We start from the raw sequence: 72,089 nt of genomic DNA on the forward strand, positions 1-72,089 counted from the left end.
CCCTCCACATGTTATAAAAAATATTCGAAACAATTTAATAACAAAAAATTTAACATGTATAATTGATAACGAAAATAAAACTGCAAAGTGGGAACATATCACAAAATTGTACGAGTAAAATCCAGCGTACAAAGGCATAAGATTAATTAACGGAACTGCATGTCGACCCAAGTTAACGGAACTGCATGTCGACCCAAAGAAAATTCCCAAAATGAAAGTCAAATATGCAACACAACTGCTGAGCAGTTCAGTCGCCATCAATATGGGATATTTAGCAGGTAAATGTAAACCAAGTAACTTGTTGTATTCAATTTGTTTATCACATCACAACAGCATAGAAGACACTTTTTTTTTAATTCACGCATCAGACTTCAAACATCGGTTTGACGAAGTTCACAATACAGTTACAGCTCAGTAGCTCAGCGCCCCGATTGAGCAGTAGATACAGCATTTATAACATGAAAATTAGACATTTTTCTTATTCCCTACCTATATCACACATTGCACTTTAGTAAAAATATTTTATTCTTATTTAGATATGCTTCATTCTGTAGTTATTTTCTTTGAGCCGATGTTACAATATAATCTTATCATTCTATTTCAGAGAAAGGTATACTTGATCCGTCAAGTAAGGAAACGGCCGATGTTATTATTTTTTGATGAACTCTTCGATTCTGTCAACGGAGGATTTATCAATCAAAAGAAGAGGCCTGGCAAAGACTTGCTGGGTCCACTCACACCTAATTCTAAGCATCAGGCGGTATGGACAAAAAGTAAAGACGTCTTGAAAACAATGAAGTTTGTGACACCCCAAGGAAAAAAAAGTCACGTTTCGACCGTGCCAAATTGGCAACGTACATTGGAAAATTTAGAATATTTGAGAAATGTTCTTTTTGAAAAGCAACGAGATTAAATCTATATGGTTGTGCCACTTCAACCAAGATCCCATAGAAAATTTTTTTGGCTGTGTGAGAAGCCACGGCGCAAGAAGTAATAACCCAACTTGCGTTCATTTTGAGGTAGCTTTTGCAGCACTGTTAATTAATAATTTAAATTCACCCGGATATAATTGTGAGAAAGACCAGGGACGCGCGTTCAAATCATTAAGTAAAATATTTTTTGAAAAACCTGTACCTTCACGCCCCCGGGAGGATACAAATTATGACATTAATTTTGACCATATCAGTGATCATGTCTTGGTAAGCATAAATAATAAAAAAAATGATATAAAAATTTTGTCTCAGATTGAATATGTAACGGGCTATTGGGACCGTGCGCGACGACACGCCACGTGACAGGTGGCCATTATAGACAATATTGTCGCCGCTGTCAAGCGAGAAGTAAGTAAACATTGTGAAAAAATTAATGAAATCTTGTGTTATTTTACTGTATTAGACAATTTTGGACGGTGATGGTTATAACATTATCGCCAATAACATTAAAATTGTTGTTTTCAGTGAGAAATTAATAAACTGGTGACTAAAACGTGGTTTTGTGCCAATCACTCACGAAATCATTTGAGCAACCAGAGACGATAAATAAAGGCAAGAAATTGGTGCTAGCTGGTCATTTTCTAGAGATTGAGGACATTATTCCACCATTTGTACCTACTTATGTGCAATAAAGTATAAATAAATCATTGGCTTTTGTTGATCAGTTCACTGCTCTGCTAATATGCTATGTCATTTTCATAGGCTAACGCTGTAGGTATTATAAAATAATATCATTTACAGGGTACAGGGTTTATTTTAAAGTAAAAACAAACTCTATAATAACTTTTAATTACTTATAATATACATTACAAAAACTTGTTTCATTTACTTGAAAATATTGGAGGTTTACCAGATATCACATCAAAATTTAAATATGTAATCATGAATGGGATGAAATAAGTTCTCAGGAATTTTATTTAAAATGTGATAAGCCTTTAGTGGATGGTCTGCTTCTGCTTCTATTGCTGCTCCTTCGTCCCATCGAAACCTCGATATTTAGGCATTTTCGTCAATCCGTTTCGATTTGTACACAGGTGCACACACGAGGAAACAACTCAAATGATTTTGGAACATAACTGGGATTGGCTTCCACATTGGCTTTTCTACCTCCAATAAAGTTGGCACTACAAATTCACCGTAAATTCAATTCAATACTTGTATCAAATGAATACGCACTTTAAGTAAAACTTCAGAGGTCATCACTTTTCTTCCACTTAAACGGTGGTTTCGTTTCCACCACGGTCTTGGAAATAGCTAGAATTTAGTCGCTATTTTGCTTGGAGTCATTACAATTCAGCATAACATATTTTACTAGGCCCATATTAAATTTATCTCAAAAACGATATGAAAATGTTTACTGCAATATGGATTTGACAGCGTAAGTCAGCGACAAAGATGTCTATTTTGGCCGTAGTAAGCGCTGTGATCGTTTTAGCTACCCCCTCCACCCGCTTTGCACCCTGCCAATATATTAAGAAAAAGTTAATTTATATTTAAAGACTGCAAGACATGTAACAGTTGTCTTTATGACTGCGATAAAAGCAGCAGTTACATTCAATTAAAAGAATTTAATAAAGGAAAATCATATATAATATGTCTTATCCATCTGATGCTTTAGTTGAGTGTTTTTCCAACATCCAAGATCCATCATAAATGTGTTGAAAACGGACTGTGATATGGAAAATATAAAAAAATACTTACAAGAAGTTATAAATATAGTAGTAAATTTTAATTTTATAAAATGTGCTCAACATGAACATATCTTAATGAAACAAATAGTAGACTTATCTTGTACTTTCTTCTTACATCACTGGTGTAAAGATAGTAACAAATTATTAAAAGGAACGCGGTCCGACTTCGACCCAGAAGACCGAATGCGAGAGATGACGAGGAGTTATTATTTAAAACGCAGAAAATGCTCTAATCGTTGAACATCTTCTTTTCACCACACCCACTCTCTCTCTCTCTCTCTTTCTTGATTCTTCGAAAACTGATAAGAAAGGTGCATTTCAATCATAAGAGTGCAAAGTAATTTGATTAAAATTTTAAATTGATGTTCTAAACTACTGGTAGAATGTTAGCTTGGTCAATGAACGATCCTAGATGGAATGGCCGAAAGCAGAAAGTTTCACTACGGGATGTTGTTAGGGGTAGTCAGGAGACATACATACTAAAAGTCCTCGGACTTTGGACGTGAGCTCGAAGAGGGGGGGATGAAAAAGGTCCCATTTTTTGGTTTTTTGCTCATATTTCAAAAACTTTGCGTCATACGAAATTTTGGTTTACTACACATTGAAAGCTTATAAAATTCTCTATAACTTTTATCTAGAAACTTTTTTTCTATTCTCAACTATTATCTAGGTATGAGCTCCTAAAAACTGTTAATTTTTTAAAAATCGTTTTCCTCCCACTTTTTGCTTCATACATTGCTCCATATCTTGAAAAATATTTATCTTAGACAAAAGTTTTCTTGAAAAATCTTGTAGATCATTCAAATACCTTTCATAATATGTGTACATATGCTTCTGGGTCATGTACTGTTGAATAATTATACGACTTTAAAACGAAATAAAACAACAAATGTATGTGACAAACGTGTAAAATATGTATTTCATGAACATGATTGTATTACGATGCTGTATAAATGCATTCACACAACAGGTAACAATACAATTAGCTGTACATAAAGGCCTTCTCACACCCACATCTACCACTACTACAATCTGTAGTGCACCGGCAAAATATTAACAGTATTTCTTCCGGAGCAGCTGGTACTTTGGTTTGCACAGGAATCAGTAAGTTGCTTTCGTTCCGTGCCCATCCCCATTCATCATCCCGGCATTTGCCACGGCTCATGGGAGCTTGGGGTTCACTTTGACAACTAATCCCAAGATTTGGCGTAGGCACTAGTTTTACGCAAGCGACTGCCATCTGACTTTCCAACCCGAAGGGTAACTAGAACTCATTGGAATTAGTCCGGTTTCCTCGCGATGTTTTCCTTCAAGCGACTGGCAAATATCAAATGACATTTCGCACATAAGTTCAGAAAAAAGTCATTGGTACGAGCCGGGTTCGAACCCGCAACCTCCGGATCGAAAGTCAACGACACCCCCAGGATAGAGGGAGACACTGATGATAACGGCGGGGAGGATATTGTCTAAGATACAGTTGTCACATCTGATCCAGATGACATGGAAGAAACAGTTTCAATTTGTTTGATTTATTTGGGACAACAAACACAGTAACACACAAGGTTATAATAGAGAATTGCAGTGTTGACAGTAGTAAGGTGTGAGACCGACAGCATTTCAAACAAACAAAGAAGACCGATTAGTATCATCCCGCCCAAAGAGGCAGCGAGTAAATTAAAACACGTGTAAGTTATATCCATACCTCCTAAGGATACTGAGGCAAGTGTAAACTCATGATTTTACAGAGGAGAGCCGTTCAAAGGTACAAAGTAACATAACTAACATACTTGTTCACGTAATAACATAAAAATTTGGATTTGTTTTAACGAAATCAATGATGTTATTTCTGCATTCATGAGAATTTCAAATTTATAACAGTTTATGATCTAAGAGTACTTGATTTCTAGATCTAAGAGTACGAGTATTTTAGCGCACTTGGTCCAGTATTCGTCAAGAAAAACCTTTTTTTTACGTTAAAATTTGATTTAAAGTAGAATAGTAGTAGAAAACTTTTAAGAGTTAGGACATAATTGTAACTTAAGCTGTTATTTGCAGTTTTTACCACTGAAACTAAGTTAGTTAGTTGTATTAGTATTCCACACTTTTTTTATCTCCCTCGCTAATATACCAATGATTTTTTTCTGAACTTATGTGCGAAATGTCATTTGATATTTGCCAGTCGCTTTTCGGTGAAGGAAAACATCGTGAGGAAACCGGACTAATTCCAATATGTCCTAGTTACCCTTCGGGTTGGAAAGTAAGAAGGCAGTCGCTTTCGTAAAACTAGTGCCTACGCCAAATCTTGGGATTAGTTGTCAAAGTGGACCCCAGGTTCCCATGAGCCGTGGCAAATGCCGGGATAACGCAAGGAGGATGATGAATGGGGATGGCACGCAACGAAAGCAACTTACTGATTCCTGTGCAAACCAAAGTACCAGCTCCGGAAGAAATACTGAAGTCAATATTTTGCCGGTGCACCACAGATTGTAGTAGTGGTAGATGTGGGTGTGAGAAGGCCTTTATATACAGCTAATTGTATTGTTACCTGTTGTGTGAATGCATTTATACAGCATCGTAATACAATCATGTTCATGAAATACATATTTTACACGTTTAACTATCACATACATTTGTTGTTTCATTTCGTTTTAAAGTCGTATAATTATTCAACGGTACATGACCCAGAAGCATATGTACACATATTATAAAAGGTATTTGAATGATCTACAAGATTTTTCAAGAAAACTTTTGTCTAAGATAAATATTTTTCAAGATATGGAGCAATGTATGAAGCAAAAAGTGGGGGGGGAAACGATTTTTAAAAAATTAACAGTTTTTAGGAGCTCATACCTAGATAATAGTTGAGAATGGAAAAAAAGTTTCTGGATCAAAGTTATAGAGAATTTTATAAGCTTTCAAAGTGTAGTAAACCAAAATTTCGTATGACGCAAAGTTTTTGAAATATGAGCAAAAAACCAAAAAATGGGACCTTTTTTCATCCCCCCCTCTTCGAGCTCACGTCCAAAGTCCGAGAACTTTTAGTATGTATGTCTCCTGACTACCCCTAATAACATCCCGTAGTGAAACTTTCTGCTTTCGGCCATTCCACCTAGACCCCCCTTTTGAGCATTCATTGACTGATCTATGTACCTTTAAGTGATGATTTTGAATTGTAAATGTTTATTTAATTGGTGAAATGTTTTTTACAGTTAGTTTATTGCTCGTGTTGGTGTGGTGAAAATTTGTCGGTAGGAAACACTGTGCTTGAAGTAATTAAGACACAATAGGAGAAATCATTCTCTAAAAGCTTTCGCCTTGTTCCTTCCTTGTTTTTGAAGCTAAGTAGTACCACCACCAACTATAAAACATATTTTAAAATAAATTACTAAAAACGATTCCCCTGCGGTATTGTTTTATTATATTCCTGATTTCCTACTGATCTAGGCAAACTGCACTAGGTTACATCATTGTGTGAACTTCTCTAGCAGTTTCCTGGTGAGAAATGCATTGAAGGTTCACATAGTAGAGCGGCCAGAGGGTCTCGGAAAAAGTTGATGTGACTGGAGAGTATACTGCTGACAAGTAGTATCGTCGTGATGGGTAGACTTTACTGAGTACGAAAAACTGACTTGTCGCATTCTCAGACTGTGGGGGGGTTAACTATGACGTCACAAAGATCGCGGTCCCGGGTTTAAATTTGACTAAGAACCCTTATCCGATTTTGTCAAATGAGGTGTCATTTGAAAGCTTATACAGTACCCTTTAAGATTTGGTATCACGTTAAAAGTATAGTTTTGTAGTTAATTTTTTATTAATAATAATGCAAAAATATTTTTTTTTGGCTGTCTTTTTTTTAGGGTTCCGTAGTCAACTAGGAACCCTTATAGTTTCGCCATGTCTGTCTGTCCGTCCGTCCGTCCGTCCGTCCGCGGATAATCTCAGTAACCGTTAGCACTAGAAAGCTGAAATTTGGTACCAATATGTATATCAATCACACCAACAAAGTGCAAAAATAAAAAATGGAAAAAAATGTTTTATTAGGGTACCCCCCCTACATGTAAAGTGGGGGCTGATATTTTTTTTCATTCCAACCCCAGCGTGTGATATATTGTTGGATAGGTATTTAAAAATGAATAAGGGTTTACTATGATCGTTTATTGATAATATTAATATTTTCGAAAATAATCACTCCTTAAGGAAAAAAAAGTGCGCCCCCCCCCTCTAATTTTTGAACCATGTGTTTAAAAAATATGAAAAAAATCACAAAAGTAGAACTTTATAAAGACTTTCTAGGAAAATTGTTTTGAACTTGATAGGTTTAGTAGTTTTTGAGAAAAATACGGAAAACTACGGAACCCTACACTGAGCGTGGCCCGACATGCTCTTGGCCGGTTTTTTTACTTTTGTCACACAAAAAAGGCAATAAAAAGGACTCTTAGATAAAAAATATGTTATTTAAATCATTTATTTATTTAAGAGAATTGTAATTGTTTTAATTTTAGATATTTTTCTATGAAATAAATTTTATCTTATCTTATCTTATTTAGCCACATTATTAAGCTATCCGTTACTTTTTAAATTTCTTTGATCAGATAATAAACAAGCAAACTAAAAGCACATACCCGTAGGCGGCAAGTACCGCTTGACACGCGTTCCCATACATTCGGCGTCAAACAAATTACACCGCGCGCTAAATTCGTTTCAAGCAGATATACCTCTAATGTTATTCATCGTAACCTATCAATATTAGTATCATTGGAAAGTACAACTAAAGTCCTTTAAGAAACAATGTCTACCATTTGCTTAAAATCAATAATCGCCAATCTACGGTAGTTACAAAGAAAAAAGTGAGGATGCGATGTGAGTGCTTCCTTAGGTGTGTCAACCCTAGACGAGTTTAAAAGGGGAGGTAAAGGTGACATATGGCTCGTTTTCTCACCTGAAAGTTACACGGAGAGTCAGAGGAGGAAAAACTAGGGTTTTAGTTTAGTTTTAAGTTATTTTTTCCTTTATTTGTTGATTTTATTGTGTTTAATTATTTTGTAATTTTACCCAGAATACACGTGGGTTTCTTTTGCTGAAAATTCCCTTTTTTATGAAAAATGTGATGAATTCTATGGCATTTTCTGATAGAGACTAAAATTAACTTTTAAATAAGGCCACACAGTCATACTTTTACTTATATAATATTGAACTCAAACGACTGAGAGGTGCGGTTTTTTGACCCAGTATTAAAAAGTAATCGTAAAATCAAAACGATTGGACTACGGTCCTACCTATAATGTTTATCGGAAAATGCCATGAAATTCATCACATATCTCATAAAAAAGGGAATTTTCAGCGAAAGAAACCAACGTGTATTCTTGATAAAATTACAAAAAAAATTAAACAAAATAAAATCAACAAATAAAAGAAAAAATAACTTAAAACTAAACTTAAACCCTAGTTTTTCCTTCCCTGGCCCTCTGTGTAGCTTTCAGGCCAGAGAACAACCCATATGTCACCTTTACCTCCCCTTTTAAACTCGTCTAGGGTATCAAACCTAGGGAACCACTCAAATCGCATCCCCGCTTTTTTTCTTTGTAACCACCATAGACTGGCGATTATTGATTTTAAGAAAATGGTAGATATTGTTTCTTAAAGGACTTTAATTGTACTTTGAAATGATACCAATATTGATAGGCTACGATAAATAAGATTAGAGCTGTATTTGCTTGAAACGAATATTTGCGCGAAGTGTACTTGTTTGACGCCGAATGTATGGGAACGCGTGTCAAACTGTGTGCCTCGAATGCGGTTAATATGCTTGTAGTTTGATTATTTATTATCCGATTGAAGAAATTTAAAAAAAAAACGGATAGCTTAATATTGTAGCTAAATGATTTATTTAACATATTTTTTAGCTAAGTGGCCGTTTTCATTGTCTTTTTGAGTCACAAAAGTCAAAAAAGAGAGTCAAAAAAAGTTTTTTTTTTGCATTATTGTTAATAAAAAAATAACTAACAAAACTATATTTTTCACATATAAGAAATCTTAATCAGCGTGTAATACGCTTTCAATCGACACCTCATCTTTCAAAATTGAATAAGGGGTTCTAGACAAATTGGCAAAAACCTGAAACCCGGGACCGCGGTTTTTGTGACGTCATAGTTAACCCCCCCACAGTCTGAGAATGCGACAAGTCATTTTTTCGCACTCAGTAAAGACTACCGATCACAACGATACCACTTGTCAGCAGTATACTCTCCAGTCACGTCAACTTCAAAACTAGACGACTTTTTTAATTCCGCCGCCTTACTACACACATGATAACTGTAATCGGGTTCTGTTCGCTCAGACTCAGGCTAAGTTCAGGTGATCGCGCGGCGACGCGCGGTTTTTTCGCCGCCCGCACGGTAAACAATTGTTACAAAATCAAATGTGCTGTTTACATGACTGATCACGCGCGGCAACGCGCGGTCATACGTATACGTACACAATTTTGTTACAATCTTAAACCGCGCGGTGAGAAAATCGCGCATCGCCGCTTGTTCATCTGAACATAGCCTCAAAATGCAAAAATCAATCCTATTTAAAAAGCCCGCCATAAATATGTGGCGTTCCATGTCTAAAGGACCCACATGCTTAATATGCCATAAGGTACCTGCAGGCGTGGAAAGTCACATGAAAAGTTGCCGTAAACTAACAATAGATGGCGCTGCAATCGAATTCTATTCAATATACTCTATGTATCGGTTCACCAAATTGCAAAAAAAAGTAGGCATTAGTGTAGGTACTGTTCAGAGGCGGCTCGCGGCTGTAATTTGTGGGTGTTCACCCAAATAATCATCGTAAGTCCCAAGGTCCTACATTTTCATACTGTTCCGTTTTAAAAACACGTGTAAAATTTTGGTTTTTGAAAAAACATATTTGCGTAAGTTTAAGGTCGGGCCGCGGTGGTCCTTTAGCTTTTAATTCTAATCGCGTTGCAAAAGTTTTTTCACACTCTTTTATAAATGTCACATATTATTGTATCCATCCATTCTCACACACTTGCAATAAAAACAATTTAAACGGTTTCAAAACAAGGCAAAATTGTATTCCCGCGCATGCCTTAAAATAAAACTTGTTTATCTATTGTTTACTAACAATTAACAAAATAGCGCGCGAAATACGCGGCTCGCGGATGACCGCGACGCATTTCGCGCCTGCGCGATGCAACCGAGACGGTAATCAAGGACAAACCCACAGACCTATATCGAGATAGAAGGAAAAAGCTTGGCGGTTGACAGGGAGACCGATCGTGTAACATTTCGCATTTATTGGTGTTCTTATTATGATTGGATTATGCTAGTTAATTATTAATGTAGTTTAGAATATTTATAATATAAGTTAGTTTAATTTTTTGTAATTTAATTTGTGTTGCATACTTTTTAATCTGTTGAATAAATAGATAAATACTTGATACCACAAATGTGAATTGACTCGACAGTTTGAATTCATGGCTTATTTTTACATCGCTCGTACTCTAATAAGAACAAATCAATTTATTTTCATTACAATCATTATATATACACATTATTCTAGCATTTATTTCATGTTTATAGGTCGTTTGTTTTGAACGCACGCCAAATCGAGCTTGTCAAATTAAAACCGCAATGGAAAACTAATTTTGACATCCAATCGTCGAGCAGACTGCCGTTCGCGGTACTAAATATGATACTTTTTCTTTCTATCTTGATATAGCTCTGTGGTCAAACGTCCCTAGGAGCGGCGCTCCAGATTTACCTAATATTTCATACATAATCTTCTGTCTCACGCGCGGAGCTATGACTAAACTTCTCTTTCGCTCTTACTGAATTTCGTATTAGAGGTACTGTTCAAAGTATAAAAGAAATAAATAATATAAAGACATAAGAAGCAGAAAATGCAGAAGAGAAGTGCAGATAAGAAATTGCGATACAAAAAAAAAGTGCGGAAAATTGTATAAAATATATTGATTTAAACTAACACGATCTTCACTCATATTATTCAATTAAAACGGGACTTAATCGCGTAAAACTTACGTTTTATATTTAACCCGACGTTTCGGACATGACATTACGTCCGTGGTCACGGGTAGACTGGCTGGGAGTTGTATCAACATCTTCTAGCTGTACGAGTTTTTTCGAACTACCCGCACTTGATTGTCATCAGTCACTTTTACGCTAGGGTTGCCACTCTGCCTACATACAACACTCACGACATCCGATGGTATGAGACGGGAAATTTTCTCACGTTTACACTTGCTAATCACTGGATTCCACGAAGATGAAATCCCTTGCCCTTCATTTTGATTGAAATTACGATGTTTCCTGATTTCAATCGCTTCACGTACTTTCCTGCTATAGTAAAGACGTTCAGTTGAAAGGACTTTGGGATTATGCAGTTCAATCCAGTGGTTCGGTCCTGACTCTAGCAAATACGCAATAATAGGATATAGTTTTACGCGATTAAGTCCCGTTTTAATTTAATAATATTGTATAAAATGTTGCTAAAGAATAAATCTCATGGCATTTTAATTAACGACAAACGTACGTCAAATTTGACTGTAGTACATTACCGGGACCCCAGTCTCACAATGATATCGTAGGAGAGTATATGCCAGATGAGGAGAAAACCATAAAAATTGATAAATTCGGGAAAAAAGTACTTGTTTGGCAGGCAATCTGTTCTTGTGGCTTTAAGAGTGTATCTTATTTTGGTACTGGTACCATTGGTAGCGAACTTTACAGAAAAGAGTGCATTTAAATACGACTTTTTGTCATCTCTCCGAAGCATTATATAAAGGAGGGACCTTTGTTTTGGCCTGATTTAGCAAGTGCACACTATGCTGGTCAGACAGTTGAGCTACTAAAGCCAAAAAACATAGAATTTGTTCAAAAAGAAGCCTATCACCCAATTGTCCAGAGCTCTGACCTATTGAGCGGTACTGGACCACTGTTGAGACATACTTACGAAATAGCCGAGAAGATAATTATTACATGATGAATTCAAACGAATGTGGTCTGCAACTTGCCGAAAAGTAACAAGAAGTGATGTGCAGACACTCATGCGTCGCATCCGTATAAAAGTCCGAAATTTTTACCGATGTACTTGACTAAGTTCTTTTTTTCATATTAAATATTATCTATTTACGTTTGTTGTCGTTTTAATAACATTCAGCTAAATAAGATGTTATACTATGCAGAAAAAAAATGCTATTTTTAAGTGTCCGCTTAGTAAATTGAACAGTCCTTAGTCTATTATTGCGAGTATACTAGTTATAGGAGACAACTTGATGAAGTTGATGATACAATTGTTTAACGGAGTTAAAATCATTAAATTCAAAACTAGTAATATGACTAGGTAACATACACTCTTGTCTTCTGTGACTTCCTTATCACTTACACAGAGTGCGGTCCACACTCTGATCGCGAATTTTACATTCAATAAAATTTACACTGGCACAGGCAAAGAATCACATTCTACTCAATGATATTCATTGGACTTCCTTATCACTTACACAGAGCGCGGTCCACACTCAGATCACGACTTTTACAATCAAGAAAATGTACACCGGCACAGGCAAAGAATCACATTCTACTCAATAATTAGGCAAGAGAGTCTCCAATTGGCTCGTGTCCTTAACGAAATGTGGCCACTCGTGCAGTATTTCTACGAGCTTCTTCCCCGGGCTCTCCCACGCAGTGAGTTGGCTGTGGGCGAACAGTTTGTAGTCTTTGGCAATTTTACCAGAAGCGACGCCGAGATCGATGAGTTTCTTGCAGGCGTCCAGTTGTTTCTGCGGCGGGGCCTCCTGGGAGAAGGTGCCTATGAAGGCGATGCCGATACTGTACTTGTTGTAGCCGAGCGTGTGCGCGCCCACGTGGTCCCAGCCGCGGCCGTAGTACGCGGAGCCGTCGCCGCCTACGAGGAAGTTGTAGCCGATGTCGTACCACCCGCGCGACCCGATGTGGTACTCCTGCACCAGCCGCACGTTGTACACGCAGCTGCTCTGGAACACCAACCATATTACTTCACTCAATCATATTTATATACTATTTAATAATATCCTCCTTCTGTACCTACCTAATAATTGCATTAAACTAAAGAAATACAATAATGCATATATCCATTCTTCCTGTTTAATTGTTTTTGTTTGGCTTGCCCTTTCAGATATAGCCAGAAACAAATGGCACTTACGTCGAAATAACACGTCATATATGCACTCATCCGGAAGAATGTATTTACAGAACCTTGACTAGCGCGTTTACTAAAAAGCTAATTTTTGAAGTAAACTGATGCAACCTCCTGAACTATTTCAGTGAAGTACTATGTGTCTTTCAATTTAGGTTGATCCCGTGCGTGTGAAAATTTCGCTGTACGTGTGATGTGAAATAAAATGTCTAAATAAAATACCTGGTTGTAGCAAAAGTTGGTAGCCGTGTGGCTAATGATGACCCACGGGGCCGGCAGCCGCAGCTTGTCGAGGGGCCCGGTCGCCGGCTGCGCCAGCCACTCCATCCGAGACACGATCCTCAGGTGATTGGGCGCTATCAGTAAGTCATCTTTAGCGCCTGCTGAAACATGCACTCACGGTATAGTAAAACAGCAATGCGTGGTTCCTTTAACTTAAGGTACAGGAGGCAATCCTAACATGTACAAGTCAAGAGGACAAATGTTTCAATATTGAAATATTATTAAGCTTAAAATTTAGTTTTTACTTCGAAAGTATGATGGAAATCATTGTGTATATCACGGTTCGTAGAAGAATTATAAAGTCATTAACAGCCCGACTAAAAGCCTAGTTAGTGTCGGACTTATAACAATCTCTCGTTCGTAATCCTTCACTTTTCGCGCTTAATACAGAATGTATGAACTTTAACAAGTCATTCTTGACTGTCCCAATTTCACTTCCACAATATATGTAGATTCGGCGACTATTTCAATAGTCTTTTTGTGTTTCAGTAATCTTAACATTAACTAGGTGTAGTAAACTGTTTTTATAAGAAGTACCCATGCATGCGTTTAGTGACATGGTTTGTAGGTATAAGTCTGGCAAAGTTAGATAATGACACACAAAACAGAAAAGCAAAGTAACATACCTATTTACTTTATATTAGTACATAAATGTGTTATTAAAATGATGGAGTAACCATAAATATGATTTATACCTAAATATCTCACTGTCCGGGCACTGATCTTTTATACAATGTACATTCATGTAGGTAAGATAATTTTAAATGAGGTTTAAATTTGTCAAGGTTATAATTTGATAGTGTATAAAATTGAACATATCAGCATACGGATATATATGATATGACTAATATGACATAATAGATATATAGTCTAATACAGATTTAACTAATATATTACTATCGTAATTTCAAGGAAACGCATGAATGTAGGGCCCGATACAAACGGATTTCATAGACTGCAACGTCTGCAACCCAACTACAGGTTTTATGTGATCTGCTGTATCGGCCCTTATGCTATTCTAATCAGTGTCAGAACAAAAAGGGACATAATTAATGTAGTGCATGATGTTCTACCATCATATTTTCTCTGAAATCTCCTTTGAATCGGTATGCTCTTTCAGACAACCTTAATAAATTGTTTATTGAGCTGAGCGAACTTTATACATCCAGGGTTTACTGGTGAATTATTTTGTCCTTGAAATAACAACATTGTGGAAATTGCACATAGTTCGAATTTCAAAAACCAGTTTGCTCAACTTATTGGGTTTCACCAGTAAACCCTCGACATATACTAGTGTAACAATGAAACACAACATCAATACACCTGGTGGCACATGAAGGTTAGTATGATCCCTGCCAAGCTGCACCTTGTGCAGCTAGCATCAGTATATTCTTTAAAGTTGAATAAACGGTACTCGTATGGCTGACTAAGGGCTATTCTATTGGGCGACGGGGAGACGACATTTTTCTTGTCATTTTCTATCATGTTAGGCCGTCCTTGTTTTTCAGTTAGTCTATATATATCACTTATTTATTTTTAGTAAATACTTCAGCAGGCACTACATTATATTAACGAAACTATTAAGACAAGTGACAAGAACAAGTTAGTCTCAGGTTCACCCAATTGTAACAAATAATCCTTAGCTTGAAGTTTGTTAATATAGTCAATTACAATTACCTATAACTTTTGGTTTGCCTTTAGCTGTCCCATTCACGGCATGCCACTTTAGGAAGCTAAATGAAAACCGCAGTTTCATGGTTAGTAGACAGTACGATACCCACGCCGAAATGAGTGGTGTCACAACAATCGCAACCAGTCTAAATTCTGATGAGTATTCATGACATGAGCCCGACACCAGTTTGCCTGAAATAAATGTAAGTGTCACAAACAACCTTAATAGTGGTCCCATAAACATAAACATACACCTTGGGTGGGTAAGGTTTGGGAAACAGAAGTCTATGCAAAAATAGTTATAAAAGGTAATAAGATTCCTTTTGTTCCACAACTCTTTGCACCCAGATATTACAAATATGTTAACCCAAAAAAATCGCCAAATTGAGTTAAGGCTGCTTTAAAAAAAAACGTCAAAAGAATGTAAAATTGATAGTTTTAGTCGGTGAAATACTACACTTTCCGTTATCCAATAGATTTATTTAATTCAAGTTCCAGTTAGAGCATCTTATTATCTTGATTTTTATAAGACTGGATTTTTGAAAACTAACTCACTAAATTAATTATGAATTTTTCTCTAATGCACGTTTAGAAAAACGCACGTATAGAGCTGAATCAGTCGATCTTATTTGTAAAATTTGGACAATTTTGAATATTAAAACGGGTAAATTTATAATTCGTATATCCTGTACCACAATCATTTCAGACTAGATTTTTATTTTAAGTTTTTGAAAAAGAGTAAACTAGCCTAAGGCGAATTCAATTTTTTTCAGAAATTACCTAAAATTAAGTGACAATTTCTTTGAAAATCTACATCACATCGAAGTAAGTATTGTACTAAATTAATCTGCAACGTTTACTTAAATTGCTGTTATGCCTTAGTGATTATAAATAGCTATAATTGATTTTTGCCAATTTTTTGAAAACGAGCCTTCACCGGTACAATTATTACCACTTTTGGACATTTTCTCATATTTTGTTAGATCAAGTAGAAAAAGTCCTATAATGTGATATATATTTATAAACTACTCACAAAGCCCCTTAATTTGATACCACACACGGTATGATCAAGCGCTCGGTTGCGATTTCACTATTTTTAACACGAAAGTTGAATCACATTCAAACAACAAATATTTAAAATTGAAAAGAAGACTGTTATTTGTGCTGACTGCAACCCAACTGCAATTTGTATGGATGCTGCAGTTGTAATAAACTTAGTATTTGACTACTTGATTGCCATACAGGATGTAGCAAAATTGCAGTTGGTTTGAAGTCGGTAAAAAACAGATTTCATAAAATATGCCTACTTTGCATCAGTTTCAGTCTGATAATTTTTTATTGACTTGGTTCATGACTTAAAGTAGAGCTTCACTACTATTATTTTTCCTGACACATTCATTTATACAGACTATTGAAGTAGAATTATGCATTGTGGAACAAAGTAGGCATATTTTGAATGAGGCAACAAGGCCAGCATGCTTTTACTAATACAATATTTCATGCAGTACCCTTCATGACAGATTGTGTTATATAAATAATGTTGCATTATGCAATCAAATAGTCAGGTTTTCAGAGTGTGAGAAGCATTGCAAGGCAATGCCCTTATGCGGGAGACAAACAATATTGACATGCCTTAGCCGAGAAAACCACATGTTCTGCTGTGAGGTACATTCTAAATTGTCCAGGGTTTGATAATATCTGATATTTATAATAAATATCAAAATATTGGATATTTACAATATATATCGACTTTGATATATATCCATTTTGTATGGAAGGCATATTTATATCCATTGATATATATTGTCGAACCCAGCTGGATACATATCCATTGACATTTGACATTTGAGAACATTGTCTCAATACTGTTTGCTCTGTGTGAACCTGCCTAATCATATTAAACAATATATATTATGTTTTAAGTGTGTAATAGAGCTGTCCATGCTGTTTCTGTCGAATTGCACATTCAGTATGGCACATATGTATCATTAGCAGAGATCGGACGGATTTGCGACATTCTTAGTGACACGCCATTTTAGTGACTTTTAGTATGAGATGACGCACAAAAATCCGATCTCTCATCATTAGTTACCGCAGAGTCAGTACAAGTTATAGCATTTGTAACTAGGATAAGTTACTTTTTTGGATCTGGATGGAGTGTCTATTAAGCACTGATAATCCTATAAAACCAAAAAAAGAATCTTTATTTTACATTAAAGTATATTATTTTTCAAAAATATTTTGCTAAACTGATATGTGTAATTTGGAAAATTTTCAAATCTCACAGACTCACCAGTTGACAAATACTATAGCTAGGTCATGATATGTTGGAAGTAGTGAAAAGACTGAAGAAAATGATTGATAAAAAAACTTACTTGAGTTGTCATCAAAAGGTCCATCTGACCCTTTAGGAATGCCAAACACAAGGGCACAACTAATAAGTACCACTAAGGCAGTAACAGCTATTGTAAGTTTGTGCCATGTCTTGAGAACAAATTTATCAGAATCTGCAATATCTGCAAACAAATAAATTATGTTATAAAAGACAATTTAGTCTATTCTATATAATAACATTGTATCCATCACTTGAAATTAAAGGAAATTTTCATATTCATCAATTAAAGTTTAATTTGCATATGTTTCACACAAAGAGAAACTTAACCTAATTGGTATTCGTCCAGTTTGCTGACAATAAATTCATTGATAAGCGCCTGCATAGACTACCTGTGAGATGAGAGTTGTGTTCACTAAAATGTTTTAAATTATGCAACTATATATAAAGAAAGGCTTACCATTATCAACATCAGGATCTTTCTTCTTTTTATGGGGTGATGAAACATTCTCATCATCGGTTTTATCATACGAGACGTTTTCAATGCCAGATTTATTATGAATAATTTGCTTTATGACAACGGGACCTTGGAAATACGTGTTATTCCCAAACTGAACGTTCTCGGAGTTGCTGACGGTAACAGAGCCAAACACAGGCGGCACGTTGGGCCTCGCGACGGCAGCGACCGCATTTGACGACGACTGTTTTGGACTGTCTTCAGTATCCGAAGTATCTTCTACTATCTCCAGGCCATTGATCTCTCCCACAACACTTACATCGAGGTTTTTATTTTCATCACAAAAGTTTACTGTATCATTAGTAATAGCCATCGTGCAATATTTAAGTACTGATGGCAATTCATTGATGAATTTTATTCCTACTAAGTAAAAACTACTTCCCAGGGAATAATTAAAATAACCAATTCTTGATAATCTTATAAGTACATATTGTTTTGCTACGAGTAGACATCTTGTTTGACAACATACCTAAAAGATAATTCAAATGTATTAAAAGATTATTAATACTACGCTACAATATTATAATATACATAGCAATTAGATCTTACAAAATATAACAACTTATTTGTACGAAACTATTTCAATTTTTAATAAACTTGTAAAACTTTTTCCCTGACACGGTCTTCTATTGTCACTTTACTTTTTTTTTTTAATAAGGGGTTCGTTCCGAATTTCGAAAGTCACGGAATATGCTGAAGTCTTAACATTATTATTACGTTCCGCTTGAAGTATTCAAAAAGCGGATTAAATCATGATTAAGGCCGGCAACAGACAGTCTTCGAGGAGGTAGGGCATAGCGAATGATATTCCGCTTTGTGTGGTAGGGCACAGCACAGCGGACATCGTCTCGCTCAAAGAGCATTGAATCACTACGTTTTAAGAGTCGGCACTCTCGAACAACCCTCGAACCGATTCAAGCTCGGAACACACTACGCGGACGTCCGTCGTAAAACGACCGCGACCGCGACCTATCAGTGTGCACGGAACAAAACATCCAGAGAGCCAGATTTCGATCGGACGTCCGTGCGCTCAAGGCCACGTCCGCGTCCGTCGACCGATAGTTTGCACGGTTATGTGTATTTCCATTGTCCAGATTCCCGTCCGCGGTCGATTTACGACGGACGTCCGCGTAGTGTGTTCCTAGCTTTAAGCTTTAAGCTTTAAGCTTTAAGCTAGGAACACACTACGCGGACGTCCGTCGTAAATCGACCGCGGACGGGAATCTGGACAATGGAAATACACATAACCGTGCAAACTATCGGTCGACGGACGCGGACGTGGCCTTGAGCGCACGGACGTCCGATCGAAATCTGGCTCTCTGGATGTTTTGTTCCGTGCACACTGATAGGTCGCGGTCGCGGTCGTTTTACGACGGACGTCCGCGTAGTGTGTTCCGAGCTTTATGCAGGCGTTTTTTCGACGGTCGTGAGGTCATGTCACTGCTACCAACACAAAGAAAAAATCGCTAGGGCTCGACCAACCCAGTCCCTAATATTTATCGATATCGATAAATTTGCGATATTTTGCAGTATGGCGACTTAACAGTAAATTTATAGTATTTATACATATATTTAAAAAAATGTCTGGGATGGCTGTCAGAGGCGTATTTCAAGGATTTGGCGTTGGCATCCTGAGCCAGTCAGGATTACCGCCCCGTTAAGTGACGATAAAGTATGAAATTTAAGAAAAAACGCTGCTTCGCTATTCTAAAAAGAGCCTGCCGCCTTTAATACGCCCCTGTATAAAATGAATAAAACAGAAGCAAAATATACTATCACTTTTCTTTTACATGAAGTAATTTTTCAACTACTTTACAGCACTTCTCAGTTGAACTAATTTTGAGGCGTTTGCAGAAAATTCCTATGATTTACTGTGCTTGACGTTCATATTTGGCACTGCCTCCTAATTAAGAGTTTTGTTATAAGCCAATATTTGTTGCTTCAATCTTCGTGTTTCTTGCATGTTTACCAGGGAAAGTTAATATTTACTGCAAAAAGCCTTGAAAACCTTTGCCCAACATTATCTTCATACAGGAGATGGATAAATATGCCGATTCTTCGTTACCTGTTAAAATTACCCATAATCGTCATCTGAAATAAAGAGATTATCGATAAGTTGGTCACACTCTATTGGTATTTTAGGTTATTTGTTTGTTTACGAAAAAACTTATTTACAGAATGTTTTCGCTTAAATCGTAGACTGTACATGATAAGTACTACTTTAAATTGATTAAATGAGTAGGTAATTGTTAGCAACTCGAAACGAAAATATAATAAAATACTAGTTACCGACCTGCATATATCCAGTGCAAAGCTAGGCAAAAACAAGCCACCATCACAAATTTCACACTTTCTTATTGGTTTGCCCGAAATTTCAATAATAACCTTAGTTATTTTATTATTTACTTACAAAATTCAAACAAGTTACGACAGGTTTGACATTGACGACTTGACGTTTTGAAAAAAAAACACGTAGGTCAGGCCATAGACTAAGGAAATATGAAACTCTATTATCTATGTATTTTTGCTACCAAAATATAATGGACTTTAGTACTATTAATAATAGATGTCATTTTGATTTGATAGCATTTTTTTTGTGTCGTAATGTTGGGAATCATTGCTTGATGATTTTAAAACAGAGTTTATTTTATTTAAGCATTTTTGAAAGAACAGTTATTGACATCTAGACATGACAACTGACATATTTTATTTTGTAAAGGCTGCTAGGTCTTTTTGATGACATAGAGGTTGCACTCTAATACCTCCTCTCATTGAATAGGCCTAGCTGTATAATCAGCTTTTCAAATCTTGGTCTAGCAAGCGGTTTTGTGAATATGTCAGCCAGCTGTAGCTCGGTACTTATCCTCTGTACGTTTAAGGTTCCATTCGCTACTAGTTCACGAACGAAGAAGTGACGTATCCTGATATGCTTAGTTCTTCGATGGAACTCAGGGTTCTCAGCTAGCCGCACAGCTGCCTCATTGTCGACGTATAATACTGCGACGTTAGCCATGTCAACTAAACCTCCGATAAGCCGAGTCAGCCAAACGCTTTCTCTAGCTGCTTCGCTAGCTGCCACTATCTCAGCTTCTGTCGTCGATATGGCAACGTTTTGTTGCCTTTGGCTAAGCCACGACACTGGTCCACCAGCATATATACATAGGACGCCAGATGTCGATCTGCCCGTTGTAGTATCACCGCCGTGATCGGCGTCACTATAACATTCGACTTCGCCTTTCCTGTAGTCTCTTCTGTATGTAATGCCCATATCAGGAGCATGTTTAAGATAGCGTAGTATTCGTTTTACTCTAACGCAATCTGCTGGTGTTGGATTTTCAAGACTCCTGGATACCACGCTCACAGCGTATGCGATATCTGGTCTTGTACCAACCATGAGATATGCGAGTGCCCCAACCACCTGTCTATAATTGGTTAAGAAATAATCATCTGCCTTCTCTGCTTTTCGATTATTTCCTAAATTCTGTGGTACTTGGTTTGCATCGTCTTTTACTATTGGAGTGGTCACTGGTCTGCAATCTTGCATTCCGAATCTCTCCAAAATCTTCTTTGCGTAAGCCGTCTGATGTATTCTTACATCACCACCTTCTTTGGTTTCTATTTCTATTCCTAAGAAATGAGCAATTGGCTTTGAAGTGATTTTAAATTTTTTACGTATTTGCTCAAGAAATTCTTCAATAACCTCCTCACTCTGGCCAGCGATTAATCCATCGTCTACATAAAGAGCCACAATTAGTTTTCCATTTGCATTCTCTCTCTTAAATAGGCAAGGATCAGCTTCACTGACTTCGAGACCTATTTCCATAAAGAATTCTAGAATTGTCCGATTCCAGCAACGAGGAGCTGACAACATGTAGCGGTAGAAGTGAATAAGCTGTTCTGCACGTTGTCTTGGGCTGCCAGAGTAGAAAAAAGGTTTTTTGTTAGCGTAGGTACAAGCCAGACATCTTTCAATCTTATAGTTTCCTTCTTCTTGCCTACAATTGATTCTACCAAGACAATGCCTTTCCCTACTGCAGGGTTCATTGTTCCATCCGCCGTCTTCACAGATTGGTCTTCAGAATCAAATGGCTCGAACTCATGAAATATGTCTCTTCTAATGGTTAGGTGCATCGTTGCTCCATTGTCAATATACCAATTTTCTCTATCTTGGTCTCCTGCCTTCGAACAGGCGTTGACTGCCATTAGCGTCATGCTTTGTACTTGCTTATGTGATGAGGTTGGTGCTGAGCTGCTTGGCTTTGGTGGCTTTCCATCCTTTATCCATTTTTTGCAGTTCCTTACTCTATGTCCCATTTGTGAACAATAGTTGCACTTAACCTTTGCATCTTTCTTTTTCTTCGAATCTTGGATTACTAGCGTTTCTTGGCTAGTAGCCCCTTCCCTGTTCTCTAGAGCTTTCTCGTAAGAACACAATTGAGTTGTCAGGTTTTCGATGGTTCTTTCAGCTTTGTTCAAAAGTATCCAACTCGATTTAAACGCAAAGAATTTCTCGTCTAGAGTTTCTAATATCTTGCATATTAGTAACAGATCTGGGAGCTGGGCTTTTCCATCTGCTTTTGTAATTTCAACATTTAAATTGTTCCATATGTTCTTAAGTTTCGACATGTGTGAGGAAACGTCATCAGTTGGATTGCGTTTAAAATTGAAAAACTCCATGCACAAATGGTACGACCTATCCTCCGTCTGACCATCAAACAAGCGATGTAACTCTTGCCAGACTTCGTATGCTGTCTCAAATCGAATGATTTTTTGTAACGTATCATCCGACATATTCGAAGTTATGATAAGAAGAGCCGCGCAATTTGCTTTCGTGTATTTGGCCATTGCCGCACTGTTACTCGCAACAGCTGCTGCATCACCCGCACCATCTTGAAGAGGTTCCGGTTTTTTCAATGTGCCCTCTAACACGTCAGTTGCATCTGGCGTGGAACGTAACAAAATATTTATTTTATATTTCCACGTAGTCCAGTTCGACTTGCCTTCTAAATTACCTATCGAATATTTATTCGTAATGATTTCCATTGCTGAGCCTATAACCTTTTAAAACAGAGTTTATTTTATTTAAGCATTTTTGAAAGAACAGTTATTGACATCTAGACATGACAACTGACATATTTTATTTTGTAAAGGCTGCTAGGTCTTTTTGATGACATAGAGGTTGCACTCTAATAGATGATATTATCATACTATGGAGTGACGACGGGCTGGTGCTGAGATTTGGTTGACCGTCACGCTCATGTATTACATGCCTTAATCTGATAACGGAACGCACCCGTGGGTCAAACGTTTGACAGTGACAGCTGACGTTTATGATATTACACTGCTGTGCTGTCGTTGGTTTGGTTTGGTTTGCTTGACGTGTTGTGTTGATTTGGTGTTGATATTTGACCGGGTAGGGTAAAAAAAACAAAAAATAATTCAACAGCTAAATTCTCGTTGTAATATATCGTAATTGCTGGGCATTGCAACTAACACTAAATCAAAAATGCCTAAAGCTGGAAATGAAGGAGACATTTTATTAAAGGAAAAATATGTTTCTTCATCAAAAGAGAGACTTTACATCAAGCCACCTGGTTTGTATTATTTGCTACTTAAATAATTGTAATATTATTTGCTACTTAAATAATTCTAAATCAAAACGATATTTTTGAGTTATTTCTGCAAATTATATGTAAATTGTTATCTTTTTTTTTTCAGAGCAGCAAAATATTGTTGTACTAGAAGAGAGGCGCTTCAGAGACATAACTAACTGGTTTACACAAATATTTCTACCTCAGGGCTATCCAGATAGTGTTAGCAAAGATTACTCACCTTACCAAGTGTGGGACACAGCTCAAGCCTTCTGTAGTACAATTGCAGGTGACTTAGTAATTTTTTTACTTATTAGTTCTCCACTTTATATAGTGTGGGCACTTTTCAAGAACATAAAATTTTAAATTGCATATAGGTACTGTACAATTTGTAACTGACATCGGTTTTTAAATTTAAGCAAATATTACCATAATAAGGATCCCTAAATTTGCTGAAATTAGATATTTAGATTATATTACACTTTACACTCACATGTATTTAGTTACTTATGGAGCATGTTGAGGAAAGCCTAGTTCTCATATTTCAAACTACAACTCATTACTGTTAGTAAGTCTCATAACAGTTTGAATTAAATAAAATTAGATACTTCATTAATTCATTGACTTTAATGGTCATTGTTATCATGCAGTCTATGACCAAGGTACAAATTTTTTGCAAAGTGGCATATCTTTAGTACCTACCTTTAGTGTGAAATGTTTTTCTTTGTATTTTCACAGGAACTCACGAACCTGTCATGATATTTCAGTCAGTCAGTACAGTAGCCATCATATATATCGGATCGGTCAAGGTGCTCACAAATATCTGAACACGCCTCTGTACACTGATGGCGGCTGTACAAGAAGTATTAACATTGACCAAAGTAGGGTAGGACATAAAAAACGTTTTTTTCTGAGAAAATATGAAGGAAAACCTATAACAATGTATTATGTACTATATTACATACACTTAACATACTTAATATTTCAAAAACTGCAATCATTTTTGCCATCTCAAGGGTCAAGTTGTGGGTTCCCCTTTTTATCAGAAATTAATATCTACCAAATGCAAAAGAACAGTTGGTAACTAAATATAGTCAACATAATGAACATGTGATTTTGCAGGCATCCTTGCAACCCAGGAGGTACTTCGAGGAGTAGGGGTGGGAGACACAAATGCTACCCCTCTCGCAGCTACTGTTACATGGGTCCTGAAGGATGGCTGTGGACATGTTGGGAGAATTGTATTTGCTTTCAGCCATGGGTAAAATTAAATTTGTGATTCATATTTTTAGGTATTCAAAGTTTATGAGAACATGTGGACACTTACTTCCTTATGCATAAACATGCTCATAAAGTTATCAAGCCGATCAAGTGTGATAGAAGAGTACAAACGAACTTTATCGGCTTGATAACTTTAGAGTACGTTTATGAATAAGGGGGTTTAAATATAGAAATAGAAATAATTTATTCATGGCAAAGTGAAAAACTACGCATACAAATGAACTACAAAAATTATTTACACATAACATCATAAAAAACCTTAGGAATATAAGTTACTTATTGTGATCCTAGAAGACTTAAGAATAGAATAGAATAGAAAACGTTTGAAAATATACAAGTAAAACAACAATAGCCTTAATCTATATACATCTTAAACTAAAGTCACCAAAAAGGATGCCACTCAGCATATGCCAATGGCTAATTGGTATTAGCCACGGCGCTGGTTTTCAGGGCAACCAAGAAAACAAACAGGATGGGATTTCAATATTTTTAAAATTAACATATGGTGGACGATGTCACAATAAATACAATTATAATAGTCCACTTACTTATACAGCAAAGAAACCGCTGAAAGGTAAAGACGGCAGTCTCCTGTGCACCTCAAGCGAGCAGCTGCAAAGGTGGACCGAACACTTCTCGAGCCTGCTGGAGCAAGCCCAATCCCCTGACACCCAGCATACCAGTAATGATCTCCCAAACGAGCTACTGGGTGTGCCAACGGCTCCACCGTCCTTTGCAGAAGTTTTGGTGGTGGTGAAGTCCCTGAAACCGGGGAGAACGCCGGGCATTGATAGCATCCACGTGGACATGTTGAAGGTCGATCCTGGGACATCTGCAACTCTACTGTATCCTCTACTGACCCGTATCTGGGAAGCTGGACGAGTACCCAATGAAGCAGGGACTCTTGGTGAAAGTCCCAAAGAAGGGGGATCTATCGCAATGCGACAACTGGCGCGGCATAACGCTCCTGCCCACAGCCGCAAAAGTTTTAGCAAAGATACTGCTCAATCGCATTGCTCCAAGAGTGGCAGAGACGCTGAGGGACGAGCAAGCAGGTTTCCGCCCTGGTCGCTCCTGCACAGACCACACCAATCCACCCTACGCATCCTGATCGAACAGAGTGTCGAATGGCAGTCGGAGTTGTTCCTCGCCTTTGTGGACTTTGAAAAAGCCTTCGATACCGTGAAGTGGAGCGCGCTGTGGTCCAGCCTTCGTCATAGGGGCATACCCGAGTGTGTCATCCGCATCATCCGCTCCTTGTACGAGGGGAGCACATGTAGGGTGATACATGAAAAGGAAATGGGAGCGCCTATACAAATAAGTGTCGGTGTGAAGCAGGGATGCCTCCTGTCTCCACTGCTATTTTTAACCCCCGACGCAAAAACGACGGGGTGTTATAAGTTTGACGTGTCTGTCTGTCTGTCTGTCTGTCTGTCTGTCTGTCTGTCTGTCTGTCTGCCTGTCTGTCTGTCTGTTTGTCTGTCTGTGTGTGTGTCTGTCTGTGGCATCGTAGCTCCCGAACGGATGAACCGATTTCGATTTAGTTTTTTTTATTTGAAAGCTGTGTTAGTCGGGAGTGTTCTTAGCCATGTTTCATGAAAATCGGTCCACTAGGTCGCGGTCGGGGGGTTTTTCAAAATTTTAATTAATTCTGCTCGACGACGTCATGAGAAGAGTGGTCAAATCGCCAAGAGGCATTTCCTGGCATACAAAGGTACTGGAAGATCTTGATTACGCCGATGACATCGTGCTGATTTCGCCATCTTTAGCCCATCTAAAAGCGAAACTTGAGAGTCTCAAGAGGAAGCTGAAGCCATGGGCCTGCGAATCAACCGACGGAAGACTGTCAATATGCGAGTACAATCAGCTTGTAAGGAACCTTTGTTGCTCAAAAACGACCGCCTTGAATCAGTCTCCAAGTTTGTGTACCTCGGCAGTACACTGTCGTGTCAGGGAGGTGCAAACGATGACGTCGAGAGCAGAATTAAGAAGGCAACATTAAGCACGAAGGCACAACAAGAAGCAGGCTGCATTTGCTCAACTCAACCCTGTTTGGGATTCAAACGTGCTTACTCGCCGCGTGAAAATCTCCCTCTTCGAATCCATTGTCAAGACCGTTCTTCTCTTCGGGTGTGAGACATGGAGAGTGCCAAAGAGGCTGACGCACAAACTTCAAGTGTTTGTCAATAAGTCCCTCCGGTCGATCCTCCGTATCTTCTGGCCTGCGGAAATGGAGATTAATCGGTCATACCCTTCGAAGAGGAGCTACCAACAGCGCCAGTATCGCGTTTGAGTGGCGGCCTCAAGGAGGAAAGAGGGCCCTCAAACGCCCCGTACACACCTGGAGGCGGAGCGTTGAGAACGAACTGAGGGAATATGGACTGAGCTGGAACGAGGCCAAGGTGGTGGCTCAAGATAGAAAGGCATGGAAGGATCTTGTGGAGGCCCTATGCACCTATGGGGTGCCTTAATAGGACATACAACAACAACTTACTTATACATTTAAAAGTAGTGTCTACGCAGATTTAATATGCAGTAGTAGAGCAGGCAACATAACTATTTAATAACCTAACCACAAACTTAAAATTTTGAAAAAACCCCCGACCGCGACCTAGTAGACCGATTTTCATGAAACATGGCTAAGAACACTCCCAACTAACTCAGCTTACAGACAAAAAAAACTAAATCAAAATCGGTTCATCCGTTCGAGAGCTACGATGCCACAGACAGACACACACACACAGACAGACAGACAAACAGACAGACAGACAGACACGTCAAACTTATAAGTCTTATAACACCCCTTCGTTTTTGCGCCGGGGGTTAAAAACAGAAAATAAATAAAATTAAAGATGAATTGATTTATTAAATTAATTTAAATTTAAATAAGCACTATACGTCTGCTTATGTATTAGAAATCTGAAGAGCTGTAAGGTAGTTTTTCATCTTAATTTTGAAGGTTCCTACCGATGTACAATTTCTAATAGGTGGTGGCAGATTGTTCCAACTTCTTAGAGTATCCAGAGTTCCAGAGACACACTTTCAAGTTGGTCTGTTCCAAACATGTACTTGTGTATGATAATGATTATATTATGCAAAATTAAATATTTGTTCATGATATTGATGCGTCAGTTTGTAATGTCTAAGATTTAGTTTTGAGCATAAAACTATTTTAAGATTTATAAGAGTAAAAGATTACCCATCATGATGAGTCATGGTGGACCATTTATTCCCTCTAAGCCTAAAGAATTACTTGCTTCTGTAGAAATACTATGGAATAAGGTTAAATTAAATATTTTTAATGCCATACGGAGAATAGTTCCTTCGACAGAGTCGTGCCCCGTTCTGCACGCTATTGCCTAAAACTCAATTGATCTTTACGGGGTTACGCGTATTGTATTAGCAAAGCTGACGACTGTAGCGTCGTTGGTGTCCTTTGCAAGACTTTCCTACAATGGTCACAGCTGTCACAGTCAACTGTAATTTCATGCAATAACGTTTGACACTGACAAAATAACTAGTCAGAAATAATGGTTCGTGCTAACCTGTGATTCCCTTATTTTGTATTTTTCGCAGAACTTACCTAGATGCATACAGTAAAAAATGGAGACTTTATGCTGACACGCTCAATGACGCAGCAATGTGCATAGAAATAGCTTTGCCACTCTTCCGGAACTACACTACGTTTGCATTATGCGTCAGTACTGTCATGAAGGCTATTGTTGGTGTTGCAGGTAAGATATTCATTTATTGAAATTACCCTGGAGGTCATGAAACGTTCAAATGCTCTGAAGTCTGAACGTGCACGCTCAACACTAAAAAGTCTACTGCCTGCAGCGAACTTGTTGAATAAAAGGCATCTTTTTCTATCATTCTAAAATAATTACGTCTGACGAGTATTCATCCTCCTTGCGTTATCCCGGCATTTGCCACGGCTCATGGGAGCCAGGGGTCCGCTTTGACAACTAATCCCAAGATTTGGCGTAGGCACTAGTTTTTACGGAAGCGACTGCCATCTGACCTTCCAACCCGAAGGGTAAACTAGACCTTATTGGAATTAGTCCGGTTTCCTCACAATGTTTTCCTTCACGGAAAAGCGACTGGCAAATATCAAATGATATTTCGCACATAAATTCCGAAAAACACATTGGTGCGAGCCGGGGTTCGAACCCGCGACCTCCGGAACGAAAGTCGCACGTACTTACCTCTAGGCTAGCAGTATTCTGGATAATAAAATATAAAGTTTATAGAATTCCTCTGAAGTTTATAGACTTTATAGTCATATGTTGGATAAAACAAATTAAACAAATGTAGGTACCTATAATATCTCGGCCGGAGTCACCTTTGGAGTTACGTGACCAAGTCGTAAGAATTGTCGAAGACCATATCTACTGCTTGTTACATGTATATTATTGCCGTCTCTAACGTCTCTTGCACCTTTCCTTATGCCTCGCTTGATTGTTTGAGTTCATACACATAGAGCAAGAACAGACTGGAATGGTAATAACCAGAACCATATGTTTTATTTAACATTTTTTATATGTATATATTTAAGGTGGTGCTACTCGTGTGGCGATGACCCAGCACCACGCGATAAGAGGCAACATGGCTGATGTGTCGGCGAAGGACTCTGCCCAAGAAACTGCGGTCAATCTGATTGCTTCGCTCATAGCACTGTCATTTATTACTGTATTTGGGTATTGACTTTGATGTTTTTTTTTTAAATAATGATTAATGATGCTATTACCTGTCCATGTGTGCAATTATATGCAATATTTTCCATTAATACTATTTTGTGTTCTATTTCAGAAACAACATCTTAGTATTTATAATGACGATAATTCTTCATATTACGTTCAACTATTTTGCTGTGAGAGCTGTTTGTCTGAAAACATTGAACGAATCAAGATTCCTACAAGTTATCGAAACATATTTGAAGAAAGAAGTTATAGCTACGCCTTGCGTAATAAATCAGAATGAACCAATCATATTTTATCAATTAGGACCAAATCTGTTAGGTAAATATTATTATCACTGGCCAGTTTATAAAAAAAAAAAAACAATTTAATTATAATTATAAATTATTTGAAATTGATAGGGGAAATTCCCTATAACTGGCGTGTCCAATCACGGCAATAACTGGCCACCCTGTACTAAAAATAAATTTTCTTTACATATAAATAGAGCTCATTTTTACATAAAATTTATATTACTGGCCACCTTTCAGTAGCTGGCTGGATTTTGTTTATCAGTTTTTATTCAGTAGGTATACATACTCCATTTTTGATACAAGGTGGCCCGTTACTGGTAATTTACCCGATTAGCTGCTATTTTGACATTAGTTTAGACATCAACGCCAAAGACGGATATATATGAAGCGTAGGGGTTTCCCCAAACCTATTGACGGGGATCGGCTCTAGACCCCAGCCCACCAAAAATCGCTCGTTACGCGTCGTCGTCACTGAATGCATGCTTACGCATTTTTATACTAACGAGCGATTCCCCGTCGATAGGTTTGGGGATACCCTAAGTCAGCGGTTCTCAAACTTATTTTCCCATGGAACCCTTTTAGAAAGTAAAACATCTGACGGAACCCTTAAATTTTTTTTTATTGCAATCTTTATTTTAATAAGCAATCATGATAGTAAAATCTAATCACTAGATTCTAATGTGGGGTATTACATGAAACTGTTTTTTATTTTTTAACAATTGGTGAATATTTGGTTTTATGGAAGAGAGTTGAAGTTGCATATCAGGTACCCAAAATTCACACGGAGCCCTCAGAGAGGCTTTACGGAGCCCTAGGGGTCCGCGGAGCACACTTTGAGAATGGCTGCCCTAGGTAAACGCAAACGAAGGCTTTATCAGACACAGACCACATAGAGCAACATAGACTTACGTGCATTATGACAGATCCATGTGACAGCGTCCGGGTTTGACAAGGTATCGAAAAGGTTAACCTCTATGTAGCGACTCTGAAGCCGATCACTATCATAGAAATATGATCATAGGCAACATGCCGTCCTTTTTCTTCACGTTGGAGAAAAAGGGAGGCGTACAGACAGGTTCATAAAACTTCTATTATAATTCAATTTTTTTTCAGACTTAAAGATGACCGGGTTCCAAATAAAACTAGGGGCTTCAATAAAAGCGTTCCTAAAGTGCAACCCTAAGGCGGCGAACCTAAAGGTCCTGAGCGAGATGTACGAGCGGCGCAGGTACATCCTGCTGGCAGACGTGACGCGCCGCCAGGTGCTGGTGGCGGTGAAGGACGCCGCCACGCCCGACGACGTGCTGTGTGCCTACTTCCACGCCGTGCTGCTGTCCATCGTCACGTGCGCACTCAACGACCACTACCTGGTGAGCGCTATATTTCACCAACTTAACTACAAAAACCGGCCAAGAGCGTGTCGGGCCACGCTCAGTGTAGGGTTCCGTAGTTTTCCGTATTTTTCTCAAAAACTACTGAACCTATCAAGTTCAAAACAATTTTCCTAGAAAGTCTTTATAAAGTTCTACTTTAGTGATTATTTTCATATTTTTTAAACATATAGTTCAAAAGTTAGAGGGGTGGGGGGGGGGACGCACTTTTTTTTTCCTTTAGGAGCGATTATTTCCGAAAATATTAATATTATCAAAAAACGATCTTAGTAAACCCTTATTAATTTTTAAACACCTATCCAACAATATATCACACGTTCGGGTTGGAATGAAAAAAAATATCAGCCCCCACTTTACATGTAGGGGGGGTACCCTAATAAAACATTTTTTTCCATTTTTTATTTTTGCACTTTGTTGGCGTGATTGATATACATATTGGTACCCAATTTCAGCTTTCTAGTGCTTACGGTTACTGAGATAATCCGCGGACGGACGGACGGACGGACAGACAGACATGGCGAAACTATAAGGGTTCCTAGTTGACGACGGAACCCTAAAAACGACCTTTTTCGATTGTGTGTCACCATAAGTACGCGTACTTTAAAACCGCCGCGCATAGTTGTCAGCGATCCAACCGGTTTGAAATCTTTAAGTACGCGTACCTGCTTGTAGGTCTATCACCCACTTTAGGCCTGAGATACACTTAAGTCGATTACGTGAGCGGTAAAACTCACAGGTGTAAAGGCGGCCTTACAAGTCGCGGCACGTAAGTTTAGCGCTGAGTGAAATGTGGAGGGGATAGCTGCGCATGGGGACGCATACCCTTCGCCCCCTGTAACCCACTGAGAAACCTGTATGTGACTTCTGCGCAATAACGGTCTGCACTATAGTTTTCTGCCGCTAGTTGTACTAGTAAGTTATACTCATAAAGTAGGGAGACAGCTGTACTTCAGTTGAACTACTATTTTGTAATAATTGTAATGTACGAAGTATTTGAGGCCTTATGCAAGAATTTACAACCTGCTAAGACAGAAAAGAGTGATGCATAGTATACGATGTTGGTATTTATCAAATAGGTACCTAATACCTATTAAAACTGTGAGTCTAGTGAAAAAGGGTATAACTCAAATTGACTCGGTGAAAAAGGTCACAAGTCCGAGGTGGGACTTGTGCCCTTTTTCACCGAGTCAATTTGAGTTATACCCTTTTTAGGGTTCCGTACCAAAAAGGTACAAACAGGAACCCTTATGGTGCGACTCTGTCCGTCTGTCTGTCCGTCTGTCACATTCCTAAATATCTCGAGAACTACTAATGCTATCAACTTGAAACTTGGAATAGTTATGAACATTGTAAACCTCTACAAATAGAAAGTATAATTTTTTTAAATATATGAATTTTAATTGTAGAAAATGGCCAAAATGAATGGGGGGCAAACTGTAAATTTCAAGTTACTAGGTCAAGTGGGATATCGTTAGAAAGAGCGCAAATTGAACGTAAATAAACTATTTTTTATAATTTTTTTGTCGTGGAAAAAAAAAGAATTTTGAAGGAAAATGTTAAAAAAAATACCGTCCCCCCCCCCCCTTATCTCCGAAGTTTATCAACTAAAAATTATGAAAATTTTAGGAAACATTGGTTTTATGCTAAATATTACAGGAAAAATATAATTGTGTTTGTATCTTAGAAACTTTTTTTTTAATTCACAAAAAACTTTTCATATTTTTACTTTCAATTTACCCACCCTTGCGAATGTATATCGTACCTCAAATTAATACGAGATGTTACGTAAACCGTCTTCTTTCTAATAAAGTAAAAACTGTTTAAATCGGTTAACATTATAAAGAATTATCCCTGAAAAACCAACATAGTATACAGGTCGCGCAAATTAGTTAGCGAATTCACCGAGAGATGGCGCTATACACAATAATGCTCATTAGTACCTATACTTTTGTCTTCTAGTCAAGTCATTAGAGTTATATGAAAACATGAGATTATTTTAACTAGGTAGTTTGAAAGAAAGTTTATACGGGACCCTCGGTGGGCGAGTCCGACTCGCACTTGGCCGGTTTTTTTTACTAGACCCATAGTTAGTACTTTGAGGATCAGATCATCATGAAAGGGTCATTTCATTAAAACGTTTCTTCTCACATATAATAATAATAATAATACCTCATAGATATATATTGATACGGATGTCAGAATTCCTAGATTTTTAAAGTGGTCCCTACAACTATCTCTATACTTTGCATTAGCTAAGATCCTAATGGCACGTTTCTGCATTTTAAGAACTCGCTCGAAATCTGTTGCGTTTCCCCACAATATAATTCCGTAGGAGATGATTGAGTGGACATAGGCGTAATAAGCTTCCTTAAGATTATTATTCGAGATAAGTGGTCTTAACTGCTTAAGAATATATACACCTTTTGCTAATTTACCACAGACCGAATTAATATGCATCTTCCACGAAAAACTAGGATCTATGTCAAACCCTAATAGCTTTACGTTTTGGACACTCTGGATTGCACCCTTAGAGGTAATCACTTCAATCGTATCAGATTCTTTTTGCCATGTACTAAATTTCATTATGTGTGTCTTGTCAGAATTTAATTTAAGACCATTCGCTTTAAACCAGGTTTCCAATTTTGATAAAATTACAGTTATTTTAAGAACTAAATTTTCGTCAGGTTCTGCATTAACAATTATAGTTGTGTCATCAGCATATTGAATTATTTCAGCGTCAATATCTAAGCTAGCGAGGTCATTCAAAAATATAGAAAATAACACATTTCCTAACGATGAGCCTTGCGGGACTCCTGTTGACATTTGTTGTGGTTCAGATCTGTAACGTTTTCCATTAACTTTAATTTCTACCGTCTGTTCCCTATTTGATAAGTATGATTTTAGTAGTTCAGCACTTTGACCTTGCACACCATAAGCTTGCAGTTTAGCCAGCAGCAGGGAATGGTTTACAGAATCAAAGGCCTTGGATAAATCTAGGAAAATACCAACTACTCTCTTTTTGTTTTCCAAGGATTGAACAACACTCTCCATGAACCTGTGAGTTGCTGAAATGGTAGAACGACCAGGTCTATATGCATATTGTGCATCTGACAGGGCATTATTTATTTCTACGTGTCTAATTATATCATTTGACATTATTGATTCAATCAGCTTTGATAATGTAGGTACAATAGTTATGGGTCTGTAGTTACCAACGTCTGTTTTGGCACCTTTACCTTTATATTTATATGGGACACAAACGAGATTTCTTAAGTGATTCTGGATAAATCGTTTGTTACGAAGTTCCATAGTCACGAGTATGCTACTGAGTTATGGAATTAACTATATTAACGTAAATATTACAAAATGTAGAACCACAAGAATTGATTGCTGTCAGATTGTCACTGCCGCTGTAAATAACAACATAGCATTAAGAGTTATAAAAGTAAATGAGTTATTCTTGTTTAGGTACCTAGTTGTAATAAATATGATTGTTTGTTTAGCCTATATATCAGGGCACATCAGGCTACCCCCGGCCTTTCGCCCTGATGTGCCAAGCGGTGCAAGCGTCCGAGTGGAGCCGCTCGGCCGTGGAAGGCGCCGCCCCCGGCTGCTTCGCGTACGGCCCTACGGCGGAGCTCATGCGCTACGTCGACAAGGTTGTCAATAAGGAGTGGGATCGGATGAAGGCCGGCATGAAGCAGACAGGTGACTAACAGTATAAGCACATCTCGGACACTGGAGATCAAATATATGAAAGAGGCGCGTTCTTAACACACATTGTACGCGTACCATGCTTGTATGAGTGAGATATGACAGGTTGACTGTTCGCGTTTTTGACAGGCGGTAACTGTGAGGTAACCGAGAGGGGGTGGGTGGCGCTTTCAGCGGGGAGCGGAAGTGGCCATACTGTACGATAGTACTCTTTATTATACTGTGGTATAAGTTAGGTAAAGAAGTACAGGCTCCCCGGTCTTTTGCCCTGGCGTGCCGAGCCACCTAGTAAAACTGGGTGGCCGCGGACTCCACCCCTGGCCGCTTCGCCCACGGGCCTTCGGCGGAGCTCGCGCGCTAGTTAATCGGTGTATATTTATAAAATAATTAAAACAGCGGCGATAGTATACATAATACCGTAACTGTTTCTTTATCTAGGACATTTAAACTTAGTAGATCACATTTTCAGGTTGGGACCTGAGTAAACACCTGCTAATGGTCGACGAATGGCGTATATCTAAACAAGCCAACGCCACAGAAGAACCACCCTCGAACAAATTGCACTTGAATGAAGAAATCGGGGAACCGGGCAACCGGGATTTACTCGGCGATTATGACGTACACAATAGAGAGTTTAGTACCGAATCCAGTAGTAGTAGGACTTTCGAGAGGCTACCGAGTGGAACGATATTCAGGAGATGTTCGGACGCAAGAGTACTGAGCGCGACCGAAGCGAAACCCGACATGATTGATCTCGACAATCAATGACTGGTAGACGTCGAAGTGGATGTTATTAAGCTGCGTCCGCTACTGCCCGTTAAAAGCAAACTTTGAGTCAGGTAAAGCGCTTTACACAATACATTACCAAATTCAGTCATCCTCACTATGATATATCGTCACTACTTTTAAAAAAACTTGTATCTTCGTCTGTCAATGAAAAGAAAATTGTAGTAAGTATGTATGGAATGCATATAGACTTACTGCGTTTTAACTTTGAGGAGCAGAGTGAGATACGAGATTTTTTTCAAAGTAGTGACGATATGTATAGTTTCCCAAGCAGCAGTGCCGTGCCGTTGCGTGCGCTCTTCATATCATCTTAAGGTTCAAATGAAATTGTCCACTCAAAGTGTTTTACAGATGAGGCCTGCATAGCTTACCCATTAGGCGCTGGTCCCACCAAAAGCGAGTAACCGATGAGCTATCGGCTATAAAAATGAACAAAAGATACTCGCTCCCGTGTAAATAAAAGAGACTTCGTCGCCGAGCGATGAACTATAAATCGCTCGTTCTCTAGCGTGCGACTCTCTTCTATTCGTTTCTATGCGCTACTTCTACGCTACGTTCTACGCTTTTTGTGTTGCCAGTGCCTTAATCCCTATAATAGTGTCAAAATCCAAGTTGTCATCAAACTAATAAGGGGCCTTGAGCGTTGAAGGTTTCTCCATCTCGTGGCCTGAATCGGAAACACAGCATATTCTACAGTACAGTAAAATACCGATTATATTCCTCAAACCAGTTTTGTTAAGTAACATTCAAAAATTATGATTTCCTTAGATTTCTATTTTATTATACAAATTAAATATTAACTTCAATGTACGCCGCCATCATTTTTACATAATTTATGACGTTGCCTGACACGCCATAGACATAACAAAGTTCGCAATACCTACAGTCAACCAATTGGAACCATATTGGAACCCTAGGCCACTCGACAACCATGTCAAATGACAAGCAGTAAGAGATTCCTTACAATCTGATTTATAACGTCACTATGACATAGTTCTACAGCGGCCTAGGCATTCCAATTGGTTGACTGTACATTGCGTCTTAGAAAAAACTTAAATAGGTGTACAAAAATCTAAATAGAAATTTATCGGTCCTGTTGTAGGGGACACCTAGTATTTGGGCTTTTTGGTGACCTTGTAGAAATTCTAGATGCCAAAAACGTGTTGACTGAAAATAATAGAGTTAAGCCATTCTACACGCGAATACACATTCCAAACAGTTCCTAGAGTCATGCCAATTCATAATACATGTTATTGTATTATTCACTTCATATTATTGTACGCCTCTCTGAGGCAGGACATTGAAGACCGTTGTACTATTAGCTACAAAAGTGCATGGAGAAATTATGAATGAGTTCATTGATAAATTCGCCTTGCACTTTTGCAGGTGATAGTACATTAGAATAACATCTCTGTAACTCATGACCAACCATAAATATTTTGATTTATTGAATATTTAACGTGAAAGTATTATAGCGTAGAGCCTAGACATGAGTATAATTTAAAAAAAAAGTTATATGCATAACTAAAAGTCTAAATGATATGCAAGTATTTTTGTACATACATAAAATGTTGCCTAAACAATTACAATATTCCTATGTATAGATATTTCATTATTCAATATATACTACTCAAAAGTAAATAAGAAGTAATTAAGAATTTCGGCGATTACAGGAATACTAATTTCATGGTTATTCAAATATTGGAAACTATTGACAACTTATTTAAATTTTATTAGACTTAATAGCAATAGCAACAAAAGCGTCTTTTTATTGGTTTTGAAAAGATATACGGGCTGTTTTGTGAAAACTACAGGGTGTTTAAAATGTATGAAATGTTGGGAAGTTGCTAACTTTCCGGCCGCTAAAAATTCTGGTGTCTACGGATTTGTAAAATTAATACTGAAACGTACTAAAGAATAACTCGTTTTTCACGTTACAGTAAAAATATAGGCCTTAGGGTTTCCACTTTTTCTTAATTCAAGTTTAAAAATGTAGCTTAACATTTTTTTCGCGAGTACAATTTTTTATTTCAGCCCAGAAAAGTACTCAACAACCTAACCTATCTGATATTTAAATTTGGCAAACGAGGCACCTGAGGCCCATTTCTCGAAGCTACAAGTCACAATTTACAAGTGGTTGTCTATGTCTAATATGACAAGTTGGAAAGAGACTTCCGCTTGTAACTTTCAGTTTTGAGAAATGGGCCCTAAGTAGACATCCTGTTTTAACGTTACGCTTTTCATGTAGCGTTCAAAACACTTAGTGACGCTTATTTTCTTTTCAGTAGTATAAGTACACCTTTTTTTGTATTCCGTGAAATACGACACGTCTTTATGTCCAATAACAGGAACCATCCGGCATTGCTTTTTGTTAAATTGGAAAAAAAAAATGTTTTCATACATAACTAATTAATGAGTTTACTTGAACTTTAAGAATAACATAAAAGTTAGTGTCAAGTATCTGACGGTACATGTTAAAACAAATAAGTCAAATAACCTAAGGAAGTGGTAAAGGATGTCCACACACGTGTTCAGTAATAACATTTTTTTTAATAACTCGATAACCGTAAGAGTTAAGACGCTAGTTTATTAGGAAATTAATTGTATTTGACCTAAAAAAACCTTTCCTTTAGGTTAACGGAATTAAATAAAAACAGGTTGTATATTATATCAATATCATCGTAGTAGCTGATGCGAGAACTGGGGCTGATTTTTGAATTTCGACCACCTCGATTTTGTCACTCAAAAATTAGGTCATTGCAAAATGCTATTTTCATAATACGAGCGATATAAAATTGAGAATCTACTAATATTAACCAGTTCTATTAGTAATATTAGTATATTTAAAAAGCAGTAGTGGAGATGATAATGAACGAAATACAAGAAATTGCGCGATCGAAATTTTAATATCTGGTTCATTTGATCATTGATTATAACTGTTTATTTGTTGCATATCTGTTTCGTATGTGAGGAATATCTTTTTAAAAGGACTTATTTCTCTATGAAAACATTAAAAAAAAACTCCTGAAGAGATTTACTCTTAACCCTTTTGAAAAGACATTCCTTATACGTTGAAATTGTTTCCTACCATCTAATATCATTATTGGATTCCAATAGCTATACGACGGTCGAGTAAATACCCGCATCGCAGCTCTCCAGCTATTGTTATACATAATTGTATTTATGTACGCCGAAACTTACGTAACATATGTATTTGATGTTGTTATGGCACTCATAACAAGCCTGTGTTGCACCTTGTGCAAGTCATTTGTAGTAGAAACTATAGAAGATGTAAACCTAAATAATAAAATGATTATGATGCTAAAGTACCAAACAATATAGTACGTAGTAAATGTAACTAGTGAGATATGAGTAATGCTACAAATGTACACACGCCATGTACGTGTACAAAAACGTGTCCTCCAGTGAAAGATATGTGTAATACATATTGTCCGTGTAGGTATGTAACTATGTACGTACAAAATAAATTATATTTTATACGTACGTATTTTAACACAACTGTAAGTATGAAAATAAAATACGTGTAAAACTTTTCCTGGTTTAACTTTCTTCCCAAGTAAAGCGTATATTTATAATATGTAATAAAATATCAATAATCAGTCAAAATCACAATGAGGTAGCATAGCGGTAGGCAAAGAGGATGGAGTATTATAGAGAGTTCTGTCGAAGTAAATTTGTAATCACAGTGCATAGACTGCCATCTCTTGACACATGCTTACAACTTTTGAACCTCAGTTTTGACAATTTGGCCCATATTCTTAGCTTGATATGTGTTAAAATGTCAAAATTAATTTTAGCGCCATCTAGCTGAGCGTACCCCAAAGGTGTAATGCCATCTAGGCCACCGTACCTTTTTCTGTATGGTACTGAGGTACGTTTTTTTCTTAGATTTTATCTGTCTATACGGAGTTATATATGTCTTTGGCGGTAGGTAATACCACAGAATATATAATAGTACAAGTACAGAAGGCCCGCTGCTTTGATGTTCACGAAATGCCGCCTTTTTAAATACCTACAAAATTCTTACAAAGAAACGAGCCGCACGTGCGCGGCGTCCGGTGATAGGGTTACCAATGGATCCAAACGAATTAATACTCACATAAAATGTTACACTATTATATTCAAGTCTTGGGTACTTTCTAGGTATATACTGTATTTATATATTTTTGTTCAAGTTCCAACATCACAAGCCTTATTGAACTTTTCCGTGGGACTTAATCAGTAGTAAATCTAAGTAAGAATGTCTTATGGTATTTATTTTATTCAATATGTCTATTTAACTAATATTATTATCATCCATTCCACACGCGGATATCGCTAAAAAAACCTCGTGACGTAAGGTAACAATATAAAGTGCGAACGTGCATTCCGTGAGAACGCGCGCCACCCCTGAGAAGGCCGCGAACTCGCGGCCGCCAGGATGTACTTGTAGCGCGGCGATAGAATCGCGGAGTGAGCCGCCCCTGGTAATACCAAAGAGGATCGAGTATTATAGAGAGTTACTGTCGAATTGAAATGTGTAATCACAGTGCATAGAGCCATCTCTTGACACAGGCTTAAAACTTTTGAACCTCACTTTTGACAATTTGTTCCATATTCTTAGCTTGATACTTATGTGTTACATACATACATACTGTGAAAGCGGTTAACCTCAAAATCGGTGGTTCTCTGGACTTTTAATTCGATTTACTGAAATCATGAAGCCCCAGGCGTTGGCATCCTCATCCTTACACTCTTCTCAACAGGATCTATCATCGGAAAGTGAATCAAACCCAAAATTTGATGCCTCAAGTGCTCGCAAACGAAAACAGCCTGACCTCGATGCGAACATAACAAAAGCGCTGGACAATTTCATGGCAAATATGCAGAAGTCACTTGATGACTTTAAGGCTGATATACGGGCAGATCTCAACAATTTACGCACAGACTACGCTCAGATCAAGACCACATTAGAAGCCACCAACATGAAGCAGAATGAGTTGAGCCAAACGGTCTCGGAGGTACGCACCAGCTTAGACTTGTCCTCTGACCGTCAAGACAAGCTTGAAAAACGTGTAGAATCAACTGAAAAATACATCGACACACAAAAAAAGGAGCTAATTCTTTGTCAGATGTAAAACAGAACGTTATTGACCTGCAAATACAATTAAACGACTACCAACAACGCGAGCGAATCAATAATTTGGAAATCAGCAGCTTGCCCGAACGTGACAGAGAAAATCTCACGGAAATAATTATCGCAATCGCTAAAGTTTGCGGCGTCACTCTGACCATGGACGACATCGAACATGCTAACCGAGTAAAACCCCGTCAAGCTGTCGCTGGCAGGCCCAGAGCTGTCATAGTCAAACTCAAAACCAGGTTACATAAAGACAACATCTTAGCTGGCATCCGCAAGGCTCGCGGAATCACAACAGAAGACATCGAATTACCAGGTGCCCGCAAACCCATTTATATCAACGAGCATCTGACACCATATAACAAGGCCCTGCTGAAGAAAACCCGAGATGCCGCCACCGACAAGCAGTACCAGTACGTTTGGACAAAAAACTGTCAGATACTAACACGCAAAAATCAAGGGGCCCCGGCTTTGCATCTCCGTTCAGAAGAAGATCTACGCAAAATCCGATAAGTTTTAGTATCAGCGCGCGCATGCTAATTCTAGCCCTAATTAAGTTATATTTATATAATCAATCGAGCGAATCTGTCATAATATATTTTAATTACAAACATACACAACACTCATTACACACACACAATAAACACTCCAGGTGGGTTCTAGATCACAACAATCCTATACAATTTGTTTATGTACTTTTTGTTTACCAATTATATATAAATACCTACGCCAGTAACGCAACTACTGTTTTATTGCTCAAACTTATTGCTTACAGGAACGACTTATTTTGTCTGCTAAGTGCTGTCTCTCTAGCCCTATTAACAATGTACGCATTACTTACTATAGTACTGATATACAATTATGTTTATCACACCTCAACGGTTGCTGAATTAACCCTTGATAATGAACGTTATTATGCCTATATTCCAAGCGTAAGTACCCCTACAACACTGAAGTATATAGTATACCATCGTAGTAACCACGTAAGTAGTATAAATGTTCAACACTTCATGTTAAAACGAAATACGCTGCCACACGAATCGACTATCGTGTTAATCATATGTCCATCTCTGCCATTTTTACATTGTTCAATTAAGTATGGCACAGATAACAAAACATCGTATTTTGATGCACACGGTAGGCCCCCTAGACTCACTTTCGGTCAAATACTTTATGGTCTTTATGTAATGATTAAGCCAGTATATCGACATAACTCATTAGGCCCAGTATGCAAGCGACTGTCGTCTTTAAGACCTAGTCTGTTAAACACAATTCACTTCGTTCAATTTCAATGCCATCATTCTGCCGTACTTATTATTTACCTTCTCGCGCTAGCGCACGTAGCCATTTTTCCTATCTTGTCTCACAACATATTTATACTATTTTATGCATATACAATTGGTTTATTAGAATAACAGGCGCGTTACAAATTTATTATCAAAATATCCGAGGCATGCGTACTAAGACGCACGCGCTTTTAGGTAACATTTTAAACAATGACTACGACATTATAGCCCTTACGGAAACATGGTTATGTGATGGAATATTCGACTCGGAGTTTTGTGATTCCCGTTATGATATATTCCGTTGTGATCGCAACTTGGTACTTACGGGAAAAAAAACCGGTGGTGGTGTCGTCATTTGTATTAAGCGAAGTTTTAATGCTTATGCTCACTCTGACCAGGCGACTACGCCAACAGAATTAAAGTGGGTCACAATACCGGGTAAGTACATACATGCTTGTGCAGACCTGCACATAGCGTGTACCTACGTGCCTGGAGATTCGTCAACGCAATGTCGAGACATTGATGCCCTATTATGTACGGTCGATAAGGTTTTTAATAATAGAAAAAGTGACCATTGTTTGATTCTGGGCGATTTCAATTTACCGTGCATAACTTGGGGGCGCGATGGACCCATTGTGATAAATCGAGGCCCCGTAGAAACACAGGAATGCGGGTATAGATTAATCGACAAGCTAAGTTTGTGTGGTTTTTCTCAACATAACTATATACCTAATTCTCATGGCAATACTCTCGACTTAGCGTTCAGTACGTTTTCATTGAACTTAACTACTGCCGACTCACCCCTTCTTCCTTTAGATAGCTTCCATCCTGCCTTTACAATTGATGCCACAGATATCTCCGTGAAACCTATTAAACCTAACTCCAGTACTCGATTTCTGTTCGGCAAAGCCGACTACGCAGCAATTAACCTATACCTAAATAGCATTGACTGGCGTAATGAACTCGTGGCCAATTGCACTGACGTTGAAACAGCAGTCAGTGTTTTATATAATCACATATCTATAAGTATAAATAAATATGTACCCCAAAAAACAGTTAGTACGCACCACAACTACCCTGTTTGGTACTCTAGACCACTGATAAAAGTTATACGGGAAAAATCAAAAGCCCACTTACGTTGGAAGCAGTATAATAACAGATTAGATTATTCTGAATTTTCGTTACTTAGAGACAGACAGAAAAAAATGCAGAAACAATGCTATGATAATTACATTAAAAGTATGGAAACTAATATTAAAAATGATCCCAAACAGTTGTGGGCCTTCGTAAAATCTAAGCGCAATAGTCCAAACTACCCTAAATATGTCACTTACCAGGGGCTCAAGCACACAACTCCCGCGGAAATCACTTCTGCGTTCAATGACTTCTTCCATAGCGTTTTCGTTAAACCGGATTCCGTGTATCCCACAATGCCCTTACCTCCGCCTCAATCAGGTGCTCCCAGGCATACCGCTAGCTTAAATCTAACTTTAGAAGAGATCAGTCAGGCCTTAAAACATCTTAATACTAAAAAAGGAGCGGGAAGTGACAATATTCCTTCTCTTTTTGTCGCACGGTGTCACACTTCCCTTGCCGTTCCGCTTTCAATAATATTCAATAGATCATTATCTGAAGGTACCTTCCCGCAGATATGGAAACAAGCCCACATAGTACCGATACATAAAAAGAGCTCTAAACTTAACGTAGAAAATTATAGACCGATATCTATCTTAAACGTATTCAGTAAAATATTCGAAAAGCTTGTTTACAACACTTTCTACTCCACATTGGTCACCAGCATCCCAAGCGAGCAGCATGGGTTCTTAAAACGTAGGTCAACAGTGTCCAACCTAGCTATATTTACTGACTTCTTACTGAACAAAATGGAGACAAGTGGTCAGGTTGACGTGATCTACACTGATTTTGAAAAAGCATTTGATCGTGTGGATCACGTCATCCTTCTGCGAAAGTTGGAGCACTTGGGTATTCAGGGAGATTTGTTACGGTGGATAAAATCGTACCTGTCAAATCGTTCCCAAGCGGTTGTAGTAGGTGGGCATCGATCAGACTTCGTAGATATTACATCAGGAGTACCTCAAGGGTCTCATTTGGGCCCCCTTCTGTACAACACTTATTTGTATGATATCTATACATGTTTCAAATATTCCCATTTTTTGATGTACGCGGACGACACGAAAATATTCTTAGACATTCGTACTGTATCACAGTGTCAAAATCTTCAAGCTGACCTAGATCGCTTGTCAGATTACTATTTGACTAACAGAATAAAGGTTAATGTACAAAAGTGTCAGCTTGTGTCCTTCACCCGTAAGCGCGTTTGCTTATCGTTCCCGTACGTTATTCAAGGATGCCCCATTGATAAAGCACAGTCTATTCGTGATCTGGGAGTAACTCTAGATAGTAAGCTTACTATGAGAGAACATATAGATATTATAGTGAACAAAGCATTTGGGTGCCTTGGGTTCGTTTTCAGAGTATGCCGCCCAATGACTGACCTATCCTGTATCAAAACCTTATACTATGCCTACGTACGCAGCACACTTGATTACGCTAGCACAGTTTGGTCCCCGCATTATATAACTCACATACACCGGATTGAGCGCATACAAGAAAAATTCACAGGGTATTTAAATTATCGTTTACGTAAAGCCCCTGAAAGATATGAGGATAGATGCAAATATCATAACATCATACCACTTAGTATTCGGCGAACTGTAACTGATATGATATTTCTCCATGATATTCTCAGCGGGCAACTTGATTGCGCAGAACTGCTCTCACAACTAGGGCTCCGCGTTCCCTCCCGCCGTACTCGTCATACCACACTATTTCGAATTCCCTGTCATCGAACCAATTATGGCCAAAATTCTATACTGACTAGAATTGCACGTACCTATGATAAGTCGTTCCAAAATATAGACCCTTTCTCTTCATCCAGGCGTATTTTTAAATCACAGATCTCAAAGCAACTTACATGGTAGTGTCCCCCTCTCACACGCACACACACACACACACACATACACACACACACACACAATCACAAAATCTCACGAAATTATGATCAATAAATTGTAGATTCGCTCGCTAATGTAATATAACCTACAAATGATTTTCAGCCCGTTTTTGTTTGTATAATATTATATAATATTATTACAATCTATACATAAGTTTCAAATAACTTAAAATCACTATTACTTACTTATTTTTCCTATTCGTTTATATCATAATGTACAATGTAAATATGGACAGCTCAAGTCACACGTCTACCCTCTGATGATATTTTTGTATAAATTCTAGGGAGTTCTGTTATTGGCTATACTTATAAGTATATATCTAATTGTACTTTCTTATTGTAAACGCTGTTGAACTTCTCAATAAATAAAATAAAAAATAAAATAAAATGTCAAATATTAATATTAGCGCCATCTAGCTGAGCGTACCCCAAAGGTGTAATGCCATCTAGGCCACTGTACCTTTTTCTGTATGGTACTGAGGTACGTTTTTTTCTTAGACTTTATCTGTCTATACGGAGTTATATATGTCTTTGGTATTTAATACAAAATGAGACTTGGTCTACCATTCGTCGATCGTCTACGATCTGAATCAAACAGAAACAATATTTTGGCCGTCTACTTCAGTTATAGTGCCAATAAGGGTTTCCCCAAACCTATCGACGCGGAATCGGCTTTCGCCGACCAAAAATAGCTCGTTAGTTAGTATGAACATGCGTTCAGCGACGCCTAAGCATCTTATCTTCATACTACACTTCCGCGTCCGAAACCCTAAGTCTGCTTTTACGGTACAAGATCTCACATCAGAGTTTCATTACAATGCGGCATTTGATGGCCGGCTGGATTGATGTATCTAATTGTCCGCAGTGTACCTAACTTAAATCGCATGCAAGTTCGCAGCCGCGTAACTGGGCCCTTATTATTTATGGGTATAAAACATTGTTTTTCTTCGACGTTAATTTATTTAGCATCAGTCTCATTAAATCTTCATCATTGCCTCTAGATTGCATTCTTTGCGGGTTGTAAAAACTCTCCATCCTCTGCGCCTGTTTAGAAAAATTCCAAATTATTGGGGCACCAATGTATTCCGTGTGTAATACGCCGATGTATTCTTGCAAAAGGTAAGGCTACATATGTGACAAGCGATATTGATTAGGCACTGGTCCCACTGCGAGCTAATAAGCTATCGGCTATAAAAACGAACAAAAGATAATCACTCCCGTGTAAAAAGAGACACGGCGATGTTTATACTCGCCCAGTGGTGAGGTATCAAAATCGTCGTCTCTTTTATTTGCACTGGGGTGCTTATCTTTTGTTCGTTTTTATAGCCGATAGCTCATAGTTTACTAGTTCGCGGTGGACCAGTGCCTTAGTAAGTACATATACTTATTATACGGCAGTCCATTGCATAGAACTAACATTGCAAGGTACTAAAAGAAAAACCCCTTTAAACCATTGGGGTTCTCAAAGGGTAAAAGAGTTCACTTTTAAAATTGAGGCAAAATCAATGCAGGGCCCATTTGGTGGAAATACTGGAAAAAATTCGCTGTGCGTGCGTCATGATAGCTCAGGTGGTTCAATTGGAACTCGTTTTTATGCTCACCAGTTGGCGCCACTGTTGAGTAAGGTCCAGAGATATAGCTGCCAAGTTAAAGGCGACTTATAAGTTATAAGATAGGCGCCGAATATAAATGGTGGATAATAAATTTGCTGTGTTTGATGGCGTCTTGGTAGCTCAGGTGGAAGAGCACTGGGCTAGCGATCCAGTTGTCGCGAGTTCAAGACCTACACCTTGTATTAAAGATACCAACATAGGAGCTACGTTACACATCTGACATTACAATTATTATAATACGCGTATAGGGCTAATAGGATAAATAAATAATACAATCAATTTCTACACCGTACCAATTTATTTTTAGTATTGTCAAATTATTGGATCGCATCTTGTATTCGACTACAGCACATGCTGAATCAACGTTCCCACCTACAAGACGGAGGGCCGCCAACACTAAATGAGATGGCTTCAATAAATAGTAATGATTTCACAATGTAAATGAAGATCTAAAAAATTCTAGTTATACGAAGATAACTCCAAAACCACGGTGACAGGTTGGTCAAAACAACAGATTTTCTAGCATGAATAATACATAATTATGATATAATTATATATCGCGTTCGAGAGGTCATAGTACGTTCAGTATCAGAACTGTGAACGTACTGCGACCTTCGAACGGCGCCGTAACATGAACTCATAATCATAACGTACGTTTAACAACCTGGTACATACTTTGGTAACTCAAAATTAGATTACAATAGCTACCTAAACTTACTTTGAAGAGAATAAGTTTGAAGTGACAGATATTTCAATGTAATAAAGGAAAGTATAGCGAAGTATGACTTAATTTTCCATTTAAACATGTCCCCCGTTAAAATCCCACTCTAAGCGACTACGCTAGTGAGGAAGCTACAAAGTGGAAAGCTTTAATGTTCTATGGTACTCGTTACTACACATACGTGTTCAACAGCTATTGCGATTACAATGGAGAAAAGAATACTGAGTCAACTACAAAATTGTTTACTCGTTTCGGTTTCAATAAATAGAAGATGGTGATGTTGACGTTATCACTATAATATACATAAGTCTATAGCGAGGTATGCACAGCATACCGCTCTATGATTTAATTATTGACTTCTACAACACTAGGTAGTTCGTTCGTTACACAGCTACGTGAAGTTGGCAGTCGAATCACACCACTAGTCAATCAGATAATTGTTACATGTATATAACAAACATAATTTTAGCAGTAAATAATATTAATAATTATAATAATTTACAATACAATATATAAAGTTAAACAATAATATCATCACAGAAATAAGTACACGGGTAGCAATATTTGCTTACGTTAAACAACAATTATAATAATAATTATAAATTCAAACAGCAATCAAACAAATGCATCACTTACTCTTACTACTAGATGAAATAATAAATTAATACAATTCTAGGTGATTTCTGATCTGTGACGGCTTGCGTCGGTATTGACTATCGGGTTGGGTGTGAATCGAACTGTTTGTTCAATTCATGGGACCGCGCGGATGCGGTCGTGAATTGTGTGTGCGGGGCGGTTACTTGCCGTATTGCTTGATGAGCATGTCTGTGCTGAGCGACTTGGGCCGCTCGATGGGCAGGCCGAGCGCGCGCGACCACACCATCTGCGCCAGCACGCCGAGCGCGCGCGACACGCCGAACATCACCGTGTAGTAGTTCATCTCCTTCAGCCCGTAATACTGAAACACACACACACACACATAACTACAACTTTATATACTCAAACATTACACTTCTTTTTGCTAATTTAATTGTTCATTCCTGATAAGACTTACTATACAGTTTCTATTTGAACCCTGTTTCATAACATAAGTATAAATGCTGCAAATAATATAGTAAAGGTTTCAATTACATTGAAATGTACTACATTAAGACTATACGTTGTACTTTTGGCTGTTGAAAAAAGTGTAAACAAACCCGGGCTGTCAAATTTGAGGGTTGTTTTATTAGGTAACGTTTGGTTCTTGTTAAATCTTGACGGTTTGTTCAGTTTTTTAAATACCTAAGAATACAAGGTATCGCATTGTTACTTTCACCTTACTTACCATTTATGCGTTTATAATCATTAAAATTGGCTTACCATAAATAAAAAGTACCAAGTAGCCACCTATAATTTTGTTCTTCAATCTGGCCTTAAAAGGTTCACTACCCCTGGATCTGTCAAATTTGACAGCTCCGGTTTGTTTACACTTTTTTCAACAGCCAAAAGTGCAAACTGTAGGTCGGAATAGTCGAATTATATCTATTAAATGATATCAAATATTATTTGTTTATTTTTTAAACAATGGTGGCCTTCGCCTGTCAACATTGAAGATAACGATCCCAAACGTTTGAATCATAAGGCGTAGAAGACAATTAGGTGGTCCGTGTCAATTGGGTTGACTCGATCAAATACTCTCCCGCGGGCGGTCTGACTTTGATAACGACACTAATCGTGAGCGTCAGGACCCCTGGACCACTACAGATATTTGATGTTTAGTACATACTAAAATTTAGTACCTATTTGATACTATTTGGTACCTGAGTACATATATTTGGTACCTCCACTGATATCGAAAAATCGAGCGAATAAAGTGGCCAGACATTCTGACGTCAGGATGTCTGGACCATTTTTGGTTTACATAGTTCTAGACAACACTACTAATTGATATCTTAGTCAATATTTACTACCTATTTGGTACCTGTCAATATATTTTTTTCAAATTTTTTTGGCGTACCAGAAAAAAGTTATGACGGAATTTAAAGTTGTGAGCCCGGCCGTGCCGTTGAAGTATGTAGCGCCAGTCAAAAGAATAGAGGCAAATCCGCCTGCCCTCCTGCGCGTCAACTTAAAAAGGAATTTATTTTTAGACACTCGCACATCATCTCTACTGACTAGTGGCATTAATATAGTCGAAATATAAAAGTTATTAGTGTAATTACACTAGTTTTCAACTTTAAATTCCATCATAACTTTTTTCTGGTACGCCAAAAAAATTTGAAAAATATATGCAAATAAAACTATCAACAAAATTCTTTATTTTAAGCCAGGCTAAATACACCAAATGTCTTTAAGATGTTTTTCCAGAAGATGTTTGTTTACAAACATCAGCAATTTCATTCTACCAAAAAGTTGTATAGGGACTATAATTGGTTTTGCATGTGATGTGACGAAGGAAAGGATAACGGTCTATTACTGCAAATACCGACTATGTGTAAATAGGCGATTTTGAGATAATGCGGTTTGAAAGTTTGAAGGCACGTTTTATATGAAAACATGAAGAAATTTACGTTATGTGTATGGCATTTTAAACCCTATATTTTTTTGTTTACTACTTTGTCGTATATATATTCAGAATGTATTTAGTTGACGATCAAATACGATTTAATGAAACAGTCGAATACCTACTTAGTTGGTTTTTCCTGTAGAAATAAATGTTTGCATATTTCTCTTCTTTATACATAATTATAACCCATTGTTTGTCTTAAATAAAGCTTCGTTTTTCATACGATGTTCTACAACCTAAATGAGTTTTTTCTGAAATATACCGGGTAATAATTATAAGTTAGCCAGTAAGCTAATATAGTCAGTAGTTTTTAAGAATATTGTACGCTCGAAATGGGCACTGTTGATACTGTATTTCCTGTATATCATACCATCTTATGTACACAGTTAACAATGAATAAACTTTACTTTACTTTACTTACTAGCATACCTACGGTACGAGTAGACTTCAGATGTCACAACTGTGTACCACTTCACCAACTGCAGTATTAAGTGGTTGAAACCACTCATGGTACCCTTTAGGTATTAAATCTCTGTCACAAAGGCTGAATAAAGTCTTGAGGACACTTAGGTGGAGTCGAGGCACGTCGAATCGAGCCCTGCATACATTTACAATGAACGATGAATCCGATTCGACGCGTCGCTAATGGACGTAGTTTCATAAGAAATGCAGAAGGCGAATTAATGAGATTCGACTCGGCGAGCTTAGTGGTCACTAGGCTTAAGTTCATATCGAGATCTGGACGTAGCACAAGGCAAGAAAATCAACGCCACAAATTAAACTCCAGTTCAGTAGAACCACCTCAAACCTCTTAATGTATCATATCATATTTCTATCTCGGTCTAAAGCTCGATAAACAACTAGCTATCTCTGCGTTCAAGAAAATGGACTTACGCAGACTTTTTGACAAAGGTATCGTAACTAAATAGTACCATGAGTGCTTCCAATCACTTAATACCTAGTTAGTCTAGCATTGTCAGCCGTGTTACGGACGTGTTTGTATCGAATTCCACCAGCGATGAAGATGTTGTTTAATAACTTTTTATCACTCTTGCGCAGTAAGTGTGCAATCGCACGAAGGCGTATCAGGAGTAAAAGAAAAAACTTTTTCCCAAAACAGTGTTTAAATTTGTATTTTGGACTACCATAAATACTTTTTTATCTTTTTATTGCAAGTGTGATGAAAAACACTGCGTGTAACTGGGGGCGTAAGAATATTGCAAACATGATTGCTTTAAATCGCCCCAGAAACCTATGTAATTACCGTTACACATTACTTTTTCTTACTTATTACCTCATCTACGCCTACATTTTAGTGACTTTGGCGTAAATACTACAAAACTTTAAATAAACTATTACTTCAGGTTATTGAGCGTACAAAAACTATTTACCTATACTAAATGTAACAGTGTAGATAGTGAAATTTCGAACATAAATTATGGCGGACTTCGGATTGCTGAGACAGTGAACTAGTATGTAGTAAGTACCTATGCATATTATGCTATTACCCAAAAACGCATTAACCGATTTGTAAAATTCTTTTTGTGATTTCAAGGGAATGCTATTGCGTTACTTCTTGTTAAATTTTACTGAAATCGGTTAAAGTATTTTGTGAAAAATCTCCTAAAACCGGTTGAAGAGGATTTTTTCAAAATTTTTTTTTTGAGAATAACTCTTCAAAACCATAAATAAAGTATTATTAATGGTTAGTAATGTTAAAAAACTTTTTATTACAAATGCACCAGTTAAATTAACAATGATAAGTGAAGTTTTGTAACATAAAATTAGAGCAGCTATATTTCCTGCAACTAAAACCGCCTATGTCATTGAGAATATTTAATATATTTTGAAATAAGTTCAAAACTTTTGTATATTTTTTCTTTTTTTGCAAATCATAAGTAAAGTGTATTAAAAGCAAAGCTTAATCAAAGGGAAACACTGCTTTATATGTATTAATAAGAGAAATATACAAATTTTTATTTCTACAGGAAAAACCAACTAAGTTTGCTACTATTTTTTTTAAATCGTAGTTTTATCGGCAATCAAATCAAGCCTGGATATTGTTTACGATTAAGTATTAAACAACACAATACGGGCTGTAGAATGCTGTATACAAATAGTAATTTTTTTCATGTTTTCATATGAAATCGTACCTTCAAACATTAAAATCGCATTATCTCAAAATCACTTTTTTGCACATAGTCGGTATTTGCAGTAAGGGGACGATATTGACAGGTACCAAATAGGTAGTAAATATTGACTAAGATATCAATTAGTAGTGTTGTCTAGAACTATGTAAACCAAAAATGGTCCAGACATCCTGACGTCAGAATGTCTGACCACTTTATTCGCTCGATTTTTCGATATCGGTGGAGGTACCAAATATATGTACTCAGGTACCAAATAGTATCAAATAGGTACTAAATTTTAGTATGTACTAAACATCAAATATCTGTAGTGGTCCAGGGGTCCTGACGCTCACCACTAATCAGGGTCACTGTACACAAGGTTGTTAACAGCATGCGCTTGCTTTAATAGCTTCATTTGACGACAGGTGTAGCTGTAGCTAGTAAGTCGATGATCATGGGTTCAAATAAGTAAGCGCATGTATTTGTGTTATGTGTATATGCATTATATTTATGGTTGCCTATGCGGCCTTATGACTTTGGACCAAAAAAAGTTTAGAGACACCTGTCCTATAACATTTAATTGTTCAATAATTCTCTGGATAAGATAATACTTTCATTTTATATTAAGCAAGTTTCATACAATAGTACTTTACGTTTAGAATGGTTCAGTTGCCCAACTTTTTTTACTAATAATATAATGATGTCCTTGGTACTAAATGGAGTGGATAAGCGAGTTCACTCAAGATAAGGAAATATTATGTACAATGTTAAAACTACGACACGTTTTGTGTTCCGGTTATGAAAAATTAGGTCACCTATCGCAAACAATACACGTTATAAATGGTTAATAAATACATAAGAGGGAATCCCACATGGCAACTGGATAAAATTACCCCGGGGTGGACTAAGAAATACGGTAAAAGGTCAAAATCGGTTATAAAAATAAAATCATGAAAACATTTCTAATTATCTTTGTTTATCACTCTACACACCAGTATTTTTTATACTAGTGATATAAATATAACGATAAAAGTAGTAGAGGGATTCGACTAGCGATATTTTTATCAGAAGTATACTTGCAGAGTTATTGAATAAAAACATCAACATTCTCGTCAAAGTGTCAAAGTGTTACAACTTTCTCACGGAGTGCTATATTTATAACAATTCTTTCTAATTTCGTCTTACGCGCCCTCTTAACCCCTTTGACATTTCTCACAGTCATTTGAGTTCGAGCCGTAATTCTTATCAAAGAGATGCGTTTTTGTTTTAAATATTTTATGTGACACGTCTTGTCTCTTTCGCTACTGTTAGATATTAGGTTAAGTGTGATTTACCTGTAGAAGGACGCCAGAGTGGGAGTCCACATTGGGCCACGGGTTCTTGACCTTGCCGAGCTCGGTGAGGATCGGGGGCACCACCTTGTACACGCCGGCGACCAGCTTGAACAGCGGGTCGTTGGGCAGGTGCTTCAGGGCGAACTCGCGTTGGCAAGTGTACCTAGCAATATTCATTATAGAATTAATTTAATATTATAGAACATCTTACACAGATTGACTGACTCTCACGGTAAGCTCAAGTAGGCTTGTGTTGTGGGTACTCAGACAACGATATTAATACACAAATATTAATATACCTATATACTTAAAAAACATCCATGACAAAGGAACAAATATCTGTGCTCATCACACAAATAAATGCCCTTACAGGGATTCGAACCCAGGACCGCGGCTTAGCAGGCAGGGTCACTACACGCTAGGCCAGACCGGTTGTCAAATATATGTATAGTTACTTAGCTAAACAAGTGAAAGCCTGACCAGAAATATATGACTCTATTGTCAAGAGGGCGCTGTTATTCTGATGTATGCGGTGACAGTTCAGTATAATATGAAGCAGGTATGAAGAAAATAGTTGTAATGAAATTCCGCAACATGGCGCATAGTCAACTAGTCATATATTTCTGGTTAGCCTTTACCAGTGATCGGCACGGGCGTTGCCAAGGCGCGGAATTCTAACTGTTTTATATATTACTTTAAATAAAACTCAACAGTATCACTTGTTGTTTCAAGATAGTGGCAATTGAGTCAAGTCAATGTATTTACAAGAAATAGCGTGATGTGGCACCATCTCAGTGCAAATTAATAGTAATAATTAATAAATAATCAGTTAGACACTGCTAAGATAGTGGTGGTAAGGCTACTGGAATGAACACATTATACCAGTTAACTCAATGCTTTAGAGATCGGACTTGTTAATCAACTTCACTCACATGAACAAAAATAGCTGGACACACTTTTATGTCTACAATATCAGAGTCATGTTCAGATGTTTGTGTTCTCGTAAGTGTCAAGATGTAGCCGAACGCGTGTTGTGTGGTTTGACTTTGAAATGGGTTTTTTTTGCGATTACAGACTCTCTCACAACAAAAGCTATTCAGTACGACCTAACATGGTCGAATACTTACCAATTATACATATACACACTCGTATTCTATTTATTTTTAAAATTACCTGGGGTCAGTCTTCCTAAGCACGGCGTGTCCGTATCCAGGCACGACCTGGCCGGACTTGAGCGTCTTCCAGATGAACTCTTTGAGCCCCTCCTCCGTCCAGTTGTCGCCGACCTGTTTGCGCAGTTTCTCCAGCCAAACAAGTACCTGACCGAACAGAAATCTTTGCTTTACGGTAAGGTTTAACACATGTTTAACACTCATCAACCAAATACCCGCCTGGTAGACATTCGTGAGCTTTGCTCAGATGGCAGACGACGCGCTGGGCGGGTTGTCGCCATACAAGCGGGCGATTATAGAAAACGTCCAGTTTCTGACGTAGTGTGCCATTTTTTGTCTGGTACTGAATGTGTTAAACTTTTTTTGTAACGAACCACGTTCACAATTTAAACAATTGAAAATAATTACACTTAGACCTCGTCAAGTTCAGTAACTAGCCAAGAAACCTGCTAGTATAAGTATCTGTGGACCCTACTTTAAGAAACGGCATTGGTCTACCTACATACAAGTCTTCTGACCCCTGCAGAATGCAATAATAGCATTGATACTCACATTAAATATATAGTTAACGTCATTTTTGTTTAGTAAACATAGTTAAGGTGGCTCGCTTTCCATACAAAAAACATCTACCATTTGTTTAGTCACCGCACACTACAACTAAATAAAAATATGCGCTTACATCTACTATACGTTATCCATCGTCGCAGTATTGAACGAAATACATTGTTTCATACAGAAATCATGGACAAATCCATGTGAATTTTTTATTAATTTTACGAAAATGTGCGTGCCAAATTTTGTGTACAGACAAAGAGCCGTCATATTCCGCGCATTTTTAGTTGACATTGTCATCAGTGACACTTGGCTCTTGACAAGTAATTATTTAAAGATATTGGTTTACTTAACTCAAGCAGACTCAGAAATAATGACGCATTTTGTCAATAAAGATACATATCGTGTATTTCGACACTGCTAGTGTAAATCGAAATGGCGTCTCGGTCAAACGCATTGACTATGAAGCAGAAGATCTCGAGTTCCATTCTGGAGTCTTTTTTTAATCATTTGAACTTTTTTTGGATTTATTAAGTTTTTTTTATATTTTTTAATAGAATAAATATTCTATTAAAAAAGACTCTTACTATATTTCTTTCCTATTTTTTATTTTCATACAAAAATATTGGGTTGGTAAGAAAGTAATGAGCGATCGATTGAATTCCACATAAAATGTTTGAGAGAGTTCTAGAATCTTCTATGGTCGAAAGTATATAAAGGGCGAGTCGCACAGTTTCTCGTCAGTCATTCACTAGCTGTCGCCGAGCTAATATAAGGAAGAAAATGGACGAATTAAAAGTGCATGTAAGGCATTGCTTACTATATGAATTTCAGTCTGGCCATTCAGCCGCCGAAGCAGTGCGTAATATATGTCAGCGTGTTGCTCCTGAAGTTGTGTCTGAGGCCACGGCGAAACGATGGTTCCATCGGTTTCGTAGTGGCGACTTTTCATTATCAGATCAACCTAAGTCTGGTCGACCGGTGAAGATTGATGAAGCCAAATTAAAAACCTTAATTGAGGGAGATCCGAGGCTAACGAGTCGTACTCTTGCTACCGAGTTAGGCTGCTCTCATGTCACCATAGAAACACATTTACACGAGTTGGGAAAAAACTACAAATACAGTGTTTGGATACCGCACGAACTTGATAGAGATCAACTAAACCGCCGTGCCGATATCTGCATACAACTTCTGTCTTTTCGCCGCACATTCAACTGGTTGGACCATCTTATCACTGGAGATGAAAAATGGGTCTTATATATAAATCACACACGCAAACGTCAGTGGCTAACTCCAAACGAAAAAGGAATAGAGGCACCAAAAACAGAGCCTCACCCGAAAAAAGTTATGCTGTCCGTTTGGTGGGATATTCATGGTATTATTCAATGGGAACTCCTATCAAGTGGAATGACTGTTACCGCATCAGTATACTGTAATCAGCTTAAAAATTTAAACCAAAAAATCTGTCAGAATCGTCCACAGCATACTAAAGTTTTTTTCTTACACGACAATGCTCGCCCACACATTGCAAAAGTGACTCGGCTAAAGCTATTGGAGCTAGGTTGGAAAGTGATACCTCATCCACCGTACTCTCCAGACTTGGCACCTACGGATTACGCATTGTTCAGATCGCTAAGCAATGCCTTGAATGAAAAAAAGTTCGATGATCAAGCCCATCTACGACAGTACATAGCTGAGTTTTTTGAATCTAAACCTAAGAACTTCTTCGCCGATGCTATTCATTCTTTACCAGAGTGATGGAGACAAGTAGTAGATAACGAAGGCCGTTATATTTTTGATAAATGATTAAAATAATAAATTAAATAAAAATTACAATATTGGTTATGATTCGCTCATTACTTTCTTACCAACCCAATACAATACAATTTATTGTGCCTTTGTTGATAAAATAAAATATTACACGTCAGGTCAGGTACATAGGATATGTCATAGTGTGGGCATAGTTTTAGTAATGTGCTGACTTCCTTACATTTACTGAGCTAGTTGACCTATGTTATTGTTGTGTGAATGTTTTTCTTCAACAACTAAATAGTATATATATGAATATGTATGTAGGTATGTGGGTAGCTTTTGCACATTGTAATTTTTCCTCAGTCACCCGTTGAGCTCAGAGACCACGAACGCTGTAGTGTTCGAAACGTCGGGATGAATTGTAAATTCATTATACTAAATGGTTACAAATAATAATTATCATCAATATAATCTGCCGGCGTATCATGCTTCCAATTTTATCACTTATCCACGTGGATAAATCATCCGTCACGCTTTAGCAAGTATGTCAGTGTGAGAGTGACAGATGTCTTATCCGCGTGGATAAGTGATAAAATTGGCAGCATGATACCCCAGCTGGTCCAGGCAGGCAATTATGGTCGCGTGATAAATGATAAAACATCTGGCCGTCCCTATAATCGCACTTACTAATAGTGCGACAGGGACGGCCTGATATTTTATCGTCTATCACGCGACCATGCTACCCGTGCTGTACTAGCTTTTGCCAGCGGCTTCGCTTGCGTTAGAAAGAGACAAAAGTAGCATATGTCACTCTCCATCCCTTCAACTATCTCCACTTAAAAAACATGTCAATCCGTCGCTTCGTTTGGCCGTGAAAGACGGACAAACAAACACACATTATCTTTGGTGAAACAACGAATTCTTCCACTTCATATTATAGAGTACCCAGCTTTTCCTATTTATAATAAACTAGGTTTTGACCGCGGCTTCGCTCCCGTAAGAAAGAGACAAAAGGTAGCCAATGTCACTCTCCATCCCTTCAACTAAATCCCCTTAAATAATCACGTCAATTCGTCGCTCCGGTTTTGCCGTGAAAGACGGACAAACAAACAGACACACACCCATTCTTATTTGTAATTTTAGTATGGATTTGACATTATTATTTATATTTAAATAATTATATACGTATAGCCTAATTTCGTCGGTAACAGCGTGTTATGTAATGGCGTCTTTGATGAACAGTCGCCTGTCACGCCGTGAAACTGCGTTCGAATCCCGGGATTCTATAAACTTTTTGTATTTTTTGGATATAAATTTCGTATTTTTTATTGACCGAGCAAGAATGGAGAGCCGAAGGTATCAATTTTATCTTAGAGAACATATTGATTTTTTTATCACATTTTGATTTTCTATTTATTAAGTTGAGATATAAAACACAACTTTTAATACCCTCGCTAAATATAATATATTCTCGAAATTACTCCTTAGATAAAAAAAGTCCACTTGAGTTTTTAAAGCACTACGATACTCAGTTAACTATTGCATTTTCATTTACTAATTTAAGATTTCAAAAGCGATTTGAATACCCTTGCTCCATCGAAAATAAACAATTAGAAAAAAAATCATTCGAATCGTACTTTAGAAACTAAAATTTATGCGTGATACTCTGCAGCCGGACCACCACGCTTTATTGTGCTCAGATTACCATGGTGGAATGTACCTCTGACATACCCCTTGTACCTCGTCGGAAATTGCATGTACCTCAGTAGTTTGCCAGAAATATGCATTTAAAAGGGGTCCGGCTGGGGAGTAGTACTCCCCAGCCGGACCACGGCTGTACCCGCTCATATCACTGACTTCAAGATATAATTTAACTATCACAAGAATGTACCTGTTACATACCCGTTAATAAGTTGTATATTCCTTTTAAAAAGTGGCCTTATACATTATTTTTCACACATTAAAATTTTTGGTTATCGCGGTTAGTACGCGATTTCGTTAGCGCCTGAAATATGTGAATAGCAATGTTTTGCGTTTATATGAAATTGCGGAAAAATCTCATAAGGTATTACATCGAATTAAATTCAATTGTATATTTAGTATACATAATATATGTAATATTTATTACAGTATAATCTTTGTGTTATAACTTTCACATCATAAATATGTATATTATAATTCCGAAAAACTCATCGGTACGAGCCGGGGTTTGAACCCGAGACCTCCGTATTGAGTGTCGCACGCTCTTACCGCTAGGCTACCGTTAGGTATCTTTATTTATTTTTTTCAAGTTTAAAGATGATACAGATGTAGTGTGAAAAGGTTTTCCTTCGTATTTTTCCGGAAACGTTCGTAAGGTGCATTAGGGTAATTCCGAATGATAGAAATGCTCGGATAATTCCGAAAGGGAAATGTAGATATGATGGAAATAATGGCGATTTTTATGCGACTTTCGTAATTAGATGACTTTCGGAATTACCCTAATGCACCTTACCTACGTTAGTACGTTTTATCACTCCTCTGACTATGGCGATGAAATATATGAAAGAGGCGTGTTCCTGATATCCATACAGTTGGTAAATGCGCACCATGCTTGTATAAGTGAGATATGACAGATCGACTAGTCGCGTTTGTGACAGGCGGTACCTAACTTTGAGGTAGAACCGAAAGCGGGTGGGCGGCACTTTCAGCGGGAAGCGGGATTAGCCATACCTACTTTAAATATTATACTGTTGTTTCTGACACTGACCGAAATAGCATAACACGTTCGTACGGTCAGCAACACACCTATGAATACTTACTATGTTTTTTTTTCCTGTCTATCTCCAACATGATCGGAGGTTTGCTACAGTTCTTCACTGTATGGATATTAGGAACACGCCTCTTTCATATATTTCATCGCCATAGTCAGAGGAGTGATAAAGCGTACTAACGTAGGTAAGGTGCATTAGGGTAATTCCGAAAGTCATCTAATTACGAAAGTCGCATAAAAATCGCCATTATTTCCATCATATCTACATTTCCCTTTCGGAATTATCCGAGCATTTCTATCATTCGGAATTACCCTAATGCACCTTACGAACGTTTCCGGAAAAATACGAAGGAAAACCTTTTCACACTACATCTGTATCATCTTTAAACTTGAAAAAAATAAATAAAGATACCTAACGGTAGCCTAGCGGTAAGAGCGTGCGACACTCAATACGGAGGTCTCGGGTTCAAACCCCGGCTCGTACCGATGAGTTTTTCGGAATTATAATATACATATTTATGATGTGAAAGTTATAACACAAAGATTATACTGTAATAAATATTACATATATTATGTATACTAAATATACAATTGAATTTAATTCGATGTAATACCTTATGAGATTTTTCCGCAATTTCATATAAACGCAAAACATTGCTATTCACATATTTCAGGCGCTAACGAAATCGCGTACTAACCGCGATAACCAAAAATTTTAATGTGTGAAAAATAATGTATAAGGCCACTTTTTAAAAGGAATAAACAACTTATTCACGGGTATGTAACAGGTACATTCTTGTGATAGTTAAATTATATCTTGAAGTCAGTGATATGAGCGGGTACAGCCGTGGTCCGGCTGGGGAGTACTACCACAGTATAAGGAATATTCAGTAGTTAATCTCCGGCAGGTAGATGCGGGCGGTCTCTACTGCGCAAGGTCACGCAGGGTTGAACAAAAATACTATAAAGTTAATCAATCAACTTCGTACAAAGTAAGTTGTTGTTATCTAATAGGTACTATTAGGTAACTGTAAGTATTAGTATAACAATACCACACCAGTCAATATTGAATACACAAAAAATATTATTCATATATTATATATTAGTCTCATAAGCGCAATACTAGATTGTGTAACGATCCCGAGCAAAATGAGATATTCACGGGGACGGCTTTTCACATCACGTATGTGGTAATTTATATGTTATACTTAGATATTATTTAAAACAAAAACGCACTTTCTACTACGTACCATTCAAGTAGGTACGTGATTTTTTCTTAAATACTGACGAAATAGTATTTACATAAAATGTCTGAATAGATGGTTCCACAATATTTAAGTAGGTACCAAACTTTCGAGATAAGATAGATCGCATAATCTACCTAAATAAAAAACAAGTATTTGGTTGCAAAGTAATTAATGTCGTTACAGGTAAATCCTTATTGATTTTAATGCATCACTATATCTCACTTTTACCTAACGCTGCAAAAATATAAGTATAAAAACCACTTACTTTTCTGGAAGTCTAGGAATTGTAAAGAATGTTATATCCGGATTTTTAGAACTGTTCTCCATACATCCATAAACACTACAGTAACGAAATGACCTCGGCACTGACGTCATTTTCACACACACATCAAAACAGCGCGCAAACGCGGCCCCGACTGTCCAGCCCAATAATTACCAGTTTCGCATGTTTTCGCTGCATGCGAGGGGAGGGAGGGGGACACACCGCGCGGCGTGAAGTTTGTAAGAAGACTTATTACTGGTTTATACTGTGGTACTACTCCCCAGCCGGACCCCTTTTAAATGCATATTTCTGGCAAACTACTGAGGTACATGCAATTTCCGAGGAGGTACAAGGGGTATGTCAGAGGTACATTCCACCATGGTAATCTGAGCACAATAAAGCGTGGTGGTCCGGCTGCAGAGTATCACGCAAAATTTATCTATACTTTTTGAATTTTTTTAAAATATCAGATTAGGATAATTTGTTAGAAATTCTGAGTTCGACGAACCCAAAAATTATTACCATGTAAGAGAATAGGTTTTTAATCTTTTTTGTGAAAAACGCTCAGTAACTACTGTACGAGTACATATATGTATAATAATAAAACAAAAAATAGTGTCTCATAGTGTTGTGTTCCTGCCGTCTATTGTCCTTTGAGTCGTCGGCAACCCAAACCCTCCTTTGAACTTGTACACTCCTTTTTGCTGTGCACACACAGCAAAGGGGAGTGTACAAGTTTTTAATGGGGCGGCAACGCGCATGCGACACTCTTTGAGTTGCAGGCGTCCATAGGTTACGGTGACCGCTTTCCATCAGGCGGACCGTATGCTTGTTTGCCACCGACGTAGTATAAAAAAAAAAGAGAAAAAGTCCTGGATTCGAACCCAGTACTTCCATGCAAATCATGCGATAACACGTATTTACCGCAAGGCTATTTAAACAAGCTGTCGCCGCGTGAAATTATCGACTAGAAAGAATACAAAAACACTGTTTGTATGTGTGAGTGGTACTTAAAAATAGTGTAAAATAGTAAATTTATCTACATTAAGGGGATTAACGTTACAATGAGAAGTTGAATGTATGTTGTAATACGTCAATTTTAATATTAAATGTTCGCGAAGCATAATTGAAAGTATATAAATGCCTGTATGACTCCACAAAAAAAATAAGACCGGTAATTTGCAGATTAACGCCATCTAACGCAGCCTGAGCTTCGGGTAACCTAGGCGAGCTACCTTAACAAAGTTAGTATGGTGCAAGGTGGGTACAAGACTAGCTCAACAAATTTATTTGAACTACGCAGTTCTAAGACAAAGTATTTTAATGGAAACAATAAACTCTATCATTGTAAAAATAACCTTTATATTTTATTAAGGTGTGCCAATAAATAAATATCACATCTATCTATAGACTCCGAATATAATATAAAGTATTGTATGTATATACCTAAGAAAAAAATATAACTATACCATTAATTCATTACGTAGTTCACTTACGGACAATATATGTAAGTACTTTTTTTATTTCAATGGACTTTGATTGGGTGCTACGATACGATGCATAAACGGATGTATATTGTATGTATTAAATTAACAGCTGGATATATACAATTCATCCTTGTAAAAACACGCAAACGATTGTAAACAACAGAGACAAATGGATAAGACGAATAATATAGATAACTGTTGAGTTGTCGACACATGAATCCAAAGTATTTCTGCTATGTTCATCAATTCATCATACTAAAATTCTTTCATAAATTCTTAAATTAGAAACTACTCGTACTATCATCTTCGCCGAGTTTTCATATCAGTTTATCCGTCAGATCCGTATTGTACATTATCTAATCAAAGACGAGACAAACGTATATTTGTGTAAGGCTCAAAGGTGACATTCTTCTTTAAGATAATAACGTTTAAAGTAGGTGTTATTTTAGAAAACGAGAAATGTATAGAAGTCTAGTCAATTCAAACTGATATTAAATGATTTCCCTTCGTATTTTTACGGACACGTACGAACGTGTCATGCTATTTCAGTCAGTCTCAGTACAAGACGTTCTGACGCTGTCCGAACTAGCATGACAAATACGAACGTTTCCGGAAAAATACGAAGGAAAAGTTTTTCGCACTACATCTGTATATTAATGGACACGTACTTGCATATTACCTACATATTATTATTTTGTAACATAGATTGTATCATTCGTAAGTTGTTACCTCTTGGTTGGCGAGACCGTGCAGGGGTCCAGCGAGGCCGTTGAGGCCGGCGGCGAAGGAGAGGTAGGGGTCGCTCAGCGCGGAGCCGACCAGGTGGGTGGTGTGCGCGGACACGTTGCCGCCCTCGTGGTCACTGCGAAACAACACCTCGTTATATTACATACTTCATTTTATGAAGCCTTAAAGATAACACGAACTACAGGAAACCCCTTGGAGTAAGTCAACGCGGGCCACCTCGTCAAAAGGGGCTCGGAGACGATCAATTCGCTGAACGATAATACCCTGTCAACTACTTTCACTAGCAGGTAGAACTACCAACATTACAACTAGCCCTAGGCGTGTGGAATGGGTTGGAAATATGAGCAATGGTAGCTAAGCTGGAAGTTTTAGTCACAACATTCGCAGAGGGTTATAAAATATGTATAGTGAAGTAAAATCTGTCGCTCAAGCTCAAAAATGCAATTGAAATTGTCTGATTAGTCAAATCACTAGAAATTGCCCGTTATTACATTATTTAAAGATATTTTAGTGGTGTCTTAATGACATGTTAATTATTGACGTCATTGTGATTTTTCTAGGCGTCATTTCATTACACCTACAGTTCATTACAATACGATTAGGTAATATTACCTAATTTCGTAATCCATTGCAACTAAAAAGTAAAAGGAAAAAGTTATAACTTTTTATTTAATAACAATAGGTAGGTACGTAAATACTTATATGTACGAACGTATACTACTACATAGTTATTATAATAATGTAAAAAGACTTTGTCAGGTCGTTCTGTATTTGATTCTAACGTAAAAAAAAATAGTGTAAGTATTTTGCTATCAATACAAGTGCGATCAATGTTATCTACTCGCACATGTACGGTACAACGTTTTAAGTAGGTACCAGTTTCGTAATGTGCGGTGATAATTATCGGACTAGTGCAGTATATTATAAGATATTAAGAGGATAACCAAGTGAATGAATTTAATTCATAATATTTCGCATTGCATATGTATCTGACATAGGAGTTAGGTACTGTACACGAGATAAGTAGATAAGATAAAACAGTCAGTTATACGGCACAAACAGTGAAGTTAATGTCACTAACATTGAAGGACAGTACTCGTGACGAGGAGCCTTATAATTTCGCACAGCCAAGTAGTTAGGCACATAGACACGCAGACGGGAGGCACGCTACAAACTGCATGCCAATTATTGAAATTGTCGTTTTAAGGACGACTTTTGTATGAATAATGTTAACACCGACTCTAGCTAATCTCTATAATTGTTGTTCTTTTTGCTATTCTATGACTAATTTATAATGCTTACTTACTATTATTACTACAAAGCAAGTTACGTAAGATCTTTTTATCTTAATACATTTAATTATTATGGTGAGATCATTTCGTAGTTTGTCAAGTAACACCAGCCATGAGAATGAATTATCACACCATGCTCTACTGTGTAATTTCTACAAGTAATAACAATAAAACATAAAAAACCCATACATTTTTATGGTTGAATATTATAATTTTATCTGACGAGACAAGAGACAAAACAATAACGAAACTTAGCAAGTAGAGGAACATAAATTTTATTGTTAAGCGTCGTATCGTAAGTCTGTGTTTTAGTAACGTGTATGTGTTAGCCTGATCAGTGATCACACACAACATAACAACTATTAAAACGTCTAGTATGATGGCTAATGGCTTGCCTTTGTACGGACAGTATTATAGTAGACATAGTGACAACCAAAGCGGCTTAAATACGTGGAGACAGACCATTAATTATTTTTATATTATCATAATAAGGTTTTGTTATGAATTATGACATATTCAAAACTTTGGCCGTCACCATTTATTTGATGCTGACTGTAATGTGACATATCGTCGAGTATTGTTATTAGGTGTACTCACACAGAGTAGCGTCACGCGGCTCACCCTGCACGCGTTCTGCCGAAGAATACAGGCGCGGTGCCTCGCCATAGAGGAACCGCTAGGAAATTGCCTCGGTATGCTTAAAGTTAACTAACCTGAGGTTGGTGAGGTACAAGCGCATCAACTCGTTGGACTAGTCCTTATTATCGTCGATGACGCCGCCACCCTTGCCGTCGCGTACCAGAGCTAGTTTGATTCGTTCGCTCTATACATGTAACTAACCTGTGGATGGTGAGGTAGAGGCGCATGAGCTCGGTGAACTGCGGGTCGTCGAAGCCGAGCATGGTGCAGTAGTTAGCGGACCAGTCCTTGTTGTCGTCGATGGCGCCGATGCCCTTGCCGTCGCGGAACGAGTTGCGGTAGATGGTGGCCGCGATCACGGGCAGCTTGGCGATCAGGTTCATCGAGTCCTCGTACACATACTGGGGGAAGAAAATAGACAACGTAAGTAGGAAAGTACGTATAATATTATGTCATGAACGCCATTCTTAGTGAAGCTTGTCGGAGCATTAAGGGACATAGAGCTCTAGCCAAATTTTAATAAAGCAGACTTTGCACATTTTAAATTCGTTTTAATTTTATGTTTAAAGTTTAAAATAGTATGCAAATGTTAATATCGTTACCAACTTAGTTGTTCGGTCTGACTCCAGAAGTTTTAAGATATAAATAAAACCAAAGTGTACAGTGACAAACTATGTGCTATTCACGAACAATAAAAAGATAAACAAATATCTCTCTTTACAGCATGTAAACAACAATTTGTTGTAAGATTAGAAAATATTTATAGTATAAATACATTCGGTACTTTCTTTCATCCGCTACTTTTGATACTTGTACCCAGTCATCATACCTACACCATACCTGCCTTATAAACCGATTGAGGAATCATTTTTTCGTTTATTTATGTAATAATATGTTTAATTTTTATTTTTTATTTTTTCGATCTTTGTTCTGTGTGTAATGGGCCCTACGGAAGATCAGCGCTGGTTTTCAGCTAGCATTATGCTGAGTTGGTCTTGGGTCCATTTCGTGACTTCGTCACTTAATGCTGCGTTCTCCGTTTTTTTCTTGTTGTCTGTTCGTGTGTTTGTGAATGTCTTTTATCTTAATCTTACCTCCCAGTACTTGGATTTGTGTACACCCTCTGAGTAAGCTTTGGCGAAGGTGGACTCGCTGTTGAGGGCGGTGACGGCGGCGGAGAACTGCGACATGGGGTGCAGCTTGGCGGGCATGTTGTTCAGCATGGTCACAACGTGCGCGGGGAGCTCGGCCCTGCAGAGAACGGGGAAACGGTTACATCATGTGTCGAAAGAACATGCCTACATTTCAATTTAATCCATACTCATGTAGCTTAACTTCAAACTTGGGTAAATCCATTCTGCCTTAAGGTTGATTATACACCCTGTTTTTTATTGAAATCCGTTAATTTGAAGGGAAGATTCATTACATCAAATACAATTAATTTCTCTAAGAGACCAGCGTCTTAACTCTTGCGGTTATCGAGTTATTAAAAAAATAAAGATAATTTCTGAACACGTGTATCACTTGACACTAACTTGAATGTTATTCTTAAGGGTCTCTCACACTAAATAAATTCATTTATTATGTATGAAAATGATAAATTTTTTATTTTTGCGAATTTAACTAAAATACAGGGTGGTTCCTGATAATGAACCTAACGACGTGTCGAATTTAACGAAAACAAAAAAAAACACGATGTATAAAAAAAATTATATGATCTGAAAGATAATCAAGCTTATAGCATAATGGATTTACCCAAGTTCGAAGTTAAGCAACACACTTATCCATACTAATATTATAAATGGGAAAGTGTGTGTGTCTGTTTGTTTGTCCGTCTTTCACGGAAAAACGGAGCGATGAATTGACGTAATTTTTTAAGTGGAGATAGTTCAAGGAATGGAGAGTGACATAGGCTACGTTTTGTCTCTTTCTAACCCCCCACCCCCCACTTTGTCTCTTTCTAATGCGAAGCCGCGGGCAAAAGCTAGTATATCCATACTAATATTATAAATGGGAAAGTATGTGTGTCTGTTTGTTTGTCCGTCTTTCACGGCAAAACGAAACGACGAATTGACGTGATTTTTTAAGTGGAGATAGTTGAAGGGAGGGAGAGTGACATAGGGTACGTTTTGTCTCTTTCTAACCCCCCACTGTTCTGAAATCGGAAGTGGAAGTTTGTATGCTTGTATTAACGCGAGCGAAGCGGACAAAAGCTAGTACATGTATGAAATTTTAACGTGTGGAATATTAAGAATATCACCACCCCATTTCCTCCCGTGGGTGTAGAGTTGTCGACTACAATATCACGATTTCGTTTACTTTTATATCTTAAATTGCTATGAATGACACTAAAACTTGAGCAGTTTTACATATGTGTGATCTGCCTACTCCTTCTGAGAATACAATCGTGAGTTTGTCTGTATGTTTATAATGTTTATATCCATAAATATTATTCGATAATCATAGGCCGTCCGCCTAGCTGGCGCAAGTGCAATAATTCTCCTCTGGGCTGTGACCTCATTTGGCAGTCACTTTTGTAAAGAAAATGAAAATTATAATATTTATTTATTATGTTAGTTAATTTTACTTTAAAATAAGAAATAACGTTGAGATTTTCTAATATTTTAGAATTAGAAGTTTAGTACAGTTGAATAAGAAAAATTGACCAAAGAATTAAAAACTTACTTAATAAACAATAAAAAAAGCTTTTCACATCCGATATTCTGCAACTGGATACAAAAATACGAAAATTAACCCTCTCCTTGTTTTTATAAAGTCATATAAAATAATTTTTAAGAAAAAAAAAAACCGTCGCCTTTCGGGTTCTGGTGAAAGCTACTTGCGAATGTTGGATTATGTAGAAATGTGTAAGTATTTTTTTAAACTGCTTTTAATGCTTTAATTATTAGATGGCAAGTGGCAACACAAATGAATATACGTATAACGTTAAGGTTTGAGGAGTTTCCTCAATTCCTCATGAATCCGATTATATTATAAGAAATCGAAGCTTGACAAACTTTGACTTCAAAACTTATGCTTAACAAACATAACTAAATAAATGTCACTGTTTTGAACTTAAATGCATGCTTTTCTTACAAAAATACCAAAGTCACTATGAGTGTGCCGTTCAGGTTTGAGGAGTTTGGTTCTGGCCTTCATCAGCAGTTCCACTGCATCAAATGTCACTGTTCTGGACGAAAGTGCATGCTGTTCTTATAAAAATACCAAAGTCACTATAAGCGTGCCGTTCAGATTTGAGGAGTTCGGTTCTGGCCATCATCAGAAATTCCACTGCACCAAATGTCACTGTTCTGGACGAAAGTGCATGCTGTTCTTATAAAAATGGCAAAGTCACTATAAGCGTGCCGTTCAGATTTGAGGAGTTTGGTTCTGGCCATCATCAGCAGTTCCACTGCACCAAATGTCACTGTTCTGGACGAAAGTGCATGCTGTTCTTATAAAAATGGCAAAGTCACTATAAGCGTGCCGTTCAGATTTGAGGAGTTCGGTTCTGACCATCATCAGGAATTCCACTGCACCAAATGTCACTGTTCTGGACGAAAGTGCATGCTGTTCGTATAAAAATACCAAAGTCACTATAAGCGTGCCGTTCAGATTTGAAGAGTTCCGTTCTGGCCATCATCAGCAGTTCCACTGCACCAAATGTCACTGTTCCGTACCTAAATGCATGCTGTTCCTTTAAAAACACAAAAATCACCATATGTATGCCTTTCAGATTTGAGGAGTTCCCTCGATTTCTCCAGGATCCCATCATCAGAACTAGGTTCTGAGAAAAATGGGACCAATCTGCATGCATATACATTCAATCAAAAAAAAAAATTCAAAATCGGTCCAGGAACGACGGAGATATCGAGGAACAAACATAAAAAATAAAAATAAAAAACATACAGACGACTTGATAACCGTCCTTCTTGAGATATGAGGCGACGGTTAAAAACAAAAAGTTTCCTTCGAACCGGATTTGAACCAGTGACCTATGGATGACAGTTAGTACCTCTACAGTCCACCGCTCTACCAACTGAGCTATCGAAGGTGTGAGAGCCAGTGCAAAATTATGATATCCCTTGGCTAAATAATGTTACGAGCGAAAAATATGCTATCGCATTAGACCAGTGTTTTTCAAACTTTATGGTGCCACGGCCCATTATGACCTCTCAAATGTTTTCGCGACCCCCATACCTCGTTTCTAATATTACCTATAACTTACTGCTGAAAGATGTAATAAATTTTATTACATCTTTCAGCACATCGAATCGAATCAAAGGTTCGCAAACTCGTCTATTGCGAATAGTATGCATAAATATGGGTGTACTTTATCACTTATCACTCAGGGGTGAGATGGCTTTCGAGAGGAAGGGTCTTGACACGCGTTATAGAGCTTCAATCAGAATTATTAATGTTTTTACAATATTGTTGCTGATTATGTTACGATACTGAAAGTAGCATATCTTGCCGGTATCTTTGACCACTTAAATGTTATGATCGCAAGTCTGCAAAGAAAGGGACGAAAACATAATTAGAGAAAAAGATAAAGTTAACGGATTTCTAGCAAAAATTGAGTTGTGGACTACATTTTTACACAGCATGCAGTTTGCGTATGCCTATGCAGTTTGATTATTTCCCTTGCATGGCTAAAATCATTCAAGAAATATCATCAGATATGGTGGAGAGCTTGCAAAGTTTAAAAAACCAACTCCAAAGTTATTTCTCAACTGAAACATTGATTGGTGATGGAAAGTTGGATTTTGAATATTTTTTTTAATATTAAGTCCATTGAGCTGGCTGATCTCAACGCCTCGGTGAAAGAAGCACCATTTCAATTGATGCGTTCTGGGTTAAAAGAATGGCTGCATTTAGTAAAAGAAGCCCTTAAAGTTTTGTACCCATTTGCTACTTCATATTTATGCGAGCTGACGTTTTCAACAAATAAACACAATTTATTTATTTATCATAAAATTAGTTTTTTAAGGTTAACCTTTTAATTTTCAAGAATTTGACTTTTTTGGGTTAAAAAAAAACATAACCAGTTTATCATAAAGCTGAACTTCGCGACCCCCTTGGATAGACGCCGCGACCCCCCTGGGGGTCGCGACCCACACTTTGAAAAACACTGCATTAGACGAACGTTATGTTATGTGATACATACATAATAGGTACATATGAATAAATCATAATCATTTTGGAAAACAATGGATACGTTTTATTTATAAAAGTGAGAGAATCATTGATATTCCGTCCTTCATAAACCACAAAAGTTACAGGTTTTCGTGATTGAAATTTGTATTCTTCAACTTCAATAAACACAAAGTCTCAATGCAAGGCGTGTGCAATGAACAGATTTGCATGCAAAGTTTGTCTGTATGACATTCGAAGGCGTACTGCGACTGCATTAATATTTAAAATGCAGCAAATGTATGGTGAGTTTATTAGGTATTCTGTTGAATAAATATCGGGTTGTCCAATAAATATAATAAAATGTTCTACTTAATAATCGACTGAACGTTATTGACTCAATACCATAGATAACCAAAAACATTAATAAAATTTTAGAAATGAGTCAAATCGATCCTAAATGCACTTGAAGAATAAGGCCAATGTTAGTGCAAGTTCAAGTAACAATGTCGCAGCTATTTCCTTCCAGAATTTCCTGTTGGCAAATTAAAGTCATTTTAAGGTTATCGAGCTCGCGTCACGCGATAGCATCGCTGACACCGGGTCGTGTGGCGATAGTAACGCACGCACGTGTCATTCGCTCCCAGAGGACACGCCCGGACCATGGAGACTGACCACGCATTGTTGTAGCTTTATCGCGTAATTTGGCAATTTTATACTTAGCTGTCAAAGTGCGCGAAACGGACTTTGGGCGGTACGCAAGAAAAGTAATAATGGCACTTGGTAACAAATGAGATAGTACCTTCTTAGAATGATATATGGGAGAATGAAAATAAACTGCAACCTAGTAAATATCTATAAATCTGCATAATAATATAATAATATACTCAATAACTCTTAGTGGAAATCTAATTTCATCTTAGAAGATACATAATTTTACCCTCTTTTTTGCATTTTTTCTCTGACATTTATAATCGAAGCTTGAATTCACGTGTTTTATAATTTACTAAGAAATGGGATATCGAGAAAAGTTTAAATTTGTGTTGAACTCAGTTAGGTATACAGCGCAAACAAAAACCACCTACAAACAAACAGAACAGTTTATGTCCTCCTCTTTGCGTTATCCCGGGATTCGCCATGGCTCATGGTAGCCTCGGGTCCGCTTTGAGGTAGGTACTCTTCGTATATCTAAAATGCTGACACGCTTACCTCTGTGCCCACTCTTTGGAGATGGCCTTGACTTGCGCCTCGGTGGGAACATCTCCGGTGACGAGCAGCCAGAACAGACCCTCGGGCAGGGGCTCCGCGCCGCCCTTGGCTTTGGGCAGCGCCTTTTGGCACTCGGGAATAGACATGCCGCGGAAGCGGATGCCCTCGTCTGCATCCAGGACTGACGTCTCCCACACTAGACCCTTGATACCGCGCATGCCTCCGTACATCTAAGGAGGAAAACATCAACGTTTCTATTTATGACATACTCAAGATAGATGACATCGCGAAGTTTTTAGTAGAGACCAAAGAGCTGGCACAGCGAGGTAGTGCCAGCTAGTATAATTTGTATACATATAAACAAGGTGATTTTTTGAGAAATTGAGCTTAAGTAGTATAAGTTGAGTAGCTTAGTCTTATTTGCAGAATAATAAAACAATCTCTCTAGTAAACAAAAAAAATGGATTTGGAAATTAAGTAGATAGCGTTAAATAAGTACTCTGCAGATGTATGAGACACGTGCGACAATAAAACCAGCACACCTTGAATTCTTCGTTGTATCCAGATGCCCTGTGAACACTTGCACAGTGCGTGCAATACCCAACGAA

The 72,089-nt window shown here is 37.6% G+C and overlaps 3 protein-coding genes and 1 non-coding gene across 8 annotated transcripts in view; 1 reads left to right on the forward strand and 3 right to left on the reverse strand.

Moving 5' to 3' along the window:
• Positions 1-11,118: 11,118 nt before the first annotated feature.
• On the reverse strand, positions 11,119-18,293 carry LOC125241169 (peptidoglycan-recognition protein LE-like). 4 transcript variants are annotated; one of them, XM_048149516.1, is made up of 6 exons: positions 18,232-18,293; positions 17,626-18,151; positions 17,209-17,349; positions 14,840-15,025; positions 13,103-13,260; positions 11,119-12,698 (listed from the first exon to the last, which is right to left on the reverse strand). In XM_048149516.1, exons 2-6 carry the CDS (start codon positions 17,993-17,995, stop codon positions 12,288-12,290), a joined length of 1,266 nt encoding a protein of 421 aa, XP_048005473.1. In that variant the 5' UTR covers positions 17,996-18,151; positions 18,232-18,293; the 3' UTR covers positions 11,119-12,287. The 4 variants fall into 4 exon arrangements, with proteins under 4 accessions (XP_048005473.1, XP_048005472.1, XP_048005475.1 ...); XM_048149515.1 differs by having other exon boundaries at positions 13,103-13,263; XM_048149518.1 differs by lacking the exon at positions 14,840-15,025.
• A 4,760-nt stretch (positions 18,294-23,053) lies between these two features.
• LOC125241952 (RUS family member 1) lies at positions 23,054-41,212 on the forward strand. 2 transcript variants are annotated; one of them, XR_007178802.1, is made up of 10 exons: positions 23,054-23,276; positions 23,401-23,562; positions 24,396-24,534; positions 28,131-28,288; positions 29,110-29,251; positions 29,364-29,572; positions 30,658-30,914; positions 34,439-34,643; positions 35,119-35,488; positions 40,202-41,212. XR_007178802.1 is itself a non-coding variant. In XM_048150668.1 (9 exons), exons 1-9 carry the CDS (start codon positions 23,189-23,191, stop codon positions 35,415-35,417), a joined length of 1,659 nt encoding a protein of 552 aa, XP_048006625.1. In that variant the 5' UTR covers positions 23,054-23,188; the 3' UTR covers positions 35,418-38,987. The 2 variants fall into 2 exon arrangements, 1 of the variants encoding a protein (XP_048006625.1); XM_048150668.1 differs by lacking the exon at positions 40,202-41,212 and having other exon boundaries at positions 35,119-38,987.
• Positions 41,213-46,787: 5,575 nt separating this feature from the next.
• LOC125241954 (probable citrate synthase 2, mitochondrial) overlaps positions 46,788-72,089 on the reverse strand; it is a 39,344-nt gene continuing 14,042 nt past the window's right edge. Inside the window, exons 4-10 of the mRNA XM_048150669.1 lie at positions 71,482-71,711; positions 66,234-66,390; positions 65,341-65,540; positions 63,191-63,323; positions 54,411-54,556; positions 53,238-53,400; positions 46,788-48,187 (exon numbers count right to left, since the gene is read on the reverse strand). Coding sequence (XP_048006626.1) covers positions 48,026-48,187; positions 53,238-53,400; positions 54,411-54,556; positions 63,191-63,323; positions 65,341-65,540; positions 66,234-66,390; positions 71,482-71,711 — 1,191 coding nt within the window. The 3' untranslated portion in view covers positions 46,788-48,025. The remainder of the gene's footprint in view (positions 48,188-53,237; positions 53,401-54,410; positions 54,557-63,190; positions 63,324-65,340; positions 65,541-66,233; positions 66,391-71,481; positions 71,712-72,089) is intronic.
• Positions 69,107-69,193, reverse strand: Trnay-gua. The gene is given in 2 exon segments: positions 69,107-69,142; positions 69,157-69,193. It is a non-coding gene; the product is annotated as a tRNA-Tyr (tRNA).

The sequence above is a fragment of the Leguminivora glycinivorella genome, chromosome Z, assembly GCF_023078275.1.
Source record: "Leguminivora glycinivorella isolate SPB_JAAS2020 chromosome Z, LegGlyc_1.1, whole genome shotgun sequence".
Classification (NCBI taxonomy): domain Eukaryota; kingdom Metazoa; phylum Arthropoda; class Insecta; order Lepidoptera; family Tortricidae; genus Leguminivora; species Leguminivora glycinivorella.

Excerpts from the sequence above, each read along its gene's own strand:
- LOC125241169 (XM_048149515.1), bottom strand. The coding sequence starts at position 17,995 with ATGGCTATTACTAATGATACAGTAAACTTTTGTGATGAAAATAAAAAC. Across the intron at positions 17,350-17,625 it reads AGATCCTGATGTTGATAATG|ATATTGCAGATTCTGATAAA; the intron begins GTAAGCCTTTCT and ends ATTTGTTTGCAG. Across the intron at positions 15,026-17,208 it reads ACCTTTTGATGACAACTCAA|GCAAACTGGTGTCGGGCTCA; the intron begins GTAAGTTTTTTT and ends CATTTATTTCAG.
- LOC125241952 (XM_048150668.1), top strand. The coding sequence starts at position 23,189 with ATGCCTAAAGCTGGAAATGAAGGAGACATTTTATTAAAGGAAAAATAT. Across the intron at positions 23,563-24,395 it reads CTTCTGTAGTACAATTGCAG|GCATCCTTGCAACCCAGGAG; the intron begins GTGACTTAGTAA and ends GTGATTTTGCAG. Across the intron at positions 29,252-29,363 it reads TCATTTATTACTGTATTTGG|AAACAACATCTTAGTATTTA; the intron begins GTATTGACTTTG and ends GTTCTATTTCAG.